Source organism: Dioscorea cayenensis, unplaced genomic scaffold (genome assembly GCF_009730915.1).
Source record: "Dioscorea cayenensis subsp. rotundata cultivar TDr96_F1 unplaced genomic scaffold, TDr96_F1_v2_PseudoChromosome.rev07_lg8_w22 25.fasta BLBR01001105.1, whole genome shotgun sequence".
Taxonomy (NCBI): domain Eukaryota; kingdom Viridiplantae; phylum Streptophyta; class Magnoliopsida; order Dioscoreales; family Dioscoreaceae; genus Dioscorea; species Dioscorea cayenensis.
In genome coordinates this window covers 85057-157145 of record NW_024087496.1, presented here as the reverse complement: position 1 = coordinate 157145, position 72089 = coordinate 85057, and the positions used below count along the sequence as shown (strand labels likewise).

Here is a 72089-nt window from a genome sequence, read left to right as displayed (position 1 = left end):
TTTAATTATATGATTTTCCCTTTTTTTATGATTTTTTATCTATTGAAAAAAAAAAAGCAAACGAAACATACGAAACATGGAACTTGTCTATTCTCAATTGAGAATAAATAATTGTATGAAAGTCGTAATTTTTAAAATTATTTCATTAGATTCTTTTTTTTTTCTTATATGCAAAATAAGTATCAAAAACAATGAATAACATTTAAGCCCCACCAAAAGAGTCAAATTGTAGTAGAAATTGAGAAGTTGAGGCTGAAAAGCAAAAAAAAAAGATTATTCAAATGCATGGTGGAGTGTTTCATCACCAAATTTAAGATAATTTTATAATATTTTTTTCTTTTTTAAAAGGATAATTTTATAATTGTATTTTGGATATTAAAATTTCTATTTTATATATTCAAAATTAGAATTTTGTATATTTTAGTGATATTTATTTATTTATTTTGTATAATATTAAATACTTTTATTTGCTTGTGTGATAATATTTTTGCTACTAAAATTTGTCTTTTGTGACAAAATTATCTAAGATATAACTCTATATTTATCACAAACAATTTATTATATTAGTGACAAAATTAGCGTAATATATAATGTTTATTTAGTAACAACATTATTGTTAAATTAATAATTTTATTTGTGACAATAATAAACACATCACAATATCTCTAAACAACATTAGTAACGAAGTATTTGTCACCAATAAAAATATTACTACTGACAAAAAAAATTTGTCACTAGTTTCAATCATTCTAGTGTTACCAATGTTATTACAATAAAATAAATTATTATAACCACTTATTCGTCACTATTGTGTATGTTTTTTGTCAACAATATTGTCACAATAAAATAGATTATTGTGACAGCTTATTTGTCACTACTTAGCATTTTTCTTGTGCCAACAAAGTTGTTACAATAAAATGGACAATTGCAACCACTTTATTCGTCACTACAAATTTTTTTTCAAAATTGACATAAATAAATAAGGTTATTGAAAACACATCCCTTTGTGACAAATACTAAATTTGTTAGTGTCCAAAATTGGTCACAAAATTATAAAGTAATTATGACCATTTGTCTAAAATTGTCACTCTTATATCAGTATAGGAGGCACTTGTGAAGGGAGGTAACGACTTCTAAAATTTATTACTATTACTAATTGTGACTAAAATTACTGTTTTTAATGATAAATTTTATTATTACAACAAATACAATTTGTTGTAGTGGTCATAGCACACATGTTCTTATCTACAACCAACTCATGACCTAAAGAGAATTTTTAGATGTCAAATTGTCTTTACCCTTTTTAGGGTTCAAGGAGAGAAAAAGATTTTTTTTCTCCTCGAACTATTGAAGGCCTAAAAAGATCCCTTAGGTTTCAAGTAGTCTATATCCTTATTGTGATTGAAGTATAGAGGCCAATAAAGCCTGAAAGATTTCTTTGAAACTACTTTTCTTAAGGCCAAAAGAAGAGTCTCTAAGGGTTAGATTAGCCATCTCCTTTAAAAGCCTAAGAAAGATAAATCAATAGATATCACAAGGCTTCTAACATTAGGCAAGAGATAGATTTGAAAGAATATAATGTATATTAGGGTAGAATAAAGAATATAATCTTGACTCAACTCGGAGATACTTTGGGAACACTAAGGTGGCGTTTGGTTCAATGTAACTATAAATATGGTGGATTTCCGGTTACAATGTAACTAGAAATATATGGATTTTAAAATATAGTGCAGTCAATTTGGTTATTGTATTAGAAGATTTTATATTTGGTCAGAGAAATTTGAAAATTTGGAACAAAAAACCTTTTAGATACTAAATATTTTTATGTCATTTTAATGATTTTAATTATCATAATAATTAGTTTAACTATTAATTTTATTATTAAATAAGTTATTAACTTATTAGTATATTTATTAAAAAAATTATAATATTTTGGAAATTTTAAATTTAATTATTAACCCAACAAAAATAGTATATATGAATTTTTCATACATTTCTAGCATGTTATTTAATGATTTTAATTATCATATTGATCATTTTAACTATTAATTTTATTATTAAATTAGTTATTAAAATAATTATTAAATTTTTTAATAGATTTTATAATTTTTTCACACAACAAATATATATATATATATATATATATATATATATATATATATATAAATGTTTAACAATACTTGTTTTCCTTAATTCGTCACATATATGTCACAAGTTATGCATGTGAAGAAGACTAAAAATAAGGGATTTGGTTTTACCGCCAAAATTGGTCGTAGAACCAAATCCCTCATTAGATGTAATCTGAGTTACATGGGTTTTTAAAATCTTGTGAACTAAACACTAGATTTCTAAAAACCTGGTAGCTTAAGTTAAATGTAATTCCAAAACCCTCCAAACAAACACTACCTAAGGGAATTTTTCAGATCTCATTGTAGATTCTCTTGAGAGAAGTATCCCTTTCATCGATAATAAAATGATTTAACTCTAACAATGCAATACAAAATGGAATTTCAATGACGGTTTAAGAAGATGGAATCTCAACCTTACAAAGGATAGAGGTGAAAGAGACACAAGAAAAAAAAAAGAAGGGATAGAAGGGCTAAAATTATATCCCTAAGGGTGGAGGAAGAAATTTTTACCTGGGAAAACCTATTTCCTTGAATATAATATATAGAATGAGAAGATAACTTTTATACTGAATAAATGAGGTTGTGGTCAGTTTGCTTAACAAGAGCTAGTAAAATAACTTAAACAACCACATAATTGAAAAGAAAAAAAAAATAACGAACATAGAATCCTAGCCCCACATATGGTCATTTATAGTCTAAATCTAGAATTGCAATGTCTCCTACGCTAGTTGGTTATAATCCCATGACATGGGAACACATTTGAGGTGGAAATTCTAAGGAGTTATGCCTCATTATGGGAACACATTTGAGGTGGCAATTCTAAAGAGTTGTGCCTCATTTTGTTTATTACTCATTCCCATTCCTATAGTGACGCTCTAAATAGACTACTATAATTAATTGCTTCACTCTTCGTTTTTTAAATCATATGGATTGGCATACTCTTAATAAAGAAGGGGATATTTTTCTTAACTTACCACCAAGTTCAACCTATATCAACCTAATGATGGGAGGGTTCCTAGATGATCATACCTAAGTCATAGTTTAACTCAACTTACAAGTTACTACTAGTTCCAAGATAGAAGCAAATCCACTTAGATAGTTAGGAGTAAATGATATAGGTAAAATATCAAGATATATAGCATGATTTGCGTCATCAATTATGATCTAAATGATTAACCATTTAATTCAAGAGAATAAATCCCTAGAGAATTTTTTTTTTAAACTAGCAGGCTATCAAAAGTGTGTTGTTATCATTGAGCCAAGAGGAGAAACTAAATTAAAAACCCCAAACTTAGAATTCCTTAAGCCCTATAGAACTCCAAATCCTTTCTTTTTTGTCTTCTTATTTTGGAATGATTCCTGTCTTGACTTAGGTATCAGAGTGTTCCCATCAAACCATGGTTTAAGCCAACCTCGATGTCTCCTCTTCTTTCTTAATTGCGAGGATTTCATGGAGCGGAGAGTCAAGAACAATCAAGACTCAGACATGAAAAGATAAAGAACTATGAATGGATAAAGAAAAAAAAGGAAATTCGAACCCGAATCTCCATTAATAACTTGTTCACTATTATCATTACCTTTAGCCTTTTCTTATCTAACAAGTTAGTCAAGATCCATCTTGATTTCTAAAGAGTGAAATTATTTTATTAACATAGGTCATGGACAAAACTTTGAAAAATGAATATTAAATCTAAAAGGAGCCGGAAGGATAAAATTTAAAAAAATAAAATATTATTTAGACAAGCTACAAAAGCAAACACAAACAAGCTAACTATAGTAACATGAGTTAATTAATATACATCAAACACAAACAAAGTGAATGGAAAAGGAAGCACAAAGTTGTTCTACTAAATATTTAAAAAAACTTGCCCCATGCCAATCTATCTTTAAGGGATATTACTCTTTCGGGTATAACCTTTTTTTAATAACTATTTTTTTCAAAAATACCCCATGGCAACCAAACTACTTATAAAAATTATTCTTATTTTCCAAATTTCATTGTTTAAATATCTACTTAATAGTTAATTTTAAAAATTATTAATATCACATAAATATTTATTATTATTTAAATAATAATAATTTAATTTTAAAATTTTATTTTTTATATTTGTATTAAGCTTAAATAAAAATTTAAATTAATCATTTGCTACATAGCAGGGGTTTTTTTTAATATTGTAAAAGAAAAAAAATAATTACGAAAATGTGCATTGTACATTTTAATTACCCAAATGCATAGATACATATTTAAAACTTTGAATTGGTTCAAATTGGTTCAAAGCTATCTTTATTTGACAAACTTTTTTAAAGAACAAATTTGTAGTTGGATATTTTGTGCTAGAAAAGATTTCAAGGGTTATGTAAAATATGTTAGCTTCTCACATATTTTATTAGCAAACTCCCAATCAGTCTCATTTGGCAAACATTAGTATTGAGATTCATGTTGCCTCAAACGAAAAAAAAACATCCTTATAGACAATAGCAGTTTCTAGCATCATATATATGGAGTTCCATCTCGTTGGGCAATCTAAAATAATTTTTTTTTGTTGCTTGAAATGTGCGGTAACCACCATAAACCCCCCTATTTTTGTTACTTGAAGTCCACATGTCAGTTATTAGTGTAATTCTACTCTCATTTTTCTTTGGGAATTTGATTGCCTTTGCTCTTTCAAGCTTATATAGCTTTAAAATGTCACTTTTGATAGTATTGCTCATTGGACATTTGAACAATGGTTGTAGAGAACTACAAAACTCCTGAAAACGTGATGACCAACCATAGAGAGAGAATAATCATGAATTGTGATCATTGAAGCCAACCTATTTCTTGTCACATCTTGATCAAAGGTTTGACTTTTGAGATCTTTAGTCATAACATCTCTTTTGTCTTATGTCCATATTGTATCTCCTAGTACATGTTTTTGAATGGTGTCGTAAATGATTTGTTCCCATCTTTGCACCGGGCACCAACAACTTCTTGTAATGCTTACATTCAGCCTTAATAATCCCATTCACTGTCTTCTTGGTAAAAGTTTGCCAAACATCGCTGACTTTTCAATTGGAGTTTCCTTCATTGGTAGTTTGAATATCAGAAGCTTCAATAGACACTACAACTGGACTATGTGGATTTTTAGCCTCCATTGGAGTAGGAGCTGACTCTTGTGATTCAAATTCTACAGGAGCAAGAGGAGTACTTTCATTTGTTGACATATAGAAACTATAAAAAATTTAACATCAATATTTAGAAGAGAAAACCAACTATTTGCAAGAAAATAATTAATTTATTAGTATATATATAACATATCAGTGAATAATAAAAAAACAAGTGCACTGAATAATAAGAAAAAAAACAGCTTCACTTGCATATCCAAATTCAAATATCTACTTATTGCTTACTTATTTTTAGTTTCAACTTTCAACTCAAGAATCTGGTCAAAAACTTAAAAAAAAATCAACTTAAGTAAAACCTATATCAACTATGGAGTTTGGTATAAACACAAAGTTGTAATGATTGAAAGTGTCCATCATTATAACATTCGTAAAATATCATGATCAGATTATTTGTCCTTTCAAGATTAGCAATGTATTTTCCTCAACTCCATATAATTAACAATTATCACCACACATTCCTTTTATTTTTCCACTTTAAAACAAGAACATATTCTAAATTCTAATTATTAAAGTTCCTAGCCTTTCTTTTTTCTTATCAGTTGTTGAAAATGAAAATCAGAATTGCATGCATAAAGAAATAAATTGCCATCTAGACCAAGTACACATACCGGTTTCTTAACCAAAAGTTCTAAAGTATTTTCAGACATGCATGCTTTTGCATCATTTATAATTGTATTTTGATGCATAGCCACGACAATAAAACATTTCACACCATGCCATCTGAGGCATTTTCTAGTCACTAGCAAAAAACTATAAGAAGTAAAGAGAAAGTAAAGAAGAAAGAACCTGCAGTTGTGGAGGAGAGAGGTCTTAAGAAAAGTATTGGAGTGGCATGTTGAGTCGTTGACTTTAAGAATAAAAGGAAAGAGGAGATTGGAGAATGGAGATGATGGGTCTTAGATTTTGGAGAAGTCGTCTATGTTGTTGTCTTGCTGCTGAGTGAGTTATTGAGTTTAGAAAATCAGGGATTTACTTAATAATATATATATATATATATATATAAATATATATGAGGGTATGGGTTTTACTTGTACCCTTTTTAATGGGTAAGGGTACGAGTATGGGTATACCTGTCAGGTAGGGTACAGATTACCATATCTATTTGTGCTCACCTCCCAATAAAAAAAATTTAAATAATTTAGGGGCCCAGTTTTAACGTAATTATTTTTCTTTTACAATATTAAAAAAAAACCACGTAGTAGCGGTTATACTCTAAAATTTGGGGGAATTTTCTCTTTGACAGACACTATTTTCTTGTGGCCAGCATAGTTTAGATGGGTCTAGTGGGTTTGGACCTAACAATCCTCATGCTTTTTTCGGTGAGTAAAAATTTTAATTAGTCACCGTACTATTAACTTTTTCCATTTTGGTTACTAACTTTTGATTTGTATCTTTTTGGTTATTAGAATCCAATTCCTTTTCACAAGGGGGGCACTCGCGACATTCTGGCCTATTTAATCCTAGATAGCTATCGGAAAGCACACGTTAACAATTTTTTAGACTTATTTAAACCATGCTGGCCATGACACATAAGCTAGAGAAATTCTAGCTCTTCATAATCCCTGTCAGTAGGCCATGTCAGCATGAAGTTTTAAACTAATACAATATAATAGCCAACTCATCACCCAAGTAAGCTCTTTCTTCCCTATCGGAGAGAAGGAGAGAGAGAAAGGGCTTCTTCATTCGGTGGGCTTTTTCTTCATCGGAGATTTCTTTATTCACCCTTAGTGAAGCCAGTAACAAAGAGGACGAAGACCAAAACCCTGAAACTAGCCTTCTACGACAGGAGTCATTTTTTTTTGTCTTTGTTTATAGGTGAATTTGGTCCAATTTGTATTCATGAGTTAAAGTTTAACATCATGCACCAAATCATAGATTTTGTGTGCCCTAAATTAAGAAATGAAATATTTTATGGTGAATATCCAGTTTTGATGTGGAAAGTTAAGAATTTTGTTTTATTCCGATGGAGATCAATCTTCTCTACTTGAAGAGTGTGTTTCCTAGCAAGCTTGTTTATTTTTACCATGTAGATCTTAGAGAACATCAATTTGTCACTTGTATGCATTCAAGAGTTAGATTAACTCCATGATGTTGCTGAAAATATTTAAGAAGTATATATGCATGTATAATGAAAGAATAATGATTGAGCATGCATTAATCAATGAATGTCAAGGCTTTTGATTGTAATGGCTATTCATTAATCAATGTATAATTTAAGATCACTTTGCAAGGGCTGCTCAGTTTCTCAAAAGCACAACATGAATAACAATTGTTTGACAAAATAAAGGTCTGTTGCATAATTACATTTTGCCTTTATGTAGAAATTTCAATATTTGACCAAATCAAAATTGACACACTTTCAAACAAAGGAAAAAGGAGAACAAAATTAATACACAATGACCAAGTAAACATTCTCTAGATTACAAATGCTTTCAATAACAAACAAAAAATGTATAATGAGTACACCAAGACCAGAACAACATTGAAAGGTAAAGTTCACAAGGTCCCCACTAGTCTCCTTCCTCATTATGGCTTTCCAGTTCCACTAGAAACACCAAGGCCAGGTGGAAGTCATATCTTTCTTTTTTTCCCTGCACCACACAATTTGTTGTTACCTTCAACAGGTTTCTCCTTCCCTTCTACTCACAGGATTGGGGGCTTTGTAGGGGTGTCAAACGGGCCGTGCCGGCCCGGGCCCGGCACGGCCCGGCACGAGTTGGGCCGTGCTTGGCCCAAGCACGCGTGCTACGATGATCGTGCTCGGGCCGAGCACGGCCCAAACCCCGGACCCGTCTTTCGGGCTAGGGGGTCTGACCCGGCAGTGGCGAGACGCCAACATGGCTCGCCAGCGCTAAATGTAAGGTTTTTTTAAAAAAATTTTTTTTGGTATATTTTTTGGTTTTTAGTCGATAAGGCTTTTTAGTTCTATATTTTTTTGAATTTTTAGGATATTTTTTTATATTTTTTTAGCAAATTTAGGGTATTTTTTTATATTTTTTTGGGGTTTAAAAATAAAAAAATATAAATATAATATAACTGGGCCGGGCCACGTGCTGGGCCGACCTTGGTGGTTGGCGGGCCGTGCCGGCCCGGCACGATTTCTAGACGGGCCGTGCCGGCCCGAGCACGCATAGTGCATGGGCCGTTGTGGGCCCGGGTCGTGCCGGGCCGGGCCGGCCCGTTTGACACCCCTAGGGCTTTGCTGGGAATTGTTTCCTTGCTTGGATTTTCGATAGGAGCTACCTTCTCCCACCAGTTGTGGTCAATTTTTACTTTCCTATTCTAGCAACATCTGCAGTTGATAATATGGGGCTGGCTTGAACATCTCTATCAACCATCTGCAGTGTCCAAAGAGATTATCTCAGTTACAGATCTTGGATGAATAGTATTGCAAGATACACAAGCTTACCAGTGACATGGTGAAGTTGATACATTTGCAGATGTTTCAACATTCAATGTTGCAGTAGCTTTGCTAGGTAGGACTTGACCAGGTATTTTAAGCGTCTAAAGTGACCATAAAAAAAAAATTAATTTAACAGATTAGGATATACCTGTTCAACTGATGCAGTGGTTATATTTTTGGATGTTAGAGTTTTCTGCACAGACACAACATTTATCTGCAGGTATAAATGCATCTTTTATGTTTTTTGCAAGGTTGTCAATACAATTATTGAAACAAACTAATTACAATGACAATACTCCTTCTTTTACGCATAAAAGGTGATGATTTTTTCTACTGAAAATAAAATTAATTATGTTCAGCCATTTTTACGCATAATGCTTAATGAAAGTAGTTAGATTAACAAACAGATATGTGGATGAACAAGACTGCAATTCATCTGATGCTGCATAATCTGAGACTACATCAACTCCATTATCCTCTACCTGTCTTCTAATTTCATCCTATGTAAATGGTGTATTTGTTGTAGGTATGGTATTCTCATTCACATCAATTTCACCATCATCACTTTCACTTTGAAAGTTGTATTCATAGTCATGCAATTCAATTATCACTTGCATGTCCCTGCCCTTTTTCCCCATTCAGATCATATCCTAAATTAGAATTGTCATGTAATTGCTCTCCCTTCACAATTTGTAAACCCACATGTTCTACTGGATTCTCTTTTGCCTTTCTCTTAATGCAACCTGTCCAAGCACAAGACCATAATCAGAATTAACTGCCATAAGGACCTTAACATACACATTTGTACATTTAGACTAGTCCACACTTACAGCCATTACAACTGCATCCAAATCAGGTTTTATCTTTGTAATGACCATCCTTTCACCCTTAATTTCTTTCCACCAAAATCTACAACTTTCTACAGGCAATTTTAAATCCCTAACCATCTGTATAAGCTCTAATCTTGAAAAGTAGTCTACAGCACAAAAGTCAACAAATCCAACACAACTATACTGACTTCAATTCTCAACATCAGCCATCCCATAATGCATTTGTATTGTGAAATAATCAGCAGTTGGCACTGACACAAAATTGAGGAATTAGGATTTAATTATTACATATGTATGACATTCTAAATTGGCTGCATAACCACCCAGTACAACCTAATAACAACTTTTTTCCTTATGTATCCAATGAACAAATTTTGAACTCCAATCCACAATTGAAGTAAAGCACACCATACATGAATGAACAAATAAATAACCAATCAAAAGAAAATCCACACCAACAATTTGTGCCTGTACAACTAGTTTGAAAGAAAAATGTTTAAACCAATAATTCTCTGTGGATTAAATACTCTTCATTTTATTTCAGAAGTTAACAAATTATGAACTTAGTTTGATAAACAAATTTAATGTCATTCTTCAAGTGTGCCTTAAGTCAATGCCATTTCATTTCAAAAGTTAACAAATAAATTTAATGTATTACAATATAATCTCATTCTTTCCATCGGTTAACAGACATTTTTTACCCACTACATCATAATTAAAGTAAATCACCTAATAAAATAGCTATGATGTTTAAATGGGCCTTAATACATAAAACAAGCACATGAAAAATCAAATAAATAATTAGTTGCATCAAGAACTACATGGAGGCCCATCACACAGGACAAAAGCATTAAGGGTCCAAAAAAAACCTGACAAACCATAAGGAAACTGCACTTTAGTAAATGGCAACATACAATAATCACCAACAAAGATAGAAGTTAAATAAGCAAGATAAAGGCCTAACAGTCAATAAGACTCAAAACTAATAAATTTAATAACTAATTTAATAATAAAATTAATAGTTAAATTAATTAATACGGTACTTAAAATCATTAAAATATTTATAATGTAAAAAAATCTTAATTTCAAATTTATAAATATCTCTTATCAAATACAAAATCCTATAATACAACATCTGCAGTACATTTAACCAAACACTAGATTTGACTGCACTGTATTATAAAATCCATGGATTTTCAGTTACATTGTAACTAGATATCCACTGTATTTACAGTTACACTGAACCAAACGCCCCCTAAATGCAACATGTCAACAAATATTAAAAATTAAAGAATGTTTCATATTAGAACATCCAATGGAAGAATTCGATGGGAAGTTAAATAATGTTTCTCTACCTGGTATGGAGGTCAAAACTATACCTAAAATTAATTCAAAGCATCTATGAAGATGTAAAAAAATTTATCGATGCATTGCTTCCTCCCTATCAAGAAGAATAATAATGAGATAAAAAAAAACCATATCTTGTTCATAGAATTGGTTGTTCATGGAGATTTCTCAACGGATAAATCTAATCAAAACCATATCAATACCTAAAAAATTTTGTCAATGGAATGTCATGGCACAATCGAAACCCTAAACAATTAATACCTAATCTTTCCATAAATTGGTTGTTCATAGAGATTTCTCAATGAATAAACCTAATGAGACCCCACTACATTGGATAGTTTAACACCAACCCATATTTTTCCATACTTCCTATGGTCCATATCTTTTCCATATTTCAGAACATTTGAAAAATCATATAATAGAATGCCTTAATCTGGTGCTTCACCAGTTGTATCTCTTATCTCCCAATTTCCGTCCATGTTGCGCAAAAATTTGAACACTAAAGGCCTTTCTTCTTGCCCTAACACCTGTCTCTAGTGCCGAATTAGGGCTTTGGTCTTCCTCCTCCTTGCTCACTTTCCCACTGATGAAGAACTGGAACTCCGGAGCTCCGATGATGAACCCCTTTTCTCTCCCTCTCTTGGATGAAGGAAGGGGATGATGATCCCTCAAAAGAAAAGAAAGAAGGTGCTGACTTGGGTGATGAGTTGGCTATTATATTGTATTAGATTAAAACTTCATACTGACATGGCTTGTTGACAGGGATTATGAAGGATTGGAATTTCTCCGGCTGATGTGTCATGACCAGCATGGTTTAAAAAAGTTTAAAAAAGGGTTGGAATTTCTCGAATTAAATTTGCCGGAATATTGTAAGTGCCCTCCCGGTGAAACAGGATTGGATTCCAATGATCAAAAAGATATAAATCAAAAGTTAGTGACCCAAATGGAAAAAGTTAATAGTACGATGACTGATCAAAAAAAGGTATAATACCCTAGTTGGTCCCTGTACTTTTCATTCTCTTTCCTTTTGGTCCCTCTACTCAGAAATGCTTCCGACTAGCCCCTCTACTTTTGAAAATGTGCCTATTTAGTTAAAAATGCTCCAAACCAGTCCCTCTACTTTTAGAAATGTGCCCACTTAGTCCCTTTAAGTATGCATATTTTTAAAAGTAGAGGGGCTGGTTGGGAGCATTTTAACTAAGTGGGTATATTTTCAAAAATAGAGGGATTAGTCGAGAGTATTTCTGAGTAGAGGGACCAAAAGAAAAGAGAGAGAAAAGTACAGGGACTATTTTGGTGATTATGCCAAATTTTTACTGTCTTTGTCTTTTACGGCTTCTGATTTCTTCTTCTTTTGGCACCTCGGATAAGCGCGCGCGTCCCATTTCGAAACCCTTCCCGGCTGCGGTGGCGCCATGTCCGGCAGGGGCGGCACCTGGGTGCTAAACGTGGCCGAGAAGCCCTCGGTCGCAAAATCTGTGGCTGAGATCCTCTCGCACGCCGGCGGTGGCCTGAGGTCCCGTGATGGCCGCTCCCGCTACAACCGCATCTTTGAGTTCGATTATTCCATCCGCGGCCAGCGTTGCCACATGCTCATGACCTCCGTCACTGGCCATCTCATGGAGCTTGAATTCGATGATCGCTTCCGCAAATGGCATTCCTGCGACCCCGCCGACCTCTATCATGCTCCCGTCCGCAAGCACGTCCCCCAGGTACCTTCTTCAATGCTTTTGCTTTTGATTGTATGGGATGATTTGGGGATTTGGTCTGGCGATTGTGCTTATTGGATGATTGACTATGAATTATCTTGTGAGTGAATTTGTTTATGTGAGTAATCGTGGGTTGTTGAAATCCTTGGTTTATATACTCTGTTTGGGGCTTCTCCTTGTGGTCTGTTGTTATGCAGTGACTTGGCGAATTCCTGGTGATCTTTTGAGATGGTTTGGGGTTGGCTTGGTGTTCATGTTTGTTGGATGATTTACAGTAACAGTGAAGTATCTTGTGAACAAATTGTTTTGTGAGATAAATCATATTTGTTGATATCTTTATTAACTTAACGTTGATTTATGGCGAAATTTTGATGATTTTTCTGGATGTCTTGGGACTTAGTTTGTTGTTCATGTTTGCTGGATTATTGATGGTGACTTATCTTTTGAATGAATGGTTCTGTGAGGTCTATTGTTGTTTATTCAAATCTCTGGGGTTTCTATTTGTATGATTTTTGCAGAATTTTATTTTCCCAAAATCTTTATGAAGGAATGGTTGCTTCTGTAATCATGATTCTTGGGGATTTCTTTTGAGGCATTCCGTTTTTATGGACTTCTTTTACAGTTCCCATTTGTTAGTTTATTGGTAAATGAGTTTTTTGTTGCGTGAGGTTTTTGATGATGTAAATGTTGCAAGGGCATCATTGTAAATCCTGTAATGACTTTAACCAGTGAAATGATTGTTTTCTTGGTGAATCTTTTGTATAATATCTCTTGCTTCCATCCCTTGTACTTTGTCATTGAGGACTGTCTTTTATAATATACTTAGTGGTATAAACACATGAGGAATGCATTGTTTCCATTGTGTGTAGGTATTGAGAGTAAAATGCTACTATGTTAAATTTTAAAATACCTTTGAGATGATCTATGAGAAACACGACATGTACCTTGTGGGCATCCCACTTATACTATATTGGTGGTTGTTTTGGCAATAGCAACACACACTGCGTATTTTCTATATTTAAAAAGGAAAAAGAAAGTCCATTTTGTTTCTCCTCAGATATAAAATGTCATCGAAAAAGAAGCATAAGTTAATCATATACCTTTGGAAGGGCAAGTGAGAAAAACAAACATCAAGGTCAGGCCTTACTAAAGAGATGTTTGCTTGGTGAGTTACTCGCATTCTCCAGCCAAAGACCTCAAACTCAAACCACCTACTTATTTTTTATAAGATTTAATCATCTAAAAAATAATTATATTTCTTAATTAGTTTATTAAAAATATGAATATTAGTAAACTTATTACTAATTAAAAATAAGATTTTAATTGCAAATATTTTATTTGATTAATATCAATTGAGTGGTCTGTTCACAAAAAAGTTTTCCCTCTAAACCAATTTTCAAAAAAGATTACCTTAAACACACACTTTTTAATTAGCAATGAAACCTGCCTAAGGCTACAAGTAGAGTATGAAGTAATAAGTCAACCATTTTGGAAGATGGGCCATGTGAACCACTTAGGTTAGGTTGCATAGGATATAGTCACACATGCTTAATCTTGACCTGACTGATGATCTTGTGCAAAGTCAATTGTGTATAACATGAGTTTTGAATATGCAGGACAAGTTAGACATTAAAAGAACTTTGGAAGAAGAAGCAAGGAAGTGCCAGTGGCTTGTCCTGTGGCTTGACTGTGATAGAGAAGGCGAAAATATTGCATTTGAAGTAGTAGAGGTTTGCACTTCTGCTAATCACCACTTGAATGTATGGAGGGCTCATTTTTCTGCACTAACTAACAGGTTTGTCCCTAGGGTTTTGACCTAGTGCATGCAAAGACCGTTGCTTTCTAAAGTTCTAATTTATGGTGAAACCTTGAGAATGCAGGGAAATACATGAAGCAGTGCAGAATCTTGTTCGACCCAATAGATTGTTTTCAGATGCTGTTGATGCTAGACAGGTCACTTATTTATTGAATATTATTCTAAGTGTTTGAATGGGACTGTTTCATCTGTATCGTTTAGTAACTATCTGAACTCTTTGAAATTAACTATGATGCACTGATTTCTATTTGCTGAACTACTTGAACCAACCAATCAATTTTGCTTTGAAATCTATATATTTCTCTTTTTTTGTGCAATTTGTGCCTGAGTCTGTAGTTTCTTCTAATTGACACTCACTTTGCAGGAAATTGACCTTCGTATAGGTGCCTCCTTCACTAGATTTCAGACATTGCTCTTAAGAGATGCCTTTGTATTGGATTTTGCTGGGGCTGATGGAAATATAGTTTTAAGTTATGGTCCTTGCCAGGTTTGGGAATATAATTTCTATTCTTATTTTCAAAAGGAAGCAATTATACCAAAGTTTACTAGTGTGATTTGTGTTGTGTTTTTTGAATTTTCAAATTATTTTAATAATTCTTATGCCCTTTATCCTATGCCTTATGCAGTTTCCTACACTTGGTTTTATTGTGGAGCGGTATTGGGAAATACAATCACATGAGCCAGAAGAATTCTGGACGATTAATTGTTCTCATACTTCAGATAATGGGACTGCTACTTTTAATTGGATGTAATGTTGTTAGGTTTTGCTATGTTTTATCATTTCTTTGACAATTAATTTACTCATTCCTTGCTTTTGCAGGCGTGGTCATTTGTTTGATTATACATGCTCTGTTATAATTTATGAGATGTGTGTTGAGGAACCCACTGCAACTGTGAGGCATATGCTGTCTATAATATGAACTCCATATATGTATTTCCAGGAAGTCTGAAGTTCTTATCATCCTTTGCTGTTGTTATTCAGGTCCAAAATGTCCGACATCAGGAGAAATTGAAGTATCCACCATATCCATTGAGTACTGTTGAGCTCCAAAAACGAGCATCAAGATACTTTAGAATTAGTTCAGAGCACACCATGAAGGTTGGTATTTTGTAATGGGCAGTCATTTTTTTCTTAGTAGACAAAAATTTAAACCATTTCTTGGCAAAACTCAGGGCTGATCGTAGGAATTGCTCTGAATCAGTTCATGCTCCATATTTACTTTTGCAACCATGATCTCTTCATTTTTAACATCCTAATTGACTGACTGATTATTTATCTATTTATTTATATTTACTCCAAATTACTTTTTGTATTTCTTGTCCCCAATCTTTACTTTTAATTATGGTCCTCCAGAAGATATTCAATCAGTTTCTTAGCCCATGCGTTGTGCTTTCTTTCTATTTTGCCTTATATCAGAGATTAGAATTCGTAGTAGACTTCCATGAACAGGTATATGAGGTGAAGATATTGATTTGTGCCAGGAAGGCCAATATGGATGAGAAGAAAAGAAGCATGTGAAGTTCCCTTTGGAAGTAACATTGGTGGTATTTGGTTGTGGTTGGAATACGTTTGGCTAAGTTGGAATAAGGGTTTTGGCTTTTGAATTTGTATTGTGGGGAAGTTTTATCCCGAGTTATTCCAAATTATCATGAGCTTTGATTTGATTAATACTGATTAGAACCATTAATTTCAATTGAAGTTGCTCTAGTCCAATTAATCGTGAATACTGGTTGTTTATATTATTTAATTGCTCTTTTAGTCTAATTAATCAAATTGTGTAAAATCTAAGAATAGTATTCCAATTCCAAGTAATCATGTTTGGTTGGATAACTTGCATTAACTTGGGTTGTCCTAAATCCTAGTTATTCCAAGTTATTCTTTGACCAATCATGGACATTGGATTTAATTTTAATTCCATATATCCTGACAAAGTCTACTGTCATGCTGTTTCAACTGCTTGTAGTTATTTGCATAATCTAGGGTGATATTGAGAAAAATTTATTGTCACATCTGATTAAGTTCACTTTTGTTGGATGAAAACTAAAGATATTATCTTGTCTCAATTTAACCCAAAGGCCAATCTAGTATGCTGTGAGACTTAGATTACTCATGTTCATATTTATTAACGTAATTGATAGGATTATTAGCTTTTTCTAATGTATTCACTTGACATGTGGTAGTTTATTTTAGCTGACCACTGTGCAAACAAACAAATTATTCAATTAATCAAAGCTTAAATACCATGTGAGATGCAAACCTAATATATTTTAGGGCCTAAGTCAACCCAAATGCTTAAAGCTAATAGGATGAGAGTCCCAAACTTATATATTCATATTCGTACTTACCAACTTAACCGATTGGGACTGCAGGTTACTCTAATAACTTTAAGTGTATGGTATAAATAGGGGACCACCAAATTCTTTCCTAAGTTACATTATGATCACGTCTTATTACATATAGCACAAGACAGAAACACCTTTTCTTTGTCGAGTTAAAGCAAATGTTCACTTGGCTGGATTGTATTTCTCAAATTAATTTTCCAACTTTGTGATTTGATTCCACAGATGCTAATTGTAAGTGCAATGTTAATGGCAATTTGTTTCCGCCATTAACCATTCATTAAAATTATTTTTAGAGCCAATGAAGTTCACAAACATCATCAACAAAATTCAGCAGTTCACCGAAGCAAGTTACAAATTGGTCACTTAAAATGTTAAGAATTCATGCTTTATGAACAGGGATCAAAGGAGGACACTGATAACATATTTTATTGATTGAATTATATGATGTTATGTATGCAAATAGGAGCTTTATCGGGGTATATATGCAATTTGTGATTTTCTAAATATGTACTAATCCGTTTTAATCTACCTTTTTCTGTGCTTCTTGGCTATAAATTCTTTTAACTCATCAATGATATCTTTCATTTTGTGTTAGGTAGCAGAGGAACTTTACCAGGCTGGATTTATTAGTTATCCTCGTACAGAGACAGATAGCTTCTCATCAAGCATGGATCTACATGTTAGTTTTTTTTTTTAACTTGCTTGTACTTTTTGTTAATCTTTGTGCTAATTATATTCATATGCCTGTGTGTACTGCTAATTAATTTGTTGTATAAATGGGAATAGTGGAGGGTTATGATTAAACATGGTAGTATTAATTCTTTTGAGGGGAACTATTATTGAAACCTATGGCTGGTGGTTCCTATGAAATGATGGCAAATTTATTAGCATGTGACGTGTAGGGATTTAGTAGTGACAAAGTCTTATAGATTATATTGAGTTGAGAGAAACCAAATGCAAGATGTAAATTTTAATGTACTGGTACCATTCACTGTGAAGTGATAAATATTTGAATAGTATTTTTTTCTTCTCTTTTCCCAATTACTTGCTTATACATGCCAAACTTACTTAGTAACATTTAAAAATAATTGCATTGTGTGAGCTATTTATGGCATATGGACCAATTATTTTGTAATAATAAGTGAGTTATATAAAATTAATCATGCAGTTTGATGCATAAAAACGGGTAATCTTAGGAAATAATGGAGACCAAAATCCTTTTGTTGGTCATCTGACTTTCCCATGTGTGGGAAAGGTTTAACCATCTGTTGTTGCAACAGTGTTCTTAGTTTGCAAAACAATTAGCCTATAGGATATGTGGTTGCCTATTGCTCCATGTTCAATCAGTGGTCTTAATTGGTAGCCTATGAGAAGAATGATTCTCATATTACCCATTAATTTTGAAGAACTTATAATCAACCTAAATGGAACAAAGGATCAAAGTCATACAGTTTAATTTCAATATATGTAAGATGTTAAATGTCAGTAATAAGTTGAATCATGAAGATTCTACACCTTAGTGAACATGAGTGGTCTTTTTGCTAACTGAGGATGTTAAGAAATTGCTTGTTTGTCAAAACATTTAAATAGTGTGAGCGACGTTTCACATTCAACTAACGTATGAGAACAATGAAATTTGAAGGAAGCATCATCATATCAAGAAATAATGGAATTGTACCAATTCCAAAGAAATAATGATTGCACTCGGTCAAGTTTTTATCATATGTAATTGATGTGTTTCTGTGCAAAAGTATTGTTGCTATATAACTCAAACTGCACCTTGGTTTGGTTCTGATATGTTTGTGGAATAAATTATATTGCCTTATCCACATAAAAAATCTGAATATTTACTTAATCATGGATCTTCCTTTGTATAGGTCTTAAAGCACGAGCTTCTTGAATTGCTGTCTTATTTATGTATAAATGATCTTATGGACTAACTTGGCATGCATGATGAATGCAACATTCTCTTCATGTATTTGTAAGGTCATCATTTTATGCAAGTTTCATGAAGATTTCGGAATAGATACACTATTAAATATATTCTGCGTTTCATAGTTTAGCAGTTTTATTGCATTAATCTGGATTTAGCATTGTGTTTAGTTTGTTAAGAATTAATCAGAATAAACTGAAACAGTTGGCTTTGCAATTTGCTTGGCTAGGTCTTGTTTGGTAGACCATATGAATTACTCTAATTAAAAGATGGCAGGACATTCTTATGTGATATTGTGGTCAAGATTCTAGAATGCTTGAGATTTATCATCATCTAGTGTTGGTAAAGTCCAATCTTGGATTGCATAAAAAAATAACAACATTTGTTAAATTTTGCAACTTTAACTCTCTAGAGTATAATTGCCAAGCCAACAAAAAAGTATTTGCTGATTGCTTAATTGTCATTATCTAGAATCAGTAAGTTGCGAACAATATGATTATGTTGTCAGATTAATCAACTCTAAATTTTGTTTGCTTGTTCAGAATCTTTTATGTTAAGATTGTCACTCTCTTGTTCAGCCCTGTCGCACAATATAGTTTCTGCAATAACAATTGCAAGCTATTCATGAATGAATGTCTAAATTAACTCCTGGGGAAGATCCTTTTCTCTGAATTCCCATCAAATGCCAGAATTTTTAGTCAAGATTATTTAAGCTATTTTGTATTCTGGTGCCTTTTTTCTTCACATGAGAATACATATATTTCCTTGATCCAGGCCATTGTGAGAGAACAGGAACAGCATCCAATTTGGGGTCCATATGCTTTACAACTTTTAAACACTGAATCAAGGCTCTGGAGAAATCCTGGTAGTGGCGGCCATGATGACAAAGCACACCCTCCAATTCATCCAACAAAATTTTCTGATGGTGAATCTAGCTGGAGTCAAGATCATCATGTATGAAAGTGCAGCTTTTAAAACAAAAAAATGTCATATGCTATATTTCATATTGTTAACTTGAAAGTTTCTTTCAAATTCTGACAAACTGTTGCTAACATTATTTCTCTAAACTAGTTCCACTTTCATGGTTATTTCTAGAAAATATATGAGCTTGTTGTGCGCCATTTCCTTGCTTGTGTCTCACAACCTGCAGTTGGGGCTGAAACTACGGTTGAAATTGATATTGCCGGTGAACAGTTTTCTGCATCTGGACGGACAATAATAGCTGTAAGTATCAATTCTTATACTGTATCTTCTGTTGTCTAGTTCTGAGTACAGGGAAATATTATTTAAAAGTATGTGGATTTATGTTGTAAAATATTATGTTCCCATTATTATCTACTTTGCTGGTTGTGGAACTTTGGTAAAAGAAGTTATCCCTTATGGTTGTAGCTTCTTTATGTTGACGGTTGGTTATGCTGAAATTTATTTACTTGTATGGACTGGCTTTGGTGCATTTTTGGTCTTTGAACTTTGCCTCTATGTTCATTTTTGTCCCTGTACTTTCAAAGTGTTTAATATAGTGGGCACTTGACATTCGGCCCAAAAGATATGATTATTTTATCCACTTTCTCCGATTCAAAATATTATTTTAGTTTTTAAACAACTTATAAGATGCTAATGTGGCAAAATCGGATATGCTTTGTATGGTATATCACCATACACTTTTGTCCCAAATTTCACCTCAATTGAAGAAAGTGGACTCCAATGGTATGCTTTGGGTGTATGTCAAGTATTCACCATATTGAACATTTTGAAAGTGCACAGGAACAAAATAGGCAAAGTATAGATACCATCTTGGTCATTTTAATAGTACATGAAAACAAAATGAACATTGGGACAAAATATAGGGACAAAAATCACACTTAAGCCTTATGAATTACTTGTGAGTGTGGGCCTTTGTGTTTTTTTTATAAGTTTTGACTGTAGTAGTAGTTGTTTTTTTTATTTTTATTTTTTTTGTGGCTAGCATATACATGGCTTTGGATTATGATAATTTTTTTTTATACAAAAGTATAGGTGCAAACTGTGCAACGACATCAGTAGGAATAATGCACATTTCAAATAGATAAAATGCAGACAAATAATTGCTCAAGAAAAATCTTGGATTTAAGGAATATTCATAATCTAAAATTGTTTTTTTTTTTTTGGGAAGATCTAAGTTATGAGATGTATTTCTTTTGAAGAACTGCATTACATACACAATATCTGATTTCATACCTTTTGTAGTTCAAGTTATGCTTATAGATTCTTAGTTTGAGATTTAATTTGCTAATTACTTCCCTAGTTATCAAGTGACTAAATCACATTAAATGTACTAGCTAGTATGGGAAAAATATTCTGGTACATTAAGCAAGGCTTTGCTTTCTCGTATTAGCACAAATTGTTGTTATCTCCTTGACAGATATATAATTGAGTGCGCTTTAGTGGACTGCATGACATGACACCGGAAATCTATAGAAAGGGATTGCCTGGTTCAGGCGTTGCCACTTAATTTGAAATCCTAGGAGGTGAAGATAGTAAAACTGTGGGCCCTGCAGTATTTTGGAGGCAACAATTAGATCTCTGACCATGCTTCTTTTTGCTGTTGAATTTCCTCGTAGTGTTTTATCTTTCAAAATTTGTCCCTGAATTACTAAGATTTGGTAAATGATATGGTTAGCTTTACCTAGCTAACCAAATAGCAAGCATGATTTAGTTCTTCCCTTATTTGCTTCTCATACTACTGTCTCATATTTGGCAGAAAAATTACTTGGATGTGTATCGATTTGAATCGTGGGGTGATTATATAATCCCGACGTACACTATCGGCGAGCAGGTTAGCCACTAACCTTTCCCTTCCCAGTTCTCTTCATGATATCAATAAGTTTTCGAGTTTGATGCTAGATTTCTTTTGCCAATTTTTTATGCGCGGGCATTTTTGTAGTTAATATTAGTTGTTGTTTAGGAGCTTGAAAGTATGCAGGCTAGAGTTAACATATTTATATGGTTGTTATGAAAACAGGGAATCATCCTGATCCTCTCTTCTGCTCATTTTCTGACGGCAATTGGTTGTCAGCCTTTGATTTACTTAGTTTTAATATTATTTCAGTTTGTCCTAGAAATGTGATTCTAACTTTAGTGGTCCCTTTGATAATGCTTTCTGATATCTAATATCTAATATTGTCTAATGAAATTTTCTTTGATTAATTTGAGTGAATGGGCTTGTTTCATGTTAGTTGGCCATACATTTCCACTCCATGAGGTACTTGATTGGATTTTTATTGGATTAACCTATCAATTTGTAGACAAATCACTAGACAAATTTAGGTGGCACTGCCAAAAAGGGATGACATAGCTCTTTGGCACTTGTGAGCTCCCATCCTTCAGCTAGATTCAAACAATTGGTTGATTACTTTACATTTTTTATGTGATTTCCTAATCATTGGTCTAGTTAGTTTACAAAAAGTTATTTGGGCCCCTGTACTTAAGAGTATCTCTTGTGTTGAACACTTTGGAATTTGCCACCCTAAAATGCTTCCTCTCTCTATGTTTGGGAGGATCAAATATCATTGGCATATTTTCTTTTGATCAAATTAGGATTAGAAATATATGTTAGACGGAAATGCTTAATTTGGGAAAATGAGACATGTTTGGTTGGGACTGGAATAAGTTAGGATGTGGTTTTGAAGTTTGAATTTGGTCTGCAAGAAAACTTTTATCCTAAACTAATCTAGATTTGTGTAAATTTTAATTCAAATAAGTAAGTTTTAATTAAAATTATATTATATCAGTTAATAAATTGGTATTTCTTTATGGTTAGCCATTTTTTAATGTTAATTAATTAATTAATAATTTATTTAATGAACTATATTTTATGGAAAGGATTAATTCTATTCCTAATTATTAAGTTGGGGTGGGAATTTGGAATAACTTGAATAAACTAGTTTATACGCCAACCAAACATTGTACATTGAACAAGGTTTTCTTCAAAAATTGTAGTTATTAAATTATAAGTGCATATGTAGCTTACATTAAATGGATGTTGTCATATCCCTACATTCCTCGTATCAATCAATCCAACTTGTTGAATAATTAGTAGCAATAATCATAAATAATCATATAAATAAAGACATATTAAGACATATATATAATATTTATTGTATAATTTAGAATTTATCTATATAATATATTCATATTGATCTGATTAACCAATTTGAATTCGCATGTGCTATGACCACGTTTGTGAAAAGTCAGAATTTCTTGTTGGACAAATGGGTCATGTTGGTGTGAATAAAAAAAGTATGAGTAGAGCCGGTTCTAAGTATTGGCTAGGTAAGCTCCCTATGGATGTTGTCATATGCCAATATTTAAGTTCATCATGCTGGATAATTTTACATACTTGGCCATGTGACGCTAGTATTAGTGTTGTGATAATGCTGATTTATAGGTTATCTTAGCTAACTAGTTTTTTTCATTTTTCAAATGACCACTTCCGCCTTATGAATATTGTAATTAGTGACCTCCATTGATCATATTTATCAGAAATTTATATCCTTTTCATTATAGAAAACCTTCTCCTAACTGCTTTCTACTTTAATAATTAATAGATAAGGATGAAAATTACTTAAATGACCTAGTTGTGGGATGGTGCTAGGACGAGATCGTTGTTAGATGCAGGACAACCAAGCAAATAAAAATCTACAAACTCAAAAGTCTTTCTTAATGACAAAAAAGGTCACCATACTCTTATAAAGAGAACAAAAGAATTAGGGTTATTAGCATTAGCCCCAAAAAACATTATTGCCTTTTTAGACTAAACTAGGATGATCTCATAAATAACTGTGAATATTATATAATACTACTCTAACAATTGTGTTGTTTTGGTTAAGAGTTTTAAGTGGTAAAGATTTTTTTCATAAATAATTTTGAAAAATTGAATGATTGTTAAAAAATTTTAAAAATAGATTTTGATTTTTATAAATTTTAAAGTTCATTTCATTATTTACATGGAAAAGTAAATCATTCATTTTATCATAATTTATATTATATTTACATGTAGGCTGCAAAATAAGTTTGGATGTACGGAATAGAAGTTGAAGTGATAGAAATTATTTAATGCCATTGACATGGCATTCCACTTGTTTAGTTAGAAGTTTGCTTGCTAGAAACTTCTTAGATATGGAAATTTTATTAAGGATTGCTGTTATGAGGTTATTTTAATACGCTCCATTTAACATATAATTTTGAAATTATGCCCTTTCTATGCGTGTCCTTTTTATCTCCTTTATGCCTCTTTGATATCAAGTTAAACCTTCTTGTCTCATTTTGTGCCAGTGCTTCCTTGAGTTTATGCTGAAAATGTCTGAACATATTTATTCCTTTTGCACCATCTTGTGTCCTTTTGTGCCAGCTCTCTCTCTTATAGCTTCCTCAGTCAAAGCTATGCCTAATTATGCAAAGTTACCTTCATATCTGATCTTCTCTTTCCGTGTATTGCCATCCATCTATGTAGTGCTGTCTCTGCTATGGTCATTTTACAGATACATTATTTCATCATACCAAAGATGTTGCTAGACAGATTTGAAGGTATCTAATTTATGATTATGCCATTTTTCTTTTGTAAGAAATTGTATGACAGAGTTAATGTATTTTCTTTTCATTCCTTGTCAGTTGGATTCATAATTCATCTATTAACATTATTTTTTCATCCGCAAGTTTTTTAATTATTATGATTTTGAAGGTGCCATCATTTCGAAGGATGGATACACATTTTATAAACTTGTTAAGTCCAGCAGTTTTAACATTATAAATTTAAATATTTAACATAGACATACCATTCTGGCATCAATGATTTATATATGTGCTTTTGCTAGCATGCATGTGAAGGTTTGTGTTGTTACTGGCAATTTTGTGGCATTCCTGAAACTGGGGAACTGAAGTCAATAGTTTCTGGTTCTTGTAATTTTTGCAGTTTCTACCAACAACATTGACGCTTGATTCTGGAGTCACAAGGCCTCCACCTCTTTTGAGTGAATCTGATTTGCTAAGTTGCATGGATAAAGTGAGTTTTCTGGTCCTTTCTATTGTATTCTTTGTGATGCCAACTTTACATATGAGATCATTTGTGTTTCTTTTAAGCCATAATTTTATTTTTCATTCATGTTGTATGTTATGATGCTTTGAAATATGCTATCTTTTAGTAATTCACTAACTTACGGAGTATCATTTATTATTTCTAGGCAGCTATTGGTACTGATGCAACGATGCATGATCATATAAAAAAGTGTCTTGATCGGCATTATGCTACGAAGGATTCAAATACACGTTTTTCCCCTACAAATCTTGTATCATTCATTGCTCCTTTAGTGCTCAATTTTTATTTGGTAGTTTGGTATTCATTGTGTTTCACAATTTTCATGTGATATCCGGCCAATTGCAAACTTTGCTAGCATTTTTTTTTTCCAGATGCAACATAGAAGAGCATGAGAGCGTTTATTTCTGTTTTCTTTTTGTTAAACGTTATCATACAGTTCTTAAAATTGTTTCTCAAAGCTTCAATTTCATGCTGATTATTAAAGTTGTATAAAAGGCCAAAGATTGCAATTTATGTTTAATGAGTTTGTTTGAATTACTGTAGGCTTGTGTGCATGATTTGTTAATAAGTTCGATAATTTGCCAATTTATCATTTTATGAGGGACTTTTATTTCCTGAATAATGACAAGGTTATGTATGACCACAAATTATGGGCAATCTCTTACCTAGACAGTTTATATGAAGTGCAAAGATTTCTACAATTCATGATGGTAGTGTAATCATGTATTTTGGGACTTTTCCTAGCTGATTAGAGCTTTAGTAAGTGTTTTTAGTTGGGCATCCTTTGTTTCTCAACTGTACTACACTTTTATTCTCATTACTAATGAATAAATAATATATGGGTTGACAGAGATGTCACATCACATAATGACTCGTGTTCGAATTATACTATCTTATAATGGCTGACATGATAATTTGTACATAACAATCCTTAGTGCAAGCACACCCATTGTGAACAATATTTTCCTTGAGTGGATTGTGAATTTTAATATCACTAAGTCACTATTTTATGTTATTTGCATACTGTACATAATTCACAGCCTAAAGATCTATTTGTTGGGTTATTTAGTAATGTAAATTATGTTAGATAAAAACGCAACTCTTTTGAGATTTGATTCAACCTAAAAGCCTAGCTAATTGGATTAGAGATTCATCTGATACATATTCATGTCCAGACATACTACATTGACAAATGTAGGATTGTTAGTTCCTCTGACACACTTTTTGATCCATGCTAGTTATTGGAAATATATTACCACATCGGTTGTGTAATAGAAGTGTAATGGGTTTATATATAGGTATAGAGGTTGAGCCACTAAGTCTTGAGACTTTTTGGCGTAAGACTCCTAAGCCCATGTAAAGCCTATATAGGGCCCACTAGTACCAAAAATATAAAATCTAACACTAGTCTTTATTGACTAGCCATGTTGCAAATAAATCAATTAGCCAATCAGAGTCGCATGTTATTTTGGAAATATGAAAATTCGGAATGTTTATTGTTTATATAATGTTCTGTGATTTTAGAGGTCTCTCAGAGAAGCATATGTTGCTTTGTGACAATATTAAATCATATCAGTACATCTCCCATTTTATTGGTCTCCCAAATAAGCATTTGTTGCTTTGTGATGATATTAAATCATGCAAGGTCATCATGGGAAAGTATTTGGAAAGTTTCAGAGTTGAAATCTGTTAGATCCAGTGTAATTAGGAACTGTAATTCAAATATAAATCAGTTCCTATATCTAAGGCATTCTAGTAGATATCTACTATATAGAAGATGTAAATTATAAAAAGGCTTGTTTTTCAGCCTTTACATTTTTGACATAGTATAGTGTATTCAGCTTTTCTCCTTCAAAATTGCTTATATGGTATTAGAGCTCATAAGCATTTAGTGAGTTGAGAAGAGCACAATGTCAGGAATAAGCAGAGGTGATGATTTAGAAGTGCCTTCAAGCATCTCTCCATCTACCTCTAAAATTATTCCCACTGTACACTTTGAGAATTCATCCCTTACCCTCCAAATTACCACTCACAAACTCAATGGAAAAAATTTCCTTCAATGGTCTCGATCGGTAACTATGATTATTTGAGGTAAGGGTAGGTTTGGTTTTTTGGATAAATCCTCTCCAAGGCCTATGATGCATGATCCCTTATATCCGAATTAGGATGCAACCAATTCAATGGTCATGGCGTGGCTTATTCATTCGTTGAATATAATATTGGCGACACTTATCTTTTCAATTCAATTGCAAAGGAGATTTGGGATGCAGTTTCACTTGCTTATTCAGATTTAGATAATTCTTCACAATTGTTTGAATTGCGCAATAAGGGACGAATTTTCTGCCAAGGGGATTTGGAGGTCACGGAATACTTCAACTCTTTAAAAAAATTATGGCAAGCGGTGGACCTTTTTATTGTGTGCCCGTGGAAAGATGTTGACGATGCAGTGTTATTCAAAAAAATGCTAGAGAAAGATCGGATTTATGATTTTCTAGTTGGTCTTAATAAAGAACTTGATGACGTCCGAGGCCGAATTCTAGGCATTTCATCCTTTGCTACCAATTGATGAGGTGTTCTTAGAGGTTCGAAAGGAAGAACATCACCGGCGAGTTATGGTTGGAGATTCTAACTTGATTTCATCCGAAACCACGGCCCTTGTTGTCTACAAGAATGATTCATGCCGGTTTCATTCCAAGAAGATGCAAACATGGTGTGATCACTGCCAACGCCCTTATCAAACCAAAGGCACGTGTTGGAAGCTTCATGGAAAGTCGGCAGATTGGGTTCCAAATAAATTTAAAAAAAAGGTAAAACCTACCATAGCAACTGCTACAGATTCACCATCTGCTTCTGTTCATTTCTCGAAAGCCCAACTGGATCATCTATGCAACATTCTTGCTGGCCCACAAGCAACAGGAACTTCACTCATGGCCCAATCTGATAGTAAGATGGCGGACTCAGGTGAGTTATGGATTGTTGATTCAGGAGCAACAGATCACATGACATGTTGCGAATATTTTTTTCAGTCCTACACCAAGTTCAAGGCAACACAGGGTGAAGATTGGATATGGTTCTTTTTCTGTTGTCGCTGGAACAGGAAACATCCAAATTAGTTCAACCATTACTCTTAAAAATGTTTTACGTGTTCCGGAATTAGCGTACAATCTCATTTCTGTTCAGAAATTGACGTTGGATCTACCATGTCAAGTTAATTTTTCACATTCAATGTGTTTTTTAGGATTTGATCTCGGGGAAGAAGATTGGTAGTGCTAAAGAAATTGATGGACTGTATTATTTGGCGGGTGAAACTTCCGTAATAGGGCAAGTTAATTCAGCTATGAGTTCTTCAATTTCTTAACAAATAATGTTGCTTCATTTTCATTTAGGTCATCCAAGTCTTCCGTATTTGAAACATTTGTTTATTTCGTTGTTTCAGAATAAAAATTCATCTTTTCAATGCGATATTTGTTGACTGGCCAAACATAAACGAAGTCATTTACCACCACAACCTAATTGTCCCTCAAAGCCATTTACTCTGGTTCATATTGATATCTGAGGACCATCTCGAGTCAATACTCTTACAAATCACAAGTGGTTTATTACGTTTATCGACGATCATTCTCGTATGTCATGGGTATATCTCCTAAAAGACAAATCAATTGTTGGAAAAATTTTTAAGATGTTTTATCAAATGATTCATGTTAAAGAGCCCATTACTTCTTGTGTCTATATATACTTGTATACATCACTACATGAACATCACTCTTCATATCATTCTTCATCTCATTCTTCCACTCTTCATTCTCTCTATATTCCATATAGCCTTATTCTAACAATTCAAACACAGTTTCATACGAAAATTAAAATACTATAGACCGATAATGGAACTGAGTATTTTAATTCTGTTTTGGGCCATTTTTTCAAAGATCATGGCATTCTCCATCAAAGTTCTTGCATTGATACTCCTAAACAAAATGGCATTGCTGAACGAAAAAATCGTCATCTTCTTGGAATAGCAGATCACTTTTATTCTCAACCAATGTTCCTAAATATTTTTGGGGGATGCTGTTCTTACTGCATGTTATTTGAATAATCGGTTACCTAGTCGAGTTTTGAAATTTCAAAGGCCAATCAATTTGTTCTTAGGGTGTTTTTTAGATTATAGATTCTTCTCCTCGTTAGATTCAAGGGTTTTTGGTTGTACAGTTTTTGTTTATATTCTTAGCCAAGGTCGATCTAAACCAGATCCTTGGTCTCAAAAATGTGTTTTCTTGGGTATTCTTCGACTCAAAAAGGCTATAGGTGTATTCTCTTGGAAAAGTAAAGTATTTTACGTCCATTGATGTCACTTTCTTTGAAAATCAGCCATTTTTTGGGGATAATTTGTCTCAGGGGGAGATTCTAAGGGAGCCAAATCGACCAACAAATTTTTGTTTTTAGCCAAATCTACCAACAAACTTCTGTTTTCAGGATTGTTTTTCTCAAACAGATTTTCAAATTCAAAGTCTAACTCAAATTCAAATTCAAAATCCTATGATTCTATCTCCACAAAATCCAAACCTAGAGAATCTAGAAATCAACAAATCAGCCCATTCCACATTCGGTGTTTGAAATTAATCTAGAATGAAATCAGCCTATTTTAGGGAAAGCAGAAAATGATTGCACTTTTGACTTTCAAATTGAAACGTCCTAAGTGAGTCAGCTCCAAAATCTGCTGCCATGAATTCAGGAACAACCAAAACAGAAAATTGTTTTAGAAACTTCAGCTACATGTCCAGAAAATCAAAACTTTGAACCACCTGAAACATAACCTAAATTTCCTCAAACCAATTCCGAGAGTCAATCTACAGAAAATAAAAAATCCGGCCCTTTAAACTTACCTACTCATGGAAGAATCAGCCAATGGATAAACATGACATTAATGCTTTGCGCAATCAAGATTCCGACTCAGAATGAAATCTGAAATTGGATGATCTTGAGGTTCCCGTGGCGTTAAGGAAAGGAACAAGGTCTTGTACTCAGCATCCAATTTTTAACTTTGTCGGGCATGATCATTTTTCAAACTCTTTGAAGGCTTTGGCTGTGAACTTAGCTGAAGAGTCAATGCCGAAAATAGTTGAAGAAGCCTTGAATCACCCAAAATAGAAACAACTATTATGGAAGAGATGCGAGCATTAAAGACAAACAAGACTTGGGAAGTGGTTGACAATCCTAAGGATAAAATACGTGTGGGTTGTAAATGGGTTTTCACAATAAAATACAAGGCAGATGGAACTATAGACCGATAGAAGGCTCGTTTGGTTGCGAAAGGGTATACTCAAACTTATGGAATTGATTATCAAGACATTTGCACTGGTGGCTAAAATCAATATAGTAAGAGTTTTACTACCCCTTGTTGCTAATCTTGACTGGCCATTACAGTAGCTAGATATAAAAAATGCATTCTTAAATGGAGAACTTGTTGAAGAAGTTTTCATGGATTTGCCTCTGGGATTTAATGTAGAAAACAAAGGTGGAAAAGTGTGCTTACTACGAAAGTCACTCTACGGCTTGTAGCAATCTACAAGAGCATGGTTTGATAGATTTACTAAAGCTATTAAAGGAAGAGGTTATTAGCAAGCACAAGCTGATTATACACTGTTTTTCAAGATAAGAGGAGGTAAGAAAACAATTTTAATTGTGTATGTTGACGATATGATTCTAACAGGAGATGATATTGAAGAAATTATCAAGATTAAACAAGAACTAGCCACGGGCTTTGAAATGAAAGATCTAGGAAATTTGAGATATTTTTTGGGAATGGAAGTGGCAAGAAACCGACAAGGAATTTCTGTGTCTCAAAGGAAATATGTTCTAGACTTGTTAAGGGAGATAGGTATGATAGGGTGCAAGCCGGCAGATACACCCATGGATCCAAACATCAAATTAGGAGTTCAAGAAGATATTATTCCTGTTGATCGTGGGAGATTTCAAAGGTTATTGGGTAAGTTAATATATTTATCCCACGCCAGACCTGATATCAGTTTTGTAGTAAGTTATATCAGTTAATATATGCATGCTCCAACTGAAGAACATATGGGAGTAGTACATCGAGTCTTGCGTTATTTAAAAGGGGCCGGGTAAAGGTCTGTTTTTTAAGAAAACAAAAAATTGTGGAATAGAGGCATTCACTGATGCAGATTGGGCATGTTCAGTTTCTGATAGAAGATCTATATCTGGATATTGTTCCTTTATTTGAGGGAACTTGGTTACTTGGAGGAGCAAAAAACAAAATGTTGTGGCTCGAAGCAGTCCCGAAGCTGAATTGAGATCATTAGCACATGGAATATGTGAATTAATGTGGTTGAAATGACTTTTGGAGGAGCTAAGGATGACATTACAAGGTCCTCTAAAACTATTATGTGACAATAAAGCTGTCATCAATATTTCTCATTATCCAGTGCATCATGATTAAACAAAACATGTTGAAGTTGATAGACATTTTATTAAAGAAAAAATTGAAGATGGAACTATTTGTGTTGTTTATGTTCCGACTACATGTCAAATTGCAGATATCCTAACTAAAGGACTTGAGAGGCTTTTGTTTGAGAAACTTGTTGACAAACTCGGTTTGTTTAATTTGTATAGTAGAGCTTGAGGGGGAGTGTTAGATCCAGTGTAATTAGGAACTGTAATTCAAATATAAATTAGTTCCTATTCTAAGGCATTCTAGTAGATATCTACTAGATAGAAGATGTAAATTATAAAAAGGCTTGTTTTTCAGCCTTTACATTTTTGACATAGTACAGTGTATTCAACACAGCTTTTCTCCTTCTAAATTGCTTATAAAATCATTATTTCTTTTGTTGAATGCCCCCCTTGATTAATATTATAGCATGCCAAGAAGCCCGGAAATTTGAAAATTGCAGTTTGATTTATTGGGATGGTCGAAGAAACAGCTGGTTTATAGTGAAGACTAGATTGATGGATGAGATTGAAATGCATGATTGTTTGCACAACCGCAAGCGCACGGTTTTGCCAAGTAGTAAATAAGTATCGATCCCACGAGGGCCAAGTATGATTACCAACCTATTGCAACAAGGGGTTATCTAGACAATTAAAAAGGTAGGAATTAGAAACAACAAGAAGCAGGGAATAAAACACAATCAAGCGCTGTAAACACATGTGTCGTGGATTACACTTCGTGTTAAAAATAGACTTAGGTTTGGGGAACCCACCACAAGGTGTAACATGAATAATGTGTCGATCTAGACTAGATATGGGTAGATCTCTGAAGGGCATTAATCCTAAGCTACTTGTCACCTCTTTCAAGAGGTAACAAGTTAGGTCTTGGTAGGGGCCATCTCCTACTTTCTGTAGATAAACTCTTTCAAAACCCTCGAATAAGCTTGGTGATTAAGCAAAAGACCCTCAAGAATTACTTTTCAGTAAGTTCAGGGTGATTAATGAGGTTCCAAGACCCAGGTTATCCTTTCAGTTAACCTAGATCTCTAAGGTAGGCAAGTAATGCTTTCACAATTACAAGCTGTGTACTCAAATCAGAAATAAACTCAAGAAATCTACTTTTAAGCATAAAAGATCCATACAAAATGTATCAACACATCAAACATATACCACCTTGGGTTAATCCTAAACTTAAGAAGAGTTCTACACACACATTGTCTCAGTTACAAAGTGAAAATAGGAAGAACAAGAGTATGCCAGACACAACACAACAGGGCTTAAAAGACTCCCTATAATGGCTACAAGGATCCGATCTTCAGTCTCCAAGCCATTCTCTTCTTCTTCAGCTTCTTTTCAGCCTTCAGAACTTCCTCTTTTTCTTTTTCCAGCCGCTAGCTCCTTTTTCTCCTTACTTTCCTCCTTACCCTAAAGCCCATTTTCTGGTCCTTTTATAGCCAAAGATGGAAGCTGGGCCCCAGTCACTTTACAGACCACAAGTACTTCTCGCAGACCACAGATAGGTTGTGTTTCTTCTCAGTCTCCAGGGTTTCTCAACCAATTCTTGCTTTTTGAAATCAAAACAACTAGACAGAGTAGTTTGTACAAAAAGAGAGGGGAAATCACTATGAAAACTAGAAAAAATGCATGATATTTAGCTAAATGCATGAGATAACAATGAAATTTGTAAGTGCAACAATGATGTACTGATATCTAGCAGCCCACAAATTTATTCATTAATAATGAGGGTGAATGTGTCATTACACTTGAGAAATAAAGGTCATTGTAAATGTAATTTACACATCTAATAAAATCCTAACAATAATAACTCCCAGAGTATGCTAGCATTTCCTCTAAAGCTTTGCATGGAGATCAAACACGCTTAAAACATAACACTTGATGAGTTAAAACAAGGCAAAGGTTTTGTAAAGATATCTGCCATTTAATCTTGAGTTCATGAATAGAGATAATCAAGCCTTAATCAAATAGGAAAACTCCCAAAGTATTTAATTACACTAAAATATATCACTTAGTTAACTCTCATGAGTTCACGGTTAGCTGATGAAAGTAGTTACCTACTGCAGTTAACACCCTTCAACTTGATCACAAGGATGGTCTCAATAAATTTGTATATATGTGATTTTGTTTCCTTATTATCTTACACAATTATAATTTAGTATTAAACTGGATAATTTGGATATGCATTTATTGTTACTTATTTTTCCAGTTTTCTGATACACTGTAGCAATTTTTAAAGTATTTTGATATTATAGATGTTTAATTAAATAAAAAAGATGATAAAGCTTGAATTTTAGTTCATATTGAGCTTGAGCCAAACCTGTAAACTGAAATATTATCATAAAATTATGACTTACTTTTTATTATTTTTTATTATTATATTTTTGATGGTTCTGCCTTTATGTCATTTCTCTTTATAGATCATTATAGTTGCCACTTTGATAAAATAAGCAGGCAACTCTTGTTCTTTGTTTTGTGTTCCAAGGGTATTGATTTTATACCTAGCATCTAATTTCGTATTAAACTTGCGCTATATCATGAGAACTTAATCTTTTACTTGTGGTATGCTGAATTTTTTCCTAATCATTTATAGAATACTTGCAGGGTGAAGCATTGGTGATGGGCTATGATGTGATGGGGTATGTTTCTTTTTTGCTTTTAAATTTTGGTATTAAAATGAAACCTACAAAATCTTTATATCATCACACAAGTATGTCAACATGTCAGTCAAAACAGAATAAGAATGGTATGGGAACCTCTCTGATTGTTTCCAAGGTTGAGGTTTATGAAGCAAAGTGCTAGCCTTTTGGATTGTGAAATAGTCTGCAAAAGGTTAGATGATGATAAAATTTGATGTTCATTGTGTATTGTAAATGCACGGATCGTTCAAGTAGTAATAAAATATTGTTCCCAAGAGGACTTTGTTGTTGATTACCAATTTCTTACAACTAAGGTTATCTCGACGAATAACTATGTGTATGGAAGGACTAAAGAAAACTAAATGAACTGAAAACTAGATTAACAGGACGAAGGCAAACTATTACTTAGGGTGATTTATTCATATTTCAAGGGCTTCTAGGATTAGGGTTCACCACAATGTTACATAAATGACTTTGTACTAATTTTTTTTGACTAAGTTTAATAATCTTTGAAGGTGGGACATCCTAAGGTACTCGCTATTTCCTTTCAATATATAACATGTATTTAACTTAGATCAATTCCTACTTTCGTGGTAGTGGAAGCTAATTAGACCTTTTAAGTTCTTTGATACCCAATTATCCTCAAGAAACCCTAATTAGGGCTTCATGTCAAACCTTAGTTCTCCTTTCGGTCCTTCCCTTGATATCCAAAATCATACAAACACGGGATCCAATGCATCCACAAGCATTAAGAACTACAAAATTGAATCAAAGAATAATTAAACATTAATATGAAGATAATAGTCAATACATTGTCAATTAACTAAACATTGGGCTAATCCCAACCCTAGAACAAAAGATCTACTCATCTTTGATTTACAATCCATAATATTTAATTCAAGCATAGATCTAAACATGAGATTATTCAAACAAAAAATAGAGAAAAGAAAAATCTCTTAATCCTTCATGCGTGATGTTCTTGTAAAGCGACGAATCGCAGCTTGATCTTCTAGACTGTCTTCCTTTTGATGACTTTTAGATGGTCTTATGCTCTTGGAGAAGTCTAACCCTTGCTATTGCCACTAAAGATACCCCAAAAAACCAATTCACGGCCTTTTATAGTGAAAGAAACAGTTAGGGTTCCAAAATTTGGCCAAACTCCGCGGGTGTGCTACGTTGCACGGGCAGCCTGTACTTCTTGCTGCTTTGTTTGCTGTTCTGATTTGGCAAGAAGCACACCAATGCAATCCAGCACGGGCAACCTGTGTTTCTTGCTGATTTTTATTTTTGCACCCTCTTTTTGCTCCTAACTTGATTCTTTCGATCTTTTTTTCAAGAATGCTCCATAGAACTATGGAATCGGTCTTATTTTCATCCACCTGTATACAAAATTTTGAGAAGTAGCAATCCGAACTAGGGGAGATAAATTCGTACAAAACATGAATGAAAATGCATGATCAATCAAGAAATAATACTGGAATCAAGTCTATATATTATGTGATTTTAATAATTATCAGATCTGGAGAATCTCCATTTATCTCAATGATACAACCTGCTAATCTACATATGGTAGGAAAAATGCTTTTATCCAGGAAATATCATTCTACAGTTTTTCATGAATAGGTTACTAGTTTGTGGTATTTACAAAATATGCATATCATCTGTTTCTTTATATTGCCATTGAAGTAAAGTTTGAGATATTATTATGTTTGAAATTTCATCCTTTATCTCTTTTTTATTTTCCTTATCTATGTTTGATGGGTAATGGAATCTGAAAAAGCTGAGACTTTGTTGTTTTAATATGCTGCAAGAGTTGTGTGAAAATTAAGTAGTTTGATACAACCAATTATTAATATGCTAATCACTGAAAGAATAAGGTAGTGAGGTTAGAAATTCTAGAAGATCCTAGAAGATATGTGGTAGCTGCAACTCTGTTTTCTAAAAGAAATTTGTTAGGATTCAGATACAAAAGTGACGAGTGCCCTTAAGTGAAATGTCAGGCTGAATTTTGGATATTTTATCCAGGAGGACTAAGCCCTCAAAGAACTAGTCTACACTTCTCCATTTCTCTGTTATCACTCTGTATTTTTCTGCTTTTGCTCTGAATTTCTCTCTGGTCATATAGAGTCATATAGAGATGAGTATGCTTGTTCATTTACTTGGTCTGCCTAGTTTCTTGTTGATCTTGCCTGTTTATTTCCATGTGTTTCTGGTTACACATCATAATGTCATTTATGGAGGTTTCACTATGGGAACGCTTGTTTCTAAATAGCATAACCCAACAAGGTACACATGCATAGCTTCTTGCTTAATAATTTATTTAGTTTGTAACGTTCAAAAATCCTGTGGAAATAGTCGATAAGTGGTTCTGAAGGTAAGTACCTGGAAGTTGTGATCCTTAATTAAGGCTTAGCTAATTCATGCTTACCCATTTGTTCCTTTTAATTATAACTTTTTTACTAGTGCAATTTGAAATTTAATTTATGATCTGCCATACTTTATAGTCACAACATATTCATCTGGCACATTCAGGTATGAGCTGTGGAAACCATACCTTCGGTCCATGATGGAGTGTGATATGAAAGCAGTTAGCATGGGCACAAAGATTAAATCTGAAGTGTTGGAGAGTTGCTTACAACAGATGAAAGCTTGCTTCCTAGATGTAAGCGTCTTTAGAACAAAATTTTTTCAACAGGCATATTTCACTTTGCAATAAATATAAAGATTTCCTTCGTGATAATTTTGTGAATGTTAACCTATGGGCTTCATTTTCCATTTTGTGAAAAGTGGCATCTCACTTCTGACTATTCAAATTGTTCTTTTCTTGGCATTCATTTGTTATGATATTGATCTCAGAAGACTTGCTCATTTTTTTCTTATCATAACAGTTAAAACATGTAAATCATAATTATTCATATTTGGTCAAAAATTGACTTTGTGCACCTATTTTTATGTGGCAATGCACTAACATTCTATGTGCATGATCTTCCTCTGTTACATATTTGTTTATCTCTGAAAGCTAAATTGAGAGGATATGAATTGAGAGAAAATCAAAACTATTTATGCTCTGGTTCAAGCGGAGCAATAAATATCTGTGTTCCTCCCTCTATGTAATTCAACTTTCTGTTGCCTCTGGTGGATTTCAGAATCCTAAAACACTGAACCCCCATTGCTGATCCTTGTCTATCATAATATTTTAAGTTGTATAAATGCTGTATATTGAATTTTAAAACCTATCCAACTGCCAGGAATACTAATGGTTATAAATGCTTTCAAAGTCAGTGGATGGTATGAGTTCTTGTAATGAACATTTATCATTGCTAATGGCTTCAGCTTGGTTAATATAAGCAGCTGAATTATCAAATTTAGTATTAGTTCTTGATGATTTGGATGATTATTAATATTTATTTTAATAAAACCCATAAAGCATGGCTTTTTCTTGTCATTGATTTATTTTTTTTGCAGTGCATGCTATCCTTTTCTTGCTTCTTATAATCTCGTGGTGAAGCTTTTGGTATTTGTGTATAGACCTTAGCTATAGCAACAACAACAAAAGCCATTAGTCCCAATTATTTGGGCTCAGTTACATGAATTGTTCCCTTCCACGTTTTTATATCAAAAGACAAAGGATTAGATAAACCAAGAATAGACATATCATTACGTAATGTTTTTACTTAACACTTTTTAGGTCTACCTTTATCTTTATCTTTATCTTTTTGTACATCTCTCTGCTTAAAGCGCTTCCACTATCTTTATGGGGACATTTACTGTATGTCCATACCATCCTAAACGATTCTTTGTTAACTTGTCATTGATAAGTGCCACTTCTAATCTATTTCGGATAAATTCATTGTTTAATTGATCTTTTTTAGTGACGCCTGACATCCATCTCAGTATTCTCATCTTAGCCATGCTTACCCTTTGAGTATGCTATATCTTAACCACCCAACATTTTGATATGTACATTATAGCTGGCCTAATAACCGTTCTATAAAACTTATCGTTCAATTTAAGAGGTATTCTATGATTACATAAAACTCAAGAGGCTCCCTCTATTTTACCCATCCTGTGTTAATTCTATTTGTTGTGTTGTCTTCTACAAGTTTCTTGTCATCTTGGATGATATAACCTAAGTACTGAAAATTTCTAATTCAAACCTTAATATCATCCATCCTAACCTCTCTCTCATTTTTACTAGTTTTACAATTGAAATTACATTTCAAATATTCCTTTTTAACCCTACTTAACCCCTTAGTTTCTAAAGTGTTTCTTCATATCTCTAATTTTAAGTTGACACTTTACCTATTTTCGTCAACTAAGATCATGTTATTAGTCGAAAGCGTACACCAAGGGGTTGGATCTCGAGCATGCTTGGGCAGCTTGTCGAAAACTATAGCAAACAGGTGATGATTAATGTTGTGCCTTGATGTAGGTCTATAGTAATAGGAAACTCTCTAGTCTCTCAATCCATTGTTCTAATGCTTATGTTAGAGTTGTCATACATATCCTTCATTAAGTTTATGTACCTAATGGTAACTTTTTCCATTTCTAAAACACACCAAAGGACTTCCGCGGGCACTCTATCATATGCCTTTTCTTGGCCAATAAAGATCATGTGCAAATTTTTTTTCCTGTCCTATGCTTCTTTATCAACTATCGTAAAATGTAGATAGCTTCCATAGTTGACCTTCCATGGATAATACTGAATTGATTTAAAGAAACACTAGTTTCACATCTCACTCGTTGCTCAATGATTCTCTCCCAAATTTCCATAGAATGACTCATGTTTAATTCTACAGTAGTTATTGCAACACTGGATGCCACCTTGATTCTTATAAATTGGAAATTAAAATACTTTTTCTCCATTCATCTGGCATTATTATAGATTCAAATGTCCTTAACTCTTTTTGCGATATTAATTTGTGTAAATATGTTGCTTTTGAGGCCAGCTTATACTAATTGAAATGTTTTCAGGCTAGGCAAAACAAAGCAAAACTGCTTGAAGCAATGGGAATTTTCTTTGAGAGGTATGTGCTTCATCGTGTTTAATTGTTCATCTATCAGCAATTATTATTAATTTTTAGCAATTCTGCAGAAGCAACAGGTCTGGTGGAGATACTGGTAATGCTGTTGAAATTGTGAGGCCATGTGGTGTATGCCGTGAATCTAATATGGGATTAAAACGGAACTCGGTATTCATCTGAACTTATTGCATGAATGACAATTTTTTTAACAGTAGTCGGAGATTTGTCCCTTTATCTTCCTGTTCTTTTATCTTAATAAAATTCTTTTGCACGATGCAGAATGGTCACTTTATGGTTGGGTGCTTGAGCTATCCCCTTGTGAGTTCTATTGTCCTTTACTGCTAAGTCATTATGTTGTTCACAGATGATTTTAAATTTTCACGTCTCTTGCCAGCATATTTACCTCATCTGGTCGCCTCATGCAACTATCTCCATCTTATTTGAATGTTTTCTTTGATATTTACCTCATAATGGAATTGAGATATTGGGCTAATAAGGGCATGATTGGTTATCAGCATACTCCAATAATCTATGTCTAAGCCTCAATTGTTCAGACTGTATCATGGCTATGGATTTGTTATCTGGACTCTGCAGATAATTCTCCCATGTGACATTTTCAAAATGCGTCGGAATCATATATATTTTTCTCTTGGTTTCTTACAGTTGGCAACTAATGTTGGAAAAATCAAATTCAAAATCCATTTTGTAAAATCTATCTACAAGGTTCAGATTATTATTTCATAACTTGAATGTTCCTTGCCATCCGCCAGAGTTACAGAAATGTATTTAAATTTAGCCATGTTGAAAGAAAATTGGTTGGTTCATTCTCGGAAAGAGTCAATATTTTTGAGAAACCACATTTTCAGTCAATGGATTCTCTCTCTCTTTTTTTTTTTCAATATAAAGTGAAGAGTGTATTAGTTAAGAGATTTGAGTCAGATATTTATTTTAAGGTAAAAATATTTTAATTAGATTTATATGAGTGTATACTAGTTTTGTACCCTATAATAAAATCAAATAGAGTAGTTTAAGCTCTCCTCTTAGGAGAAGAGCTTCATGTTCCTTATTGTAACCTGTATGTTCATTAGGTCCATATTCTGCATGCTAAGCCATTTTTTTATGGTTTTTTGTTAATATGATGACACAATGATTGGTCTTACATGTCACTCTCTAGTTTTGCAGTGCAGAAATGTTGTGTGGCTGCCTGGAGCCATATCAGAAGCAGCTATTACCAGCCAGATATGCCCTTCTTGTTCCCCAGGTCCACCATCTGCTTGTCAATATTGGTTTATTAGAATTAATTTTGAAATTGTATAAGTCTGTTTGATGTTATTTCCATGGTCTATAGGTCCTGTTTTTCTTATTCAGTTCAAATTTCGTCGACTGGAGATACCGCCAAATTATGACATTGACCATTTGGGTAATAAGCATAACCTTCTTAGTTCTAGTTGTCTATTTAAGGTATCATACTTGAAGTACAATGATCTGTATATCGTTGTCCTCTGATTTTTCTTTGATGTGTTTATTTAATCATGTTTCGAGCATTTTTTAGTTCCTAACTTGTCTTCTAAATTTGGAATACGCAAAATATTCCCTGGCAAGGGTTTCTTGTTCATCAATAGATTCAATAATATCATGTTTCACTTGATTACCCCAAACCACAAAACAGGCTTTACACCTGTCCAAGGGTCTATATGATTTGCATTACATATGTACCATTTTCAACATATGGGTTGTCAGATGGGCAAGGCATGATGTCCCCATGTGCTAGCTAATCAGCCAACTCTTTCATTGTTTGCATCCAGCAATTTTCTCTGATGTCCTGAGAATATCATGTAGAAATAGAAGACAAATTGGAAAGTTACGAAGTATAATGATAATAATTAGGAAGGCGGATTGCACCATAGGACTTCTAACTGATAGGTTCCTAAACTTGCAAAATAAAATGATTGTTGGGTGATGATGTAATCAAAGTATTGGAAGGGCAAATTTCATGCAAAAATGTAGTTCCCTTGTTGACCAAGCCAAGCTTGAAATGACATAATGGGAGTCATGAAATAATTGGCACATAAAAGAAATTAGGAGAAACATGGCTATTATGTTCATAAAAGAATTAGTTCTTACACAAGCTAATTGTGATGTAGGCTACACTTTTAGGCTTTTGGATCTTAACATTGAAAATCTTTTTGATTTATTACATATGCAGTATGGTGCATCTATTTGATTGAGCATAACTCTAATAGTGAATTGTGAACAAAACTTGTACACCCAAATTTACGCAAGAGATGGAAGTTGGGTTGTGTTTAAAAAAAGTAGAAGCACATTGAGAAGAGTTTTTGAACAATCGAGTTGACAGCCTTATGCCTCAAGGTTCATCGGACAAAGGGATCAAGCTTAAAATTTAGGTAACATCAACATGTGCCTCTGTTTTCAGTAACTGTATCATTTTTTGTTTTTATGTGGAATTTAGGGACTTGAGTTTTGTGATAAATTCCTATATCTTGAGTAAGGTATCGGTGTTAGATTCTTCTCCTAAACCTGAATGTAAAACCTCAATTGGAGCATCAAATAGATCCTTGATTATGGAGACAGGAGTTGAAGCAATCTAAAATTTTAGATGCAGGTCACAATAGCTACATTCCAGTAGAGAGATTAAAACTATAGAGAATATGACAAAATGTGTGTACGCAAAACTAGAAATCATAGCAATGCAACTGTATAATATACCAAGTTAAATGCATAAAACAACGGTTGGCTATTAGGAAAAGGAAGTATATTGCTTTTAACTATGCAACAAATTTTTATTTCAGAGCTGTTTGTAAACATTTTTTTATTCTGATTATTTACTTAGAATAGTAAATGTGATTATTATATGCAAACCGAACACACAATATTTGGCCTCAATTTAACTTAAAAGCTTAAACTGAGGCTGAAAGACTCAGACTTATGTCTTCATTTCCATATTGGCCGAATGATGTGGGACTATTAGCATCTCTCATGATTATAAGCTTACTCACCTGACCTTCTGAAATTTGTTTGCTTGTCCACTGTTTACTCAATTGCAGGATTCATTGATTTATTTCCGAGCTCTTTCTAGTACAGAATTTGCTTTCCTAATCTATGTGAAGTTATTGAATTTTGCTGAAACATTACCAAGTTTAAAATTGAAACCTGTTGATCACAAATGACATCTTTTATGCATTTTTCTTATTGCTGTTTCCTTATGATGTAACAAATAATTTCTGTTTGTCTAGTTTAACTCAATAACAAGCAATGCATATGAAATGTTTTTGTCTGATTTGTTTATCTGCAAGATGTAAATGTTTTGTCTATTTCACCACCATGAATAAAAAATTACACTTTATTTTGGTAGGCTGCATTGGTGGTTGTGATGCCACACTTAGAGAACTTACAGAGATTTGTGGGACTGGATCTCGTAATCTTCCTGGCATGACAGGTTTTATTCTTGTTGTGACTTTCTCTTTATTTCTATTTTTATTTGCGAATTTAAGAGAGTGAGTTCACCAATCCTTTATGGTGATCCTAGGATATTTATGGTAGAAGACATTCCTCTCAGTAGATAACAATATGCAAAGTATATAAACACGGGAAGATAAACAATTTAGTTGTCGATGAATTTAGTTCTGCGCTCAAATTTTGAATTCCAAATAAAGTGTGCTATCTGGGCTTTTGTTCCAAACACCAGCATAATATAAGGCTGTGTTGGGTTACTCTATTTCAAATAGATGCTTTAGTTTGTCTGCATCCTTGCAATAGTTCTACTGATCTGTCAGACATGTATGTGCGAAAATTGGGAATTAAAATCTCGAGGAAAGCAAGGACATCTTACCTTTAAGAGTTGCATAATAATGTTTTTTGTTTTGTATGGACTTACAAGATTTCATTAAGAAGCCTGCATTTTTGACACAAATTGGTAATTTACCAAACGGGAAATTTGAGGGAATTCCATATTGTGTATGAGCTGATTTATTTTCAGTCATTAATAAACATTAGTGAAACAACAGCTATAGAATGTGTAGCTTACATATTATTTGTGCTGTCAAAGCCAATCTGCTAAATCAGATTTTTGGTAAGACCAACTTCTTGCGTATGGTCTAGCCCATCAAATTTTCCTTGTTGATGGTGATTCTATCATCTATTCTTGCAATGAACAACCTCATTTTCTTTATTGACTTTTCCCTAGACAGTTACAATTATTTCTGAGTTTTGTATGGCCATATCTTGTAAAGGTTATTTACATTTGCTTTTCTTTCCATGTTATCTTTTAGTTTTTCTTGCCTCTGCATGTTAACGGTGGTTAAACACTATATTGAAGGAATGTTCCTTAAAGTTCTTGAACAACAGTGAGCTTTGAGAAGATCAAATCATACTTGCACAATCATCATATCCATTCCACAATATTGATGTTTTATATAATTATCATGAGAGAGAGAAAGAGAGGGGAAAACTGAAAAACTAGGAATCCAATAATATCCTGAGAAGAAAAGAAAACTAAGTTAAGAATAAAAAAACAGGAAACAAATAATAATAAAAAATAACACAAATCAATCTATGGAGAATGGGATTGATTCCAATCTTTTGATACTCTTGTTAAGCTGGGGAAAATCTCTTGGTAGTTCTACAACCTGCTATATGGTAGGATTATATGTCATACTAATCACTATTGAATCTATCTTCTCTTTGACAAAGTGCCTATCACCTTCATGTGCTAGGTTTGATCATGTTGAGCAGGATTGTGAGCAATACTAATTACTGCCTTTATTATCATACAAAATTTCATTGCTAGGGAAGTTGGTATCTTAAGTTTTTCTATCAGTTGTTTCAATGTCAACTTAGATGTTCCTTGGGCTAAAGCTCTAAATTTGGCTTCAACATTACTTCAAGTGTAGAATAATGTGGGGTGTGCTAGCACAAGAAAATACTTGCAAACGTAGAGGTTTTGTGCGATCCATGTTTTTTTTTTTTTGGGGATTTTGTGAACTATATGCTAGGAGGTTTCTCTTTTGGTAGAGATTAAGTTTCTATCTTTATAGCTGATCAGCTATGGATATATATCTACGTAGGCAATTTGATTATAGAGGAAGAGGTTCTCCTTCCCAACATTTAGTTTTTTTTCTCCTATCAAGCCTATGATGGCGCGACACCGCCCGTGTTCGCCGTTAGCCAAACTCAGCCTCATCACAAGTATCACAACAAGCAAACAAAAGCAAGCACAAAAGAGAGATGACTCTAACACCTTAAGGGGCCGTTTGGTTCATAATAATGATATATTACCACGGTAATGAGATTACCATGGTAATGAGGTTGGGAATGTTATATACCCGGAAATGTTGTGGTAATGTGAAATTACTATATTTGGTTGAGAATTTATATTGCTTATAATCTTTCATTACCATGTTTAATTAGTCATGGTAATCACCTTAGTAATATGTCAAATTTACCAAAATAGCTCTATATATAAAATTTTGAAAATATAATTTAAACTAGGTTTAATTACCTTACAGGTCTCTATAATTGTGTACTTTCTGCCTTTTTAGTCCTTTTAATACTTTTAGGTACAATTAAGTCCTCATATTTGGTCAAGTTGGGTCATTCTAGTCCACATCAATATTTTTAGTTACAATTAAGTCTTTGCAATTTACATTTGCCCATTTACACCGTGGACTAGAATGACCCAATTCGACTAAATATGAGGACTTAATTGTACTTAATAATATTGCAAGGATTAAATGGGCAAAAATTACACAATTACAGGGACATGGACAACAATTAAACCTTTTAACAAATTATATAAATAAATTATTAAATTATAACATAAAAAAAAATTGCACAATTTTTTAAAATGCCTTTGTATTTACCAGAATACCCCTACACAAACTTTTGAAAAATATAATTTAAGTATTTATATAAATAAATAATTAAATTATAATATTAAAAATTATTTTTTACAATTTTTTAAAACACCTTTATATTTACGAAAATACCCCTACACAAAATTTTGAAAAATATAATTTAAGTATTTATATAAATAAATAATCAAATTATAATATTAAAAATTATTTTTTTACAATTTTGTAAAATACCTTTGTATTTACCAAAATACCCCTACACGAAATTTTGAAAAGTATAATTTAAAGTATTTATATAAATAAATAATCAAATTATAATATTAAAAATTAATTTTTTGCACAATTTTTTTCCAAAACATTTGTATTTACCAAAATACCCCTACACATGAATTTTGAAAACATATAATTTAAAGTATTTAGATAAATAAATAATTAAATTATAATATCAAAAATTATTTTTTTGCACAATGTTATAAAATATCATTGTATTTACCAAAATATCCCTATATATAAAATTTTGAAAATTTTAATTTAAAGTATTTAGATAAATAAATAAATAAATTATAATATCAAAAATTATTTTTTTGCACAACTTTTTATAATACATTTGTATTTACCAAAATAACCTAACATATAAAATTTTGAAAAACTTAATTTAAAGTATTTAGATAAATAAATAATTAAATTATAATATGAAAATCATGAAAACTAGGATTTTGACAATGAGTATAATAAGGAATTAGATTAAATGAGTGGGGGCATAATTGGGATAAAAATATTACACATTACCACCAGCCTGGTAATCTGGATGGACACCTATTTTGGTGGTTATCAGATTACCACCATATTTGGTTATATTTCACTATTGATAATCTCACATTATTATTAACATTACCACTACTACAGTAACCAAACATGGTAATTTGAACATAGTACCATCAAATTCCGGTAATGTTTTCACATTACTACAAACCAAACATAGCCTTAGACCTTTTTATTTCATTACTCTCCGAAAAATGGATCCCTTTTTTGGTTTTTTGTTTCTTGGATCTTATTCAACGATCTTGTCTCGCTCAAGACACGGTAGCAAAGTTTCTCACTTGCTCTCGACTAAGTGGCCCGGCGTTTTTACTCACCATTTAAGCTTCTGCCGCATGGTGAAGTTAGACTCTGGTCTTCATGCCTTACTTTCGCCAACTTTACAACACGTTATAACAACATTGCATGAAGAAATAAAGATGGTGCCAAGCTACAACAAAACTAAATATTCTTTTCAAATGTTTTTAAGTGGGACTTTGTTTTCCTGCAGAACCCCTTGATACTACCCTGGCTTCTAAGCACAGTGTCTGGTATCCTCATCTCCTCCTTAGGATAGTGGAGTCAGGGACCACCCTGACTCAGCTTAACTTTAGCCTCATCCCGATTATTACCCAAAAGCTTGTAAAGAATTAAACCGGGCCCAAGGTTTTGCATCATTATCCTCTACAACAGTCAAGGCGGCTAGTTTCTCTAGCTTCAAGCATTCTTTTGCTCAATATGGTCTTTCACAAATAAAGCAACCAGATGATTTGGTGGTTGAGACTTCTCTTCTGGTCTCAACCTTCTCCTCCCGGGTTTTCTCGACGTTGGGAGCCTTCATTGTGTGATTCACACGATGAAAGTCTTTCCTCCGTTCAGACTTCTTCTTGGATTGTGATATCTCCTCTAGGTCGGATATAGAAGCGTCTAGATAGCCCACTAAAGCCTTCGCATAAGCAATGGCGGTTGACAAGTCTTTCCCTCCTTGTCTACGTACCTTGATTTGGGCCCAAGGTTTCAGTCCAGTGAAGAAGTTGAACAATTTCTCCTCCTCGGACATGTCATTGATGTCAAGTAATAGGGATGTGAACACTTTCACATATTCTCAAATAGTACTCGTTTACTTCAACTTCGTCAAGACCACTCTTGCAACCCATTCGATGTTGCAAGGAAGGAACTATTCCCTCAACTTCTTCAATTCATCCCATGAATTGAAAGTGTTCCGCCCGACATGGGCATCCTCTATGTGGCGGCTCCTTCACCAAAGTTTGGCATCAGCAGTTAGGTACATGCCCACCAAGGAGACCCGCTTGTCCTCCGGGACTTTAGCTGCTTTGAAGTACTGTTCCATGTCCCAAAATAAATTCTCCAAGGTCTTGGCATTTCGGACACCATCAAAGGATGAGCGTTCCAATAGCTTGACACATGTAGCATCGGGGCCTGCGCTCATGCCAGGAAAGGCAACACCTTTGAGAAGATTCACATCCATTGTGAGTGACTGTATTTGGGGAGTCACCACTTAGAAAGAACAGACAAGCTCACTAACACGATTGATTAAACCTTCACACCTTTGACAGAGGGACATATAAGAAGTATCCCTGTCAGAGAATGATCTGACTATGGAATCTTGCCATTGTTTTAACTGGGGATTTTTAAAACATTCAAGTAGCATATTGGTTGAATGAAAAGAATTATTTGAACTTATCACAACTAGTTTGCACACATGTTCTTTAAGGGTAGAGGAAAATTAGGCCACTGAAAGAATCCTTCGAAAGAGACCCTAGATTTGAGGCATCGGATGAATAAGATTCCATGGTGATGTAATAGTTGTGGAATTCGATGCTTATAAAGATAAACAATATGTGTGTTTCTTGGTAGCGCGAAGGAGAATTAGGATGCCATTAGGCAGACATATTCTAAAGTCCATGATGTTGCTCAGCGAAATTAAAAAAAAAAAATCTAAAAATTTAACCAGCCAAGCAAGGGAATTGACCTGTCATAGAATACTCAGAACTACTCGCAAGGTTTGTGGTAGGAGGTGGATCATTATCAATGCATTCAAATGCGCTGTAGTCCGGATGCTGCAATTCTTAAATGATTCAGAAAAGGATTGTATCTATGATTTTCTAGCCTATCTCAATGTAGACTTTGATCCTTTGAGGGTGCAGATTTTGTGGAAGGAGGACTTCCTTTCCTTGAAATAGTTGCTCCACTTCGGTGAGGGTGTTTTCATTGGTCCACACACATCTGCATGGATCAATTGATGCCTTTCAAACACTCTCCAAGCCTTGTTTACAGGATACGGCAATCTGTTTTGCTTTCCAAATTGACAAATTTGATAAACATTCCTTTGATCATGAATGACAAGAAAGCTTTGACTTAAGATGTCATACAAGTGCTTGTGTGCAGTATAATTAAAATGACCAAATCTCTTGTGCCATAACACTAGTTCATCAATGATAGTTGTATTGGCATGTATATTTGTCTTTTTCCACTTTATTTGAAAGCTTTTGTCTCTCATTTTTACAACCATCAACTTAGAACTATCATGATCAACAATGGTGCAACACATTTTTTGAAAAATGCAAAGAATAATTCTTCTTTAGCAATTGATTCACACTTCGCAAACTTTGGCAAATTTCAAGCACAAACACCACATCTGTAATGTATATAGTATCTGTTGGAGTTTCTGTTAGAAGAAAGGAGAAAGAATGAATAAATTCTCATTATCACTGAACAACAACCATTGTGGTCTACATATAGGCGGAAACAATACAGTATCCGTTATGTATGTATATATATACGTATACATAGCTAGAATACATATAGGTATGCATACACATCTAACATATCCATCTAACACCCCTCTCAAACTTTATGCGGATCATGTGTCTTGAGTTTGGATAACATGATTAGATGTTGATCATGTGTCTGTGCCTTGGTGAAGAAATCAGCCACCGGGACCTTGATAGGAAGATAGTGGAGTGACACAGTCTGAGTATGAACATGAGAATGAGTGAAGTGGGCATCCACACCAATGTGTTTGGTCAATTCATGCTTGATTGGATCTGTAGCAATCTGAAGAGCACCAGTATTGTCACAGTGAATAGGAATTGGAGAAGTAAGTGCGACACCAAAATCCTGCAAAATCGACCGAAGCCAAAGAACGTCCTGGATGGTAGAGGCCAAAGCATGAATTTCAGTCTCAGCACTAGACTTGGCATCAATATGCTGTTTCTTGTTCTTCCAGACAACAAGGGAAGACCTAAGAAAAATACAGTAACCAGTGACAGAAACCCGATTATCAGGAGAACTGGCCCAAGTAGCGTCAAAATAAGGCTGCAGCTGAAGAGTGGACTGGCGTGAGTAGAACATGCCACGTGAGGTGGTACCACGAAGATATCTAAACACCCGGAGAAGAGCATAATGAACGGAAGTGGGAGCCGCAACAAACTGGCTGAGAATGTGAACAGCATGAGAAATGTCAGGACGGGTGACGACCAACTATACTAAATTGCCAACCAGATGTGGATATCAAGTAGGATCCGATAAGGGAATCCCATTAAAAGCACGAAGCTGCAAATGAAGCTCTATTGGTGTAGTAGCAGCACGAGCGTCTATCATACTAGACCGAGCAAGAAGATCTAGAGTGTAACGCTGCTAAGAGAAACGATAGCTGTTAGGATGAGAGGAGATCTCAATACCCAGGAAGTACCGAAGTGGGCCAAGACCTGTCATCAAGAAAGTCTCATATAGTTTCTTCTTCACAAAGGTAATGTGAGCAAAATCATCACCAATAAGAATCATGTCATTCACATATAGTAGAAGAATGGTCCGACCTCGAGAAGAAGAATGCACATAGATGGTTGGATCATGGATGCTTGGGGAAAAACCTGCAGTCTCAACCACTGTGATAAAGCTCTCAAACCAGGCTCGGGAAGCCTGTTTGTGACCATAGAGAGCACGACGAAGATGACAAACAGACCCTTGAGGAACCTGAAGGAGGAACCATGTAAACTTTCTCCTTCAAGTCCCCGCGAAGAAACACATTCATATCAAGCTGATAAAGGATTCACCCACGAACAACCTTAACATCAACTAAAGTGCGCACAGTATGCATGTGGGCCACTGGTGCAAGTCTCCTTATAGTCACGCCCATTCTTTTCCTGAAAACCGCAAGCAATAAGATGTGCTTTATAGCACTCGAAAGATCCATCAGAACGGGTTTTTATCCGATAGATCCAATGACAGGTTATGGGAGTAACATGAGCAGGAAGAGGAACAAGATCCCATGTGAGTCCGGGATAGAGCATCAAGTTCCTCAGCATGGCAGTATGCCACTCAGGTGATCGAACCACTTCTCTGTAGGTACCTGGCTTAAAGACATCCGGAATATTGGTGCTAGCAGAGGCATAATGAACAGGAGGATGTAAAGTAGAGCAATCACGTAAAAAGTAAGTGGAAGATGATACCTCGGGAGCAGGATCAGTAGTAGGAGAGGTGTTAGAGAGTACCTGCCGTGGTGGAGTAACTGTAGGATCTTGACGATGGTAAACGAAACGAATAGGTGGGTCGGCAGGAGGGAAGAAGGAAGAAGAAGAAGACACTAGGGCGGACTCAACAGATAAGGGGAAAGGAGGATCAAAGAAGGAGTTAGTGATAAGCTTTAGAGGAGTGGGAAGCGAAGGAGAGGAAGACACAGGAAAGGTGTCCTTAGAAGAGTGAGTAGGGAAAAGGAAAGATTGATGAACTAAGGTAGAGGGAGTCATAGTAAAAAAAGAGATGCATAAAAGGGGGTAGACTTATCAAACGTGACATCACGGGATATATGTATACGAGTGACAGGATCATGGCAATGATAGCCTTTATGTTCAAGGCTATGCCCTAGAAAAACACAGGAAACAGACTGGGCAGTAAGCTTTGTTCGCTCCCGAGATGAGAGTAAAACAAAGCAGCGACAGCCAAAAACATGGAGATGATCATAGTGGGGAGGTGTCCCATGAAGACACTCTTCTGGACTGCGACCATGAAGTTGTGATGAGGTTGAAGGTTAATCAAATAAACAACAGTGCTAACAGCATCAGCCCAAAAATGAGGAGGGAGAAAGGCACCAAGAAGAAGAGCACGAGTCGTCTCTAAGATATGACGATACTTGTGTTCAACAACCCCATTCTAAGGATGAGCCCCAGCACAAGATAATTGAGGTAAGGTGCTTTCAGAAGATAAAAAGGCATGAAAAGCCTAAGAAGTGTACTCACCGCCAGGTCAGACTGAAAAGTCTTGACTGAGACAGCGAATTGAGTGTGAACCATAGTGACAAAAGATCGATAGATGGACAGTAACTGACCACGATGATTCAAAAAATAAATCCAGGTGAAGCGAGTGTAGTCATTAATAAAAATAACATAATAACGATTGCCACCTTTAGAAACAAAGGGAGCGGAACCTTAAACATCAGAATGAATAAGTTCAAATGGAACAGTAGTATGGGATACACTAAAAGGATAAGGATGCTATAGTTGTTTACCAAGCTTACAGCCAACACAAACTACATTAGAGCAAAAAGAGATAGCTCCTAAGACGCTAAGACGAACAAGCGATGACATACGAGAAGGATATAGATGACCAAGACGATGTTGCCACATTTGATGAGATAACATAGTAGCATGACATTGATGAAGGGATCCAGTGGAAAATGGGAGGTGAAGGGTATCCAACATATAAACTCCATTATGGCGGCGGCCAGCTTCAATTACCTGCCCACTGTGATCTTGCACACGACATGAGGAACGGTAAAAAATAACCTGACAATCATAATCATAAGCTGGCTAATAGACATGAGATTTATGGATAAACGAGGAACATGAAAAACAGAGGGAACAGATAAACCACTAGATGAAAGATGACCAGTAGAGGAGATAGGAAGTAGTGGTTCATCAGCAGTGGAAACACGTGTGATAAGTGATGGTGGTCAAGAATGATGAAGATGAGTAGCATTAGGAGTCATGTCAAGAGAAGCACTAGAATTAAAAAGCCAGAGATGACAGAAACTACTTAGAGCAGAAGGAGGAACCTGAGCGGAACGTACATGTCCTATGGAGTCACCAAGGTGAGACTGCTGGAACTGTCGGAGGTTACTATGACGACGAGAGCCATGGGGAGGCCCCACGGGGTAGAAGATGGCCTGAGAAGAGTGGTAGTGGGAGTAGAGGTGGAGTCGATGGAGAAGCACCATGGGGAGCACTACCTGGAAATCCACGTTGCTTCTTCCGGCAATCACGCTCGAAAAGACCCATGATGCCATAGTAGTGACAGGTCACAGTCTTCTTCGGCAGTGGAGGGGGCGGAGACGAGATAGGTGAAGGAGCTGGAGGCCTAGTATGGAGGGATGCCGTTGAGACTGAAGGATGTCGAGAAACAGCAAGAGTACTGCACCCTTTGGGAAGGAAGCCTGAGCCGGGTTTCCTCAGCACGAACAAAAGCGAACGCCTCGTCTAAGGAGTAGATAGGAGCATGAAGAAGCTGAGCCTAGACGGCTCAAACTCTGGGCGAAGACGCATGATGAACTCGTACATACGCCGTCTCATCATGGCTACGACGACGAGAGCAAGACTCTAAACAGGTAAGAATTTGAGCAGCGTGGACGATACAGTAAGGAGGTGTGAGAGCATCAATCTGACGCCATAAATCACAGTAGTGGTGGTAGAACTAATCGACGGTATTATTCTCCTGTTGAAGACTAGTAAGGGCGTGGTAGAGGGTGTAGAGTTGCGACTGACTAGAATTACACTAGCAGCGCTCAAGATACTCCCATATCGCATGAGCAGTGGGAAGATCGGTAATCTGAGTATGAATCTCATGAGTGACCATCTGGCAGATGATCATCCTAGCGGTAGAGTCCTCAGTAGCCCACTTCTCCAATTGCTGCTCAAACATATGGAGAAGTGCATAAGCCTCAGTGGAGGAAGTAGTAGAGTCTGGTAGGGAAAGGGCAGTAGGAGCAGTGCCAGTGCTATCAACATGATGAAGGACGCGAGTACCATCAAGAATTCTCTTGACAGTGAGTTTCCAAGGAATGCAATTAGTGCCATCGAGCACTATATCAGAATGTTGGAGATTGCGGTAACGCATCTTTGCTAACACGGCACTGAATCCAAAGGCATCCATGTATATATATATTATTATTTTATTTTATTTTATTTTATTTTATTTTATTTTATTTTATTTTTTTGTCTAGGGTTGGTTGGAAAGATTCTCCAAACACAGACTTTTTTTTTTTAATCTTCTGGTGGTTGGAAGGGGTTTAATGCCTTGATACTCGGAAAAAAGAAGGCAAACTTTTGAAGAGGCTGTCGGTGGTGCTTGTCGGGCTGTTGGTGGTGCCGAGGGCTGGACGAAGCTTAAATGGATGTAGTGGCCGGTGGGCAACGAAGCTCAGGCGGAGCTCGGGTGATGAAGTGTGGCGTGGGGGTGCGCGGTTGGCAAAGGTAGGTGTGGGCAGTAGAGAAGGGATGTGCGAGTGGTGGGGAAGAGAAGTGCGACCGGTGGAGAAGGCTTGAACCTCGTCTGGCGAAGGGTGGCAGTGGGTGAGATCTTTTTTTTTTATTATTTTAATGAAGAAATGAAAAACTGAGAGGTAGAAGGCTGAGGTGATGGTGGCCGGTGACGGAGAGAAGATGAGTGGTGGCCCAAGAAGATGGTCGGAAGAGAAAGATGGAGGTAACCTAGCTAATCTGATAAGAATGAATGAATTCTTATTATCACTTAACAACAACCATTATGGTCTACATATAGGCAAAAACAATACAGTATCCATCATGTACATATATACATATGTATATACAGCTAGAATACATATAGGTATGCATACACATCTAACATATACATCTAACAATCTCAACAACATCGCCTCCCTTGCCTTTGACATCAACAAGTTCTCCATTCTTAATTTCACTTTGGACTTGTATGACTAATCTAGCTCTCATAGGTTGCTTGAATCAGGTGTCATATGGTTTGTATAACCACTGTCAATAAACCAAGCATTTGTAGAGTGACTTGTTGCATAGCATGTAGCAACAAACAACTCTTCTTTCTGGTGTTGCTGTTGATTTTCTGCTATCTGAGCTTGCTGCTTTTGCTGATCATTCTTGTTCTTGCATACCCTCTTCAAATGACCAAATTGCTTGCATGACCTGCATTGCACATTTGGCCTAAACCAACAATATTTCTTTGAATGATCATTCCTCTTGCAGTGAGGACATGGAGGATTTCTCCTCTTGCCTCCATTTTTACTTCCTTGGCCCCCATTCTTCTCCTTATTGTTTCTCTTACCAGAATGGTTCTTCTCTCCACCTTGGAAAGCTTTTCTCTTTTGTAATACAATGAAAAGCCCTTCACTGTTGGTTTTCTTGTCTAATCAATCTTCTTTACTCTTGAGCTTGAAAAGCATGAACTAGCTCAGACAAGGAATTTTAGACAAATCCTTGGAGTTTTCTAGAGAAGAAATCTTGGACTCAAATCTTTTAGGCAAGCTCACCAGAACTCTCTCCACTACCTTTTGATCTGATAGCTTCTCACCATGAAGCCCTGTGTTGTTAATAACTTCCATGAATTTATCTGTGTACTCTTTAATGGTTTCATTGTCTTTCATTCTCAAAACTTAGAATTTCCCCTTCGAATTAAGAATTGATTTTTTTTTCTCACTTCCCATGTACATCTCCTTGAGTTTGTCGTAAGGGTTTTTTGGTGTTTCACAAGCCATAAGTGCGGCATGAATATAAGACAAAACTCTTGGATCTTTCGCTTCTTTTTCTTGATGAGCTCTGATTTGATTTAGAGTTGGATTGCCTCTCAAGTAATCTTTTGTCTTGCTAGACCAAGCATGATAGTTCTCACCATTGGAAGCAGGGGGGTGCAAGGGATGATGTATTGTTGGAAGCCATGAAGGTTTGAAGTCTGAGTTTGTAGGTTTTGGGAGAAGAAGCCTTGCTAGTTTTCTTTCTTCTTTAACTCACAGACACAGTCTCTAAGATTAGAGAAGTTCTGATACCATTTATTGGTGTCTTTGTCTGAAGAAAGAAAGGTAGAAAATTTGAGATGCTTTCAATCATATACAAAGTACAGAGTAAGAATATATCTTACCTTGGTATCAGCCTTTTCCTAATTTTAAGGACAACCACTAACTAGTAAATAAGACCAAACAAACATCATATTTTCCTTAACTCTGCAGCACATAAGCTACTCAAAACACAGCCAAAATAACAACAAGTCTGTTATGTACTGATAGCAAAATCATCACAGGATAAACACAAAAAGATCAACAAGGTTTATCATCATCATCATCATCATCATGCAGTAGATGATCCTTGATCATTTTCCCTTCTTGGGCTTGAATCTCCACCCTCAAGCCTTTCTCTCCTTCGATTCCTTTCTTGATCTCTAGGAATGATTCAGTTGGGTAATGGATGACTGCTGGAGTCTGGAAGCTTGACCTCGGTCTAGAAACTTCTTATATTTGAACCTTTCCCACCTTTTATAATCTTTTCTTTGAGTTTGTTACACAATAAGCATATGTTTAGCACGCGTTTAAAAGCCGTTTAATAAACTCAAGCATGGGTTGGAAGCCTGAGGTCTTTTGCTGGCTGCTTCACTTTGTTGAAATTTAAACTCCATCAAGTTTTGTGAGTTAGGAAAAATGCTAAATATGAAAGTTGTAGAGTTTGACTCAGCTTTCCAATGCAACAAAAATTATTTGATTTGTACTTCAATTGAGTGAGATATGTGCAAAAAAAATCTGACAATGCAGAGGCATTTTGGATTTGTTTCAGGACACGGCTATGCCTTGGTTGTGTTTAGCTTTGTTCTTGGCACTTTTTGAGCTTATTTTCTTCTCTTTAGTTGCTTTGACTTGTTGAAATTGCTCTCCATATTTTTCTTGGGAACTTTTCTCCATTTGCACTGAAATACATCAAGAGAGTTTTTGGTAGAATAAACGCACAAATAATACAAAAACCTGATTAAAACATGGGAAAAAAAGCTACTCAAAAGGCTATGAACTCATCCAAAGTAGTCATGAAACAACTACAAACTTTTCACTCATCAGTCTGGTATAAGATATACTTCAACTTCTTTAACCTTGAGGCTTTGTCCTTTATGCTTGTGGTGGATAGAGGCAATATTCTTTACAATGCATTTCTAGATGTTCCCAAGTGTTGAGCTAAACTCACAATCCTTGAGTCCTTCAAGTCTTACAAGCACTTGTCTATTCAATAAAAAGAACTTGCACTCTCTCACGATTGTTTCACTTCAACTATCATTATCGACTATTCTCACTACTATCTTCCTCTAAATAAATGTGCCTCTTTTGATCCTGATGAATTTTCCCATTTTCATCTTCTGGAAAACTAAAATGGCATACTTTGCAGATGAACTCAGAAATTCAACCTCTTCTCTGTTTATGAATATGTAATCTAATTAGAGCTCAATATATTTTTGACAACAATAATACCTTAAAAATTGTTCTATAGAAGACCACAATTATTTTGTAATTTATATACCATCGAAAGCAAAAGTTCTCTCTCAAATATATGTAACTGTGTCATTACTCATCTGCAGGTAGTGAATATAACTGTGTGATATGGTACTAACAATGATAATTATAATCTTAGAATACTTATGAAAGCTGGTTTCGTTTTTATGTAAATAGCCTCACTATGTTGATTTATGCCCTAGTATATTAAGTTTTGCAATTGATTGGATGCTTGAACAATTGAATGTGGGTCTTCATTATCCATTTTGACTTATTGGAAAAAATTTTCTTTTCCTTGAGAAATTTGTTTTGGGTATCTTCAATGTAAAAAGTATAATGCTTGATGTTGTATACTATATGACCCTTCACTTTTCCTTGAAAATCATAGTACTGTAAATGTTCTTTCCAGTATATGATTAATCTAGGATAACTCAAGTTTAAGAGAACCCTGAGATCTTTGAACCCTATGCCCCATTTTTAATTATTTGACATGCCATTCAGGTTCTGGTGCTCAGCTTTTTATGTTTAGTTTTCTATAATGATTTCCTGCTATAGCTATCTGTAGTACATTCTTGTTATGCCTATGTGCATTACTAGAGGCTTGCTACGTGATTGATTTGCAAATACTTTGATTTTATTATTATTATTATTATTATTATTATTATTATTTTTTGTGCATACACATATTAACTACTCTGAGGGGGCACATGGAAGAGCTAAAATCAACAAAGGAGCATATTTGACATTTGGAGAAAGTTTCTCAGCTTCGGTAGAGTTTTTATAGTAAATTTGTTTGATGAAAATTCCAACTGGATTGGATGCAGCCTCATGTTCTACATTTATAATGATAAATGATTGTTGTTCAAGTAAAGGTTGTAAACTATATAGCATCACACATGTATTGAACACAAACAAAATTTTAATTGCGGAATGATATCTACAAGTTTTTTTTTTTTTTTAAATGTCTACAAGATGATGGCTATTTGCACTGGAAATTTACACTCATCATGCTTTCTGTATCATAATGCACACATACAAAAACTTACAGAATCTGTGTACATTCGTGATCAGTGTTGAGGATGAGTTTTTTATGTGTATTAAGGCCTGATGATCATTGTTTACAGCAGTTTTACCTAGACTTGATTGTCCTCCGCATGGAATAATCTCAAAGAGTAATCATCAAATTGGACATCTAGAAAGGCATATATTCTTGATTTATACATGAAATGTGATATATATATCACATATCATGTTTTCTTGCAGACATCATATTAGTCAGGTTGGTGTTAGACAGTCGAATTCAGGTTGTGTTTGACAAAGTTATTTCTTGCCCTTGATTGTCTTTTAGTTGCAGTTCAACTTACCTACTGCATGAGATTGACAAAATGTCTGATGATTTCTATCCTTGTTTTCCTGTTACTTCTAGCAAGAGCACAGCGAGCTGCCTATCCTTCAAGTGATTCACAAAGTGGACATCGAAGGCAACGTTCTTGCGCACATTGCAGACAAACAAGTCATGCATCAAATGATTGTCCATCTCTGACCTCACATGCACGTGGTGTTCACTCTAGGAGATCTCAAAACCCTAGAAATGATCCTGGTAATCAACAGTGACTTTACCTCATGCCATTAATTAGTGTAAACTGCTAAGAATTGTCATGGGTGCTGGTTTCTCCCTAGAATCCAGTCTTGAACTTCCAATGGTAAATTTAATGCTATCTTTTCTACCTAGTATTAGTGTTTATTTCAACCATAAAATTAAATAATTGTTTAAGTAATACCTTATTTTTACTGGCAAGAGGAAGATGATCCCATCAAAATTCATAATCAGAAATCCTCTGATGTTGTTGGTTTTTTTCTTTCTTTTTTCTTTTTTTTTTTGCTAGCATTATCTGATAATTTCAATAAAGATATAACATGCCCCAAATAAATTTAATTTGATAGATTTACAAATGCTCATCTTGGATGTAGTTGTCCTGACTTACAACTGTCATCTATGGAAACTCCCGAAATCCTTGGATACCTACTCTCACAATCTGCATTTTCTTGTAGGCCAAATATCTTGCCATTGCGGAGAACCATGCACATTACGAACTGCTAACACAGAAAATAACCGAGGAAGGAAGTTTTACACCTGCCAATCTCGTGATTGTGACTTCTTTCTGTATGTAAACCGAGATTTCTGTTACATTTTTGGATCGTTGACCTTGAAATTATTATTCAATTGCTTGAATTTCTTATGAATGTCTATTTCTGATGGCCAAATTATTCATAGTTTCTGCATAAGCATGAGCATGCATAAATTTCGCTAGCACTGGAGATATTTTTAATAAACATCAGATCAAGTTTGTACTTTGTGTTTCCATATTTCAGTCATATCTGATCTATTTTGCTGTATTATATTATACAATCTCATTTTGTGTGCACGTATTTAATGAAATTCTCTTCTGCTGCAATACCATAGAAGTCTGTATAATTCTGAAAACAAAGTGATGTCACCTTGAAAGTAGTAAAATTCATGGTGGCTTTGCATGCTGTGGATTTAACCATTGGCTTCCATTTTTTCTTATGTAAGGACTCCGCACAATGAGAAATTTATGTTTGTCAGGTTTGCCAACTTGAATCCCACAAGATTGTCTGATGTTGTAGTGTCTGTATAATTATGTTGTCTGCTGGGCCTAAAAAAGTAATATAGCAGACATGCTTTTTCTCTTGGTGTCTCTCATATTATTTTATTGTCATGATAGAAAGACATCGACTGCAGTAGATTCTTTATTTATTTATTTATTTTTGAACTGCAGATGGGAAGATAATGGCAACAATGACGGATCTCAAAGACAGAGTGCTTCTCATGGGAGAAGCTGTAGATCATCATCGAGTTCAAGGAGAGGTGGCCGCAGTCGGGGGCAGAGGGCGACCGAGACTGATGGTGTAGCTTTTGTCTCTGCCACTGGTGAGCGAGTTTCTGGCAGATGCTATGTTTGTGGTGACCCCTCACATTTTGCAAATGTCTGCCCAAATCGAGGCAGATAACAAGCTAACATCAGCAGGATGTGGATAGTTTTTTATTTTGTACCGCATGTGGACTTTTCATGAAATGGTTTGGTGTGTTGATGCTGTCAGGCAATGGAGTTATCTTCAACAAAGAGAATGTGGTGAAATATTTTATCCCGGATGGGTTATGTAGAAGAAATTGAATTGCTGCTGAAATTTGGTTCACTGCAATATTTTCTGGTAACTTGGTTTAATGGCAAGAGCATTGTGAAAAATAATTATCAAATTAATTAAATACTATATTGGCTTTTTTGTTTCAGTTGTCTAATGTGGACTAGTTTCATATAATATTGTTTTATGTTTCTGTGCTACTCTAAGGGTCTGTTTGGTAGACATGATAAGAACGATAGGATGTGATAAACAATCATATGTTGCTGCTGTCCTTTGTTTGGTGTGCCAATAGGATATGATAGTCTTATCTTATCGGCCCACTTTATCATGCCGGAGACATGATAATGAATCCTATGGGGGAGTCAGGATAGAAATAAGTAGGATATGATAAAAAAATAAATTTACTTTTTGGACATATTATTTGGTTGTCTCCTTTATCTAGGGTTTCATTGTGTTTTTTTTATCTTTTAAACATGCTTGGGACAAGAATTTTGTCAACAACCAGATAGAACACTAATTTCATTATTTTAAATAAGATTTTACCGAGCATTTAGAGTGGTTAAAAGATTTATCTGTCAATCTTAGTGCTTGAGCATATTATTTTTTTTTCTAAATATATTTTTTTAATCTTGTCTTATTTTTAGTTTCTCTAGTCTAATGATTTTTTTTAAAATTAATTTTGATGTGATCTATTTATTTTCCATTAATGAGTTTGTTATTCTAACTTTTTTTAATATTGATGATTTTGTCTATGATTTTCTCCATTGAAATAGGTATTGATTATAATTTTTGCAAGTTGGTGATATTGCAATCTATATATTTGTGGACATTATTTATAAATTATTTATTTTTAAAAAATTTAAAATATACTGATAAGTAAATCATTAAAGAAAAAATTCAAAAAAGTCTATTTTAATATATATATATATATATAAATATAACTATATTATAAAGGGTAATTTTGTTTATTTACATACCATTCATATCATATCATGTCATTATCCGGTCCGCTTCAAACATAAAATATGATAACAAAATGCTATCTAATGGTTTATCCGGTGCGCATCAAACATATGATAGGATATGAGCTTATCATACCCATATCCTTTCCTACTCTTATCTAGTCCTCATATCATATCCGTCCATATCTTATCATGTCCACCAAACGGGCCCTAAATGTATGTTTGAGGGAATAAAATTGAGTCATGATGGCAGATAAGCAATTTTAGTCTTGTGAAAGAAAGTAAAAAATGCAAAATTTTTAGAGTGATTGGATTCAAAATCTGAACTCTAGTAAAGCCTCTTGGTTTCTTCTAGCAAAAGCTATCACTTAGCGTATTTAGCTTGTTAGATATGGTAAAATCTTTAATTACAATTTTTTATTTCCAACTTCAATCATTCGACAAATAAATCTCATATTTCTTTTTTTGGGTGGATGTAAGAGGAGCATATAATTCTCAAATCTTCAAAATCTCGAGGAGATGCGTGACCTTGATTAACATGTGCCAAATTTGACTACTGGGATGTAGGCCATCCCTGCATTTTGTCAATAGGGTAGAAGAGCGACTTTGACTGCAGGCGCCCCCATTCCAACCATTCTCTTTTTATCGGTTGGTCTCTTTTCTTTCTACTTATCAAACTTGTTATCTTTTTTTAGTGTTGTCAATTTGGTTATTGCGTTTGTTAGGTTCCACACCAAGTGAACTATATACTCTCTTTAATGTAGTTGTTTTATTCAATTTTAATAAATTTATGGCTTATCCACTTCATCAAATACACAAATAAATAAATAAATATGACATGCATTTGAAAAAAGAAAATCCTAACTAATTTATCCTGATTGATGTATTAGGCATATAGACAGGACCGAGCTAGTGATTGTAGGGTAGGGGCTGTGGCAATCAGAACTAAAATTAAGGGGGTGTTGAATTTAAATTTTAAATTTTTTAAAATATTAAATAATTTTATTAATTCAAACTTGAGATTATAATAATCAAAATTTTAAAAATATAAAATATATATTCATCTAAAAAATTTGGTTTATGTGTAAAACCGCTATCATATCTACATAATTAGCGATTAACTCAACTAGTTAAACACTAAATTAACAACTATTGCAATTAAAAAACAACTTTAAACAAAATCATATATAAGTCAATTATTAAATACAACAATTATTCAACAAATAATCTAATGAATAATTAAAATTTTCATAATAATTAATCACAACAAGTATATAACATTTTTTCACAATAATTTTCATAACGAAACAAATATTTAATTAATATCTAACAATCATTCAACAAATATAAATATTTTTACACAACAAATAATCACACAAAAATTAAAAAAATGGAAAAAAACGATAAATCCCTATAATGAAAATAAAACATAAACTTGGAGATAATTGATCAAAGAGAAAAAAGTCACCAATCCATGAGATCTGCAATGTTTTTTTATTTGAGAGATTTTGCGATAGCAATTGCATTTTTTAGGATTCTAATTTTATTTTTATTTTTATATTAATATCCTAAATATTGATAATTATGTATTGATAAGTTCAATAAAAAAAATCTATATATAAAGTTTAAAAACAAAAATATTTGAGGATTTATGTTTGGCTAGCCATATTATTTATTATCACTCAACATCAAATTTATTTAATATAGTAATTTTATTAATTTTATTTAATTTATTTTAAATAATATGAGGTAGAATTCAAAAAAAAAAGCAATACTTTTCATATGAATTATAATGATTAAAATTTTAATTTATATATATATATATAATATAATATAATATAAAAATAAATATATATATGATGGGCCAAGGGGTGCTCAAGCACCACCTCCCCCACCCTTCCTTGCTAGTTGGTAGGGGAGCGAATTGCAAAAAGGAAAAAAATATTCAATTAATAAAAATTTTTTTAGAATTTTTTAAAATTTATTTATATGTTAATTTATAATTTAGTTTATGAAAATTGGGTGCCAAACAATACATTTTTACAAAAACTCTACCAAAAATATAATTTACATATTAAATAAACCAATTTGTAAAAAACTAAAAACTTAAACATAGATTTTTGGGGAAAAATTATACATACTATGTAAAATAATTCATAAAATATTTGTAGATCAAATAATAAAGTTTTGTAAATATTGTTTTTAAAAGATTATTATGTTTAGACGATAGGTATTAATTTGTAAAAAAATTGATATTTTTTAAAAAATAAAAATTAAAAACCCTAAAGAAAAATAGAGATATTTTTAAAAATAAAAAATAAAAAACTTAGAGAGAGAGAAATAAAAAGGAGATAAAGGAGAGGGTTCGCAAGCGATAGAGTTGCGGCCACAGTCCGGCCCTCTCCCTCTGCCCCTACTTTTTGGCCTATCGGCACCAAAGTGTATGGTGTATAAGTTTTTACTAATGAACTAGATTCAAACCTCAAATTACAGAATGTGAAAGTTTAAATTGGTTGAGATATTAATTCCTCGTATTTGCACAACATTAACGTGCGTGAACATTATTAATATTATATATTCAAATATAGCTTGTAATGGACGCCTGGCTATAAACTATTGCTGTCTTTCTCTTTATATTTAAATTAATATGGTGGATCTTTTGTTAATAATAATAATAATAAAAATAATAAATAAATAAATAAATAAATAAACTCTTAAATGTAGTATATGAATCAAACCGTGGAAGATCATGACCATCAAACAAGCAGTCCAAGCTGGCCACGTGTAACGTCAAATTTTTTTAAAAAAATATTATTAAATAACTTTTTTTTTTTTACCTTCATATAAAATTCTCATACCTAAATATTTGGGTAAACCACAGAAATAGTCACTAAACTATAGGGCTATTCCTATTTTGGTCACTGAACTTTAAAAAATTCTATTTTGGTCACTAAACTTTAATTTTGCTTCGAATCAAGTCATTCGGAAGAACGCCGTTAACGGCATCCTGGACGTGGCACGCCATGTCACATGTTTTTGCCACGTCACTAACGTTCAGTGACCTAAATAGAAATTTATTAAAGTTAAATGACCAAAATAGGAATAGCCCTATAGTTTAGTGACTATTTGTGTTGTTTACCCTAATTTTTTTCCAGGTTTTGGTTGTAATTGTAGATGCAATTTTTCTTGTAAAGATGTATTTGTAAATGCATGAAATAATATATACATTCAATAAATCAACTGTTGAATATTCAAAAATGGCATTCACCAAAACTACTAGGCATTCACAAAATCATACAAACAAGGTTTTGGTACAATAGTTACTTGTATTGATAACTAAACATATTTATATTCAAAACTCAAGTTGATGCACAAAATTGGCAAACATGCCTTGTCTCCAACAACTTGACAAAAACCCAAGTTCATATGTATTGGTTTGTTAAAGCCAAACAAAAAAGAAAACACTTGACAAGTCTAATTCCAAAAACTAAGTCTATTGAAGACTTCTACAGCGTGTGCAACCTCCCCAATAGCAGTCCTTTTGGTAATGTGCACCCTTGGAGAGTTGTTTCTTTGCATTTCTATCAAATTGAGACACTTTCCTCTTTCTTTGGTCCATACTTCCAACTTGTGGCAAGTCCCTCATATACCTAGAAGGCACTTGTCTCCCTTGTTGTTGCCTACATGCATTTTCAAAACCAGCTCCAGTTGCAAAACTTTGTTGTGTGTTTATAGCTTGAGAAGAACCCTATACAACAATTCAAAATTTCATCAAACTATAAATTTTCACACAAAGTATCAGTACTGGAAATCAATAAAGTGAAAAGAAAAAATTTTACCCCTTGTATTGGTCCTTGAATTATATGAGATTCAATCTGGCTTACAACTTGTGAAATACCCTGAAGATAGGCACACATGAATGTAAACCATTAGTACTGAAAATTATCAAAGAAAACATAACAACAATAAGAGGAATGGTTTTTGAGTAAAAAGGTTGTACATCAGGCATCCATCTAATAATCACATTAGCTTGTGGAGTTGATTTACTTTGTCTACTTGGATTATGTTCCTGAGGATTAAATAAAAAAAATACACATTAACAGTAGTAAGTCACACAAGGCTAAGTAATTTAGATCAATTATTACCTCTTGTCTTGCACCTGATTGTGCCCTTCTAGATGAAAGTTGGTTTGCAAGTTGCATTGCATAAGGTCTACCAGCTTTTTTGACCTAGAAAACACAAAGCAATGGCAATTAATAAAGTAGAAAATCCATTAAAATTGAACTTAACAGAGGTTTCATAGCACTTACTGGTAATTTAGATGGTTTGTTGTTAGCACCCACTTCCCCTTTGCAAGTCCTAACATTATGACCTGTCTGCCCACATTTTTTGCATGTCATTCTCACTCCAACCTTGGAAACTTTGGATTGACTTCCACTTATTTCATCTGCTTCCTTCCTTCGGTTCTTGTGTGGTCTTCCAGGAGGCCTTCTGAGCACAGGAGGTAAAATAGGTTCCATGTTTTCCACATTATTCAATTGGTTAGGTCCCCAAATAATCATAAATTTTTCCATACTGATCTTTAGCGTTCCCTAGGACCATGTCCAGTGCTGCAAGTTTAGCCCTATGGCACTTGCTCAATGGCACAAACAAGTTGAAATCCCTTCTTACATGTTGTTGAAGCGAGCTGATGGAGTAATTTTGGTCACTGACAAACTTGTGGAGATAGTGCTTTGCCATCCATTTTGATGTTACGTATCTATTTTTCATCTCCTTGGCGCAAGTGTGCTCACTGATATAGGTTTTGATTTGCCAGGTACCATCCAATTCATCAGAAGGGTTCAATTTTGATCCCCACAACACCCATGTACAGCCTTCTCGACATATAGCCTTAACTTTGTTTTTGTCATTTCTCACAAGCTTCACATTGCATCTATTTTTTCTCCCATATTGTCTAATTGCTTCCTTTAGTGCCTCTCTACTGGAAAACACCAATCCTTTATCTAATATTGGGTTTTCAATGTCTGTCTGATTATTAAACTCTTTCCACTTTTTTTTGGAGCTTTTACATAAGTCGTCGGACTCATCTGCACTATGTAAAGACATTGAATTCTCATACTCTGAGTCCTCATTCATATACATTTCATGGACACCCTCAAAATCAACCCTGGTATCTCTCTTGGAGTCTACACCATACATATCTAACTCTACCCCTAAATCAACATTGACATCAAAGACTTGGTCATCATTATCTTCCATATCATAATCGCTTTCATGAAATTCAAAGTCAGAACTATCATTGTCAGACATTCTGCTGTCAAACCCTAAATCATCATAAACTGCTTCAACCTGTCACATTTCAAAACAAAAAATTGTGCACTAATTGACAAAGGAAGCATAGTAAAACACTTTTCATCACATGACACATTAAGAATAAAACACATGGAAGCCCTCATTAAAAAGCATTCAACATACAACATAAGAACCCATTAAGAATACAAAGAAAAAAAATGTTCTTCATCAGCTCCATTTGTTTCTATGGTTGTAACATAAACTTGAAACATTTTTTCAATTGAAGGACACTTCCTGGACTATTAATTTTTCGAAGGCCTGATATGAAATGAAATATTTGTTGTTTTCCTTCTCCATTGTAAACCTTTCAAAAGAGTTGCAAATATTTAACTATCACTTGATTTGGATTGTTAAAACTCCAATTATTCAAACAATTATTTTGTAGTAGCCCGAAAGATACAATGCCTGAATAAGTCTTCTGTTGTCTATATGTTGATGTAAAACCAGAAGAACTATTTTCTTTTTCTCTACTGATTCATTAAAAAACCAAAAATCCAGTTTCCATGAAGCTTTCCTTCTTGCCTAGCTTAATGGATCTATATTAGCCTGATGTCAGCCATGACAACAATATCAACTAACTCTAAATAATGTGAATTATTAGATAACCCTTTAAGCCATTCTCTACACACCCAAGTTCCAGCACGGAACTCATGTTTCACCACTCAACTCATGTCTCAAGGTTGGTTGGTGGTCCTAGTGCCCCCACTCCTACAAGGATGCTAATGTTTCATTATAAGCATCGAACTCTTTAGATCATTATAAGGATATTCATTCATTCATTAGCCAATCTAATCCTACAACAATTGATAAATGAGAATCAGTTAAGTTGGTCTCACCCTCAGATTCCCATTCATTTCAATCTCCATTGGCCAGACAAAAAACAAAGGAAATTAAACACATCTTTAGTGGGTCCCAAAAACAAATCTCTAAACCATGATTTTTTTTTCTTTGTTCATTCTTCTCTGCCAACTAAAGCTGAGTATTTACAAAATACAAGCATTATACAAACTATAAAAGATCATCTATAAGAAACAATCATTTTTTCAGGCTCTAATTAGTGAATGAAAATATTTCATTCACTAATTTCTCCATCTTGAGAAAATGTCCTTCAATTTCAAGTTTATATTACAACCACAGAAGCAAAGATAGACAACTAGGGAAAAAAGAAGTGCATAAGATGAAGAACATTCTGAATTTAATGGAGAAATCATGCACAAAATCAAGTTAATTTCCTTCCATTTCAAGTTTTTTTAACAACATTAAAGTAAATGCACCTACCTCCACATCCTCACTTGCACGGCTACCAGTCTTGCTATCTTGTCGGTGACTATTTCGTTGATCGCCGGATTCACTACTAGCGGCCATTAGGGTTTGCTGGTTAGGAAGCCTTCAGAGAAAGTAAAGGTTGATGTCTAGGTCGGGGAAAGAAAAATGAAAGGGGAAAGTGGGGAGGGATTTCAAAGTTGAGACAAAATAATAAATTTTAGAGTTCCCTGACGTGGCAAAAAATATGTGACATGGTGTGCCACGTCAGGATGCCGTTAACGGCGTTCTCCCGAATGACTTGATTGGAAGCAAAATTAAAGTTTAGTGACCCAAATAGAATTTTTTAAAGTTTAGTGACCAAAATAGGAATAGCCCTATAGTTTAGTGATTATTTGTGTGGTTTACCCAATATTTTCACTATAAAAAGCACCCAAAACTAGAGCAAGACAACACATCTAAGTAAATTTTTTAGTAGGCCACTCAAGTTTGACCTATTTTCAATTTAGTCATCGAACTTTAATTTGCATTAAAATAATTATTGAACTTTAATTTGCTTTTGCCAGGCAGTCACCCAAAAGTTTTCAACCCCCAATTGCTCACGTGGCTGCCGGAAAGTCTGAGTCAGCTGACCGTGGACACATCAGATGGCTTCCACGTCAACTAATAAATGCCCCTTCATCTTAAACTCTCCACACCAGCATCGCTCTTCTCAAGAGGAAAAAGGAGGGAAAGAAGAAAGGATACAAATCTGGTTTCATCAAGAGAGCCTGTACGAAAGAGGAATGGGACGACGAGGAACCACGACATCTGTGTGTGAGGACGAGAGCGAAGTTTAATCCGTGTGATGGAGATGAATTGGGTGATACATCGGACAAATGAAGAACCACCGGAGTACTGTAAGTGGTTCTTGTGAAACCATGACCCTCCTAATTGCTTGGTGCACTGTTTTTTCACTCTGCATTTCATATTTGGAAGGAAATGAAACTAGGGTTTACATGTGTAGTTAAGGTTTTGTAGCTGAAAATTAGTGGGGCTTATATTAGGAGGGTTGTATGTGCTGTTCAAGGTTTATGGTCTGAAATTGAGAGTTGGGTGTAAGAAGGAAACACTATTTGAATATGTCCTTTGATGGGTTTCCTATTATATTATTGTTCTGTTCTAACCATATTTGAAAGGGGTTGTTTCTTTTGTTGTGGTCCTTGGTAGTGGAGAAGTATAATATTTGATGTCATGTGTGTGACTTTTTCTTTGGCCTTACTTCATGTTTACAGTGCTTTGTTGATGTTTATTTGTTACTATTGTTGGTTGAAGTTAACATATGTATAGACCAAATAAGTACATCATTTCCATGATTGTGTCATGTTTCTTGTAAAAATTAATAAAATAGTGAGATGCAATGAGATATGTTTGCGTTTGGGAAAACTTGACACAATTGGTTATTTTGTCACTTTTGATTTTAATCATATTGACACATGATGATGTTAAGATTGGTCAATTTGATAATATTTGGATTTTTCTTTGAATGAAGTAATTTACTAACAATCATAAAAGATGCAATGCATACGGAAAATTTGACACATGATTACTCTAGATTGTTCAAAATTTGATGATTGTCACCCTAGTATTTTTTTTTATTTTATTATTGCTGAATTTGGTTGTTGATCCACATGGTTTTAGTTTCTTGTAAAAATTAATAAGGCTGGGAGATGCAATGAGATATGTTTGTGTTTGGGTAGAACTTGACACAATTGGTTGTTTTGTTACTTGAGATAGTTGATTTTGATCATATTGACACATGATAACTTTAAGATTGTTCAATTTAATGATATTTGGATTTTTCTTTGAATGATTACTTCATTTTTATTTTTACTAACAATCATAAAAGATGCAATACATATGGAAAATTTGACTGATTACTCTAGATTGTTCAAAATCTGATGATTGTTACCCTGTTTTCTTTTTTCTTTTTAATTATTATTGTTGAATTTGGTTGTTGATCCACGTAGTTATAGTTCACATATAAAGAAACCAAATAATTAAATGGCTTGCATGCTTGGTTCACATATACAGAGACCAAATAAGTAAATCATTTGCATGTTGGCACTTATATAGAAACCAAATAAGTAAATCATTTTCATGTTGGCTATGTGTTTATTTTCTGTTGGAATATAGCAAAGAATGTAATCTTCTTAAAGCTGCTCTCTCATTTCCTGTTGAGGGATGATGTTAGGTGCTTGACTTTGTTTTATTTATTTTTAATTTTATAAGTGTTCTTCTAATGTCCTGTTTACCTTTTTAAATCTTCATTCCATTTTCAAGAAATATTGTGGTGGACAAATTCTACTTTCTATAGTTTGAACTTTTTTCACAGTGATGTTCATTTTCTTTAAGCATTTGTAAATTAGTCATTTGTGTCCTGCTTTTTATATTTTTGTTGTACTTATAAGTTTTCCTTGAGCATTTCTTTTGTAATTTTTATTGACATCTGACGGACGCGTGATGGGTGTTTCAATTATGCAATTATATAAGCATGCAAGTATGTATTTAATACTACAATTAGTCCGTGATACTACAAGTGTACGGGTCATCAAGTAATACCCCGTGGATGATCATAAGGGTTGTATTTCCCCAAGAACGATGAGAGGCTCCTATTACTTTCTTTTCACTTAATCAATAGCCTAATCATTTACGTTCTTTCTTTAGTTCTACTTGTATAACACTATTAAACAATATAATTGGACACGACGCTAAGCACACTTAGAAGGAGTTGGGAGTATGTACTATAAGTATCTTGATTATTAATTATGATAGGCGTTAAGTGTTAATTGAATTCAAAAGCCTACTAGCCCCACTACCATGGTGACTAGGTCTAAATCACTAGGAAATTAAGATGAAATCTCTTCCATCCCAGCCTCCTATGTTTGCCTTAAGTACGGGAATTCCACGAGAAGAAACCAATCAAACCCTAAGCCTAAGGGACAATCAATCCCTAATATGAAAACTTAGCTATGCCTAACCTCTTAGAACATGCATAGATCTATTATGGCATGGGTGTCATCAATATGGGGCATATCCTCCTCATCCACATCAACATGTAACAATCAATTAAGAACATGCAATGATTACGAAAACTAGAACAATTTGTATTAATCAATCAATATTCATAAATAATAACCGAGGGACCTCGACATACAATTCCCCTCGAATAAGGTTCTTATGGATTATAACAAGTAAAGCATCAAAGCACAAGAAAACCACAAGACCAAATAAAGAATAAATAAATGTTTAATGTATTCCTAGACTAACTCCCTCCAATAGTTCTCCGATGATGGGGGTTAGAGGATCCCAAGGTTGTCTGATAACGTGGGTTACTTATGCCCCTCTGTTGATGACCTTTGAAGATGCTTGTCATGCATGATCTTCTCTGATGATTCTCATTGACGTAATCTTGAGAAATCTGCAAAAATCCGTTGGAATATGGAAGCAACACTGTCTCCCACCCCTCAGATCTCTAGAAATCTAGCCGTTCTAGCTTCTTCGGTAAAAGAGTCTCCCTGAATTTAGAGAATAATGGGGTATTTATAGTAATCGACTCCGCCACGGCCTCACCACGGGCGTTGTGATACTCGTTGTGAGTAAGTTGTTGCTTGGGTTCCAAGTTGCGTCCTGGCATGGCCTTTGGGCGTTATGGCTTTATATTGCTACCAGTGAGCTCATATGATAAGTGCTTGAGTAGACATATTTTTATATATGTTTTACATGCATTGAGCATCATTTTTACTATGGTTTATGTCTCATATTGTGTATTTGGTGTTCTTTTTATGCATATAGGTTGTGAATGCCTTGAAGAGTAAAAAAAGGAAGCAAAAGATAGGCTATAAAGACACAATGTTGGGAGTTCTTGTTCAATCCAAGGATCAAGACACGAGAGCGGTTCATAAAGCGTGGAGATGTGTGCCAACTTCCAAGAAGATTCAAGTCAATTCACTATTTGGAAGGGCACAAAGGCAGCCACATCTTCATATTCCTTCTCTTTGTGAAGATTGCAAGACCTCTCAAAGATACGTCGATGAAGAAAAGTTTTATAGCCTACCACATGGACGTGTGCCCGGACATGTGGCCTTAAGAGAAGAGTGTTTGGATCGCGTTTTTGGAAAAAAAATACTGCAGTAATTTCACTGTAGCAGTACTGTAGCAATTTCACTGTAGTAGTACCACTTAGAGGGTATTTGGGCTTGTGAACCCTAGGATTCTCATCTTTTGTGGATTTGCTTTGTGTTTCTATTTAATCTGAGTTTGTTTAAGTTTCATTCTTGATTGTTTAATGCTTGCTTGCCTTATTGATCCTATGGTTATTTGGTTTGCATGATTTGTTGCCTTGGTGGGAGAGAGATCTCCATTAGGGTTAGAACCTCAAGATTGAAGAGGATTGAGAGGGTGAGTCATGAGATAGTGAAGTGTCCCCTTTCCCCTCCGATTGGTGTATTCTATCTCCATTCCCTAAACTCTATGCAACCATATTTGGTGGGAGGCGTGAGATTGCTCGATTTCTCCGCCGGGACCTTGTAGGGGGTTAGGATCCTTCACGGGAATTAGGGGTTGGATCAATCTTTAAGAATTGGATACACGTTTGGAATCCCTTAGAGTGCTTTGCGGTCATATGTGGTGTGAGGTGTTGAGATTGAGCGATTTCTCCACCGGGACCTCGTAGGGGACTAGTATCGGTGATCTAGAGATAGACCCGATTATGTTTGGATTTCCACGACTTAACTTACTCATCATAGAAACACTTTGCTTATCCGGTACCTAATACCTGAATCCTAGGGGGAGCATTGCCCGAATATCCCACTTTTACTGATTGAGATTCTCCTTCCATTTTACCCTTGCATATTCGTCTCCGGTGTTCATCTCTTTGCACATTAGATCACCACACCTTTCCATTTATCATTCGGTTAGAAAGCAGAGAAGAAGTTAGTACTAGTAGCCCTGTTCCTTGTGGATTCGACTACCCACTCACCGGGGTAATTATTACTTCGACACCCGTGCACTTGCGGTTTACACGCATATTCGGACGTGTCATCATACTACCATGGCTTGATCACAGTAGTGGTAAGTGTAGACAAGAGGTGTTGTGTATTGGCATAACGCCCGTTGTGAGTCGTGGTGCAGTCTTAATTCAGCAACTTGCTTCATTTTGTTTCAAAATGTCCTTCAATTCTCTTCTTTTTTCCTAAAACAAAAATAAAGGTCGTGAACAGAAGAATGAAATTTTGTACTA

The 72089-nt window shown here is 34.3% G+C and overlaps 1 protein-coding gene across 3 annotated transcripts; it reads left to right on the top strand.

The window, feature by feature from the left end:
- Window positions 1-12241: 12241 nt before the first annotated feature.
- On the top strand, window positions 12242-59379 carry LOC120255608 (DNA topoisomerase 3-alpha). Of its 3 annotated transcripts, XM_039263403.1 has the most exons (24): window positions 12242-12586; window positions 14200-14378; window positions 14464-14536; window positions 14764-14886; window positions 15026-15147; window positions 15220-15292; window positions 15382-15498; window positions 17338-17421; window positions 19450-19629; window positions 19771-19899; window positions 21416-21490; window positions 24626-24715; window positions 24894-24998; window positions 33812-33846; window positions 36379-36508; window positions 38821-38873; window positions 38942-39038; window positions 39150-39188; window positions 40053-40131; window positions 40219-40290; window positions 42244-42327; window positions 57493-57666; window positions 58119-58230; window positions 58868-59379. In XM_039263403.1, exons 1-24 carry the CDS (start codon window positions 12290-12292, stop codon window positions 59097-59099), a joined length of 2754 nt encoding a protein of 917 aa, XP_039119337.1. In that variant the 5' UTR covers window positions 12242-12289; the 3' UTR covers window positions 59100-59379. The 3 variants fall into 3 exon arrangements, with proteins under 3 accessions (XP_039119337.1, XP_039119339.1, XP_039119340.1); XM_039263405.1 differs by lacking the exon at window positions 24894-24998; XM_039263406.1 differs by lacking the exons at window positions 58119-58230; window positions 58868-59379 and having other exon boundaries at window positions 40045-40131; window positions 57493-57622.
- The last annotated feature ends 12710 nt before the right edge of the window (window positions 59380-72089 follow it).

Excerpts from the sequence above, each read along its gene's own strand:
- LOC120255608 (XM_039263403.1), top strand. The coding sequence starts at position 12,290 with ATGTCCGGCAGGGGCGGCACCTGGGTGCTAAACGTGGCCGAGAAGCCC. Across the intron at positions 40,132-40,218 it reads ATGCCCTTCTTGTTCCCCAG|GTCCTGTTTTTCTTATTCAG; the intron begins GTCCACCATCTG and ends CATGGTCTATAG. Across the intron at positions 58,231-58,867 it reads CGTGATTGTGACTTCTTTCT|ATGGGAAGATAATGGCAACA; the intron begins GTATGTAAACCG and ends TTTGAACTGCAG.